The sequence below is a fragment of the Lolium rigidum genome, chromosome 7 (genome assembly GCF_022539505.1).
Source record: "Lolium rigidum isolate FL_2022 chromosome 7, APGP_CSIRO_Lrig_0.1, whole genome shotgun sequence".
Taxonomy (NCBI): Eukaryota; Viridiplantae; Streptophyta; class Magnoliopsida; order Poales; family Poaceae; genus Lolium; species Lolium rigidum.
The window spans coordinates 359,144,928-359,197,739 of record NC_061514.1 but is presented as its reverse complement, the minus strand read 5'-3'; the positions used below and the strand labels follow the sequence as shown (position 1 = coordinate 359,197,739).

General features: G+C 47.7%; 2 protein-coding genes and 1 long non-coding RNA gene across 10 annotated transcripts; 2 read left to right on the top strand and 1 right to left on the bottom strand.

The window, feature by feature from the left end:
- The first annotated feature begins 16,722 nt into the window (after window positions 1–16,722).
- LOC124670250 lies at window positions 16,723–27,052 on the top strand. Of its 8 annotated transcripts, none has more exons than XR_006992457.1 (6): window positions 16,723–17,017; window positions 20,747–20,885; window positions 20,985–21,064; window positions 21,159–21,438; window positions 21,749–23,970; window positions 24,067–27,052. It is a non-coding gene; the product is annotated as an uncharacterized LOC124670250 (long non-coding RNA). The 8 variants fall into 8 exon arrangements; XR_006992459.1 differs by having other exon boundaries at window positions 20,985–21,438; window positions 21,749–21,816; window positions 22,962–23,970; XR_006992454.1 differs by having other exon boundaries at window positions 20,985–21,438; window positions 21,749–22,642; window positions 22,962–23,970.
- Window positions 27,053–28,983: 1,931 nt separating this feature from the next.
- On the top strand, window positions 28,984–32,888 carry LOC124670249 (secretory carrier-associated membrane protein 1). The gene is made up of 13 exons (XM_047206746.1): window positions 28,984–29,158; window positions 29,473–29,538; window positions 29,641–29,745; window positions 29,866–29,928; window positions 30,211–30,244; window positions 30,692–30,814; window positions 31,354–31,416; window positions 31,504–31,597; window positions 31,697–31,742; window positions 31,847–31,914; window positions 32,297–32,345; window positions 32,482–32,547; window positions 32,636–32,888. Exons 1-13 carry the CDS (start codon window positions 29,099–29,101, stop codon window positions 32,720–32,722), a joined length of 924 nt encoding a protein of 307 aa, XP_047062702.1. The 5' UTR covers window positions 28,984–29,098; the 3' UTR covers window positions 32,723–32,888.
- Window positions 32,889–33,884: 996 nt separating this feature from the next.
- Window positions 33,885–36,164, bottom strand: LOC124669334 (internal alternative NAD(P)H-ubiquinone oxidoreductase A2, mitochondrial-like). Its single transcript, XM_047205968.1, has 5 exons — window positions 35,333–36,164; window positions 34,870–35,030; window positions 34,680–34,745; window positions 34,434–34,597; window positions 33,885–34,338 (listed from the first exon to the last, which is right to left on the bottom strand). Exons 1-5 carry the CDS (start codon window positions 36,162–36,164, stop codon window positions 33,885–33,887), a joined length of 1,677 nt encoding a protein of 558 aa, XP_047061924.1.
- Window positions 36,165–52,812: the final 16,648 nt, after the last annotated feature.

The following is a 52,812-nucleotide window of genomic DNA, read 5'->3' as shown; positions in this document are numbered from 1 at the left end:
GGTGAGATTGACAACCTCAACATTTCGTTGGGGCAAAGTACTTTGGTTGTGTTGTGCAGGTTCCACGTTGGCGCCGGAATCTCCGGTGTTGCGCCGCACTACATCCCGCCGCCATCAACCTTCAACGTGCTTCTTGGCTCCTCCTGGTTCGATAAACCTTGGTTTCTTTCTGAGGGAAAACTTGCTGCTGTGCGCATCATACCTTCCTCTTGGGGTTCCCAACGAACGTGTGAGTTACACGCCATCATCGGCCCCGGATGAGGTGGCTCTGGGAGTGGTTCCTCTCGCACTCCAGTCATCATGAACCGAGTGAAACTCTGCAAGAAACGGGAGAGATAGCTCAGATTCAAACATGGGGACTTATGATGTTTTGCAACCATAGAGATTGAAACTTACCGCCATCCGGTTGCTCGTCCACTGGACATAGGCATCTTTCACAAGGTCATGCTCCTTAATCTTCTCGAGATACTCCTCGTAAGCTACCTGCATAGGCCTCCTTGAGCTGAGTCTACAATTTCAGAAATAATGCGTCTCATCAACATAGCCATTCGGGAACAAGAGTCAAAACGAGAGGATGAAAGTGTGGATGACTTACATCTACCTCTACCCGAGAACGGCATGTAGTCCGCGAGGAGGTAGCGTAGCTGCCGGAGGGAGGGTAGCCTTGATCTGCGTGAAGTTCCTCCGAGGCTTGAAACCCTGACAAGGCAGGCAGGACATCCATGCGGCTGGCCGGACCCGCCAGCATCATCGCCACCTCGTCGACCGGCTCGGTCATAGGGTCCTCCACCTCTGGATGGAGCTTGGCGTACTCCTCGCAGTATTTTTCCTTGCTCTCTTTGGCCTTGCCGTAGTACATCTCGAGGCGCGGGCCGAGGCTCGTTCGGACCGGGCGTCACCGGCTTCATGTGCGTCCACGCTTCCATCTCACCAACTTCCCTCCCGAGCTTCTTCCCCTGCATCACAAAACAAATGTTATGCATATCATCGAAAATCAAAAAAATGCAGCTTGTTCCATTTTTATATGTACCGGACGGTCCCGATAGCGATCGGTGCCGCTGCTCCCCGCACCTGTGTGTTCCTCGATGCCCACGGTTGGCCTTGTTCCGGTCGCTCACGGCCTTGAAATCGGGGTTTTCGCCGACCCAATTCTTGACCAACTCCATGAAGGCGGCCCTCTTATTATTATCAGCCCAATGTGGTACAACTTGCAAATTCAAAACTCATTTGAAGAACAAACAATATAGTTGCAAGTTAGCCGCAATACAAAGAATCGCATTGACAATTACTTACCGACATGAAGTCCTCTATCGTCATAGCCGGGGCGAGTCCCTGCACAATCTCAGGCTTTGTGTACCTTACGCCCTGCTCAAGCATAGAAGTGGCCGATGCACGTGATCCTATGGTTGTACCACCGCTGCCGTGTCAACTTCCGACACATGTTACGGAGGATCACGTCCGCCCTCTCCTTATGCTCGGTCGCCACCCTATAATTGCGCCTGCAATCAAGCATAACGGAAAGTGTGAGAGGCATGAGTTATCACGGTGGGGTTATCAACTACATATGAACGAAACCCAAAGAGTATGCATTACGTACCCAAAACTTCTTGATCACGGCGTCGGCGGCGGAAGTAAAGCCAGGGTAAGGCGCTATCTCAAAGTCTTCCCAAGTGTAGGCTAGCTTGGACTCGCCTCCAAGGACCGGAGTGTACATCCCCGGCCAGTACTTCCTAATAGCAGCTCCAATCGGACTCCCGGCACGCGAACATTCTTCCCCGTATATGTGAAATTTCTGCACAATTATCAAACATTAGAAAATGCTAAGTGTCATAACGAAAATGAAATCACCTTACTACTTACTCTATCTTTCCTGGGACAAGGAGCCACTTGTCATCCTCCGTAGCAGGTTCCTTACTCTCATCGGGAACCTGCGCTTCCCCACGAATCCGCAACTTCTTCGGAGCCATCTCCGTCGAAGCCTCCTCGTCCCTAGACTCCTCCTACTCCTCCCTAGTGTCATCCTCCTCCTCCTCCCTAGTGTCCTCCTCCTCGTCCATAGACTGTGAAGCCACTAAGCCAGAAGCAGAGGGAATGTCAGCTAGAAGGAGCTGTGCATCCCCCCTCGTCCTCCGGCCTCGTCCTCCCCTCGTCCTCCGACTCGTCCTCCCCCTCGTCCTCCCGGCTCGTCCACCCCTCGTCCACCCCCTCGTCCTCCCCGTCCTCCGTCTGCGTCTTTGTAACGCCGGGTGGGAACAATGGGTCTTCCACTCCGTTTGGAAGCACCCGGCCCTGGCTTCCGCTGATGCATCTGATCAAGCAAGGAGCTCAATGATGCCTTCCGTCCGCTCATATTGGGCAATTACCTGCATAAGAAAAGAGAAAATAATTAATAAGCATGTTGAAAATGAGTAAACACTAAGCATAATGACAAATGTAGGTACTAAGAAAAATGAAAAATGTAGGTATTAAGCATAATGACAATGTAGGTACTAAGCATAATGACAAATGTATGTATTAAGCATAATGATAATGTAGGTACTAAGCATAATGACAAATGTATGTATTAAGCATAATGATAATGTAGGTACTAAGCATAAAAGACCCTCACCATTCATCACCACTCTCATCTCTAGGCATTGGGTTCTCAGCCTCACTATCAAAATCAGTATCATATGAGTATTCATGGTCGGCATTGGGTTCCGGTTGAGTCTCGACAATGTTGTCTTTGTTCGCATGGCGCTGTGTGAGCATAGCTATGTCCTTCAGGTACACCACGGTCTCACCACGCATTTGTACATCGTTGTCGAGCTCCTGAAGACCTATGTCTATTTGAAGGTCCCCGAACTGCTCTTCCTCTTGATAGAAAATTCCCTCATATGTTACCGGGTCAATGTTGTTGTAATCGTCCTCGGAGGGGATGGGTAGCTTACCATGTGGCGATACCGGAACACGACTTCCCAGCCCATGAGTTCCTCATTCGACATGGGTAGGACAAATAATAAACTTGCTTGGTTTGGTGAGCCACAACATAGACGTCGGATCCGCTGTAGGTGGTTGTAGGCCTAACTTCAACTAAACCAATGGAGGGGGTGCTTCTCATTCCACCGTGTGGGTCAAACCGAGTGGCATTTGAACACAAAGAGCTTGAGTTCTATGTTTGCGTTGTTGAACGTCAACTCGTATACCTTTTGTAACCTTCCATAGTAATCAAGATCACCGGCTCCGCGGGTGTAGACCCCAGTATTTATTGTTTTTGCATTAGGCCGGTTCTTCTGGTGAAACTCCGTATGGAAGCGATACCCATTTACATCATACTTCTCATGCGTATGGACTCTACGGTTAAAACCCCGGGAAACGCATCTCAACTCGTCTCGTCATCTCAACGTTGGGATCAGCTCCCTACAAGTTCAGTTCAGATTATTCCGTGCATTAGTTACGTGTAATAAGACAAGTCACGGATTGCAAAGTAAGAGAAACATTTGAGAAATTAATTTTTCATGGAACCAGTTCACCAAGCTTTTATTTAAGGGCGGGGCACCCTCTTTCAGAAGAGTGTACCACTGCATGGGAGTGGGACCATTTCTTCCTGACCACATTTCATCATGGAATTGGCTGAAAGGAGAAAATACGTATTAGACCAAAACCAAGTTACTGGTTGCAAAGTAATTGGTTCATCATTTTACCTCATGAAATCGACCACTTCCTCCATGTTCATAAGCACGTAAAGCATTATGCAATCCTTCTCTTCTGGCGAAATGTTCTCCACTTTTGAGGCACCGGCCTTGCCACCGGGATATTGGAAGAGCAAGAGCTTTGGGTCACGCTTGGGCTCGTCGGAATTGTGCCGAGCGACCGGGTTATGCTTAGTGGGCACATCATTGGCATAGTACATTGTCGTGGCGTCCGCCATCTCATGGAGGAGAGTTGCCTCAGCTATGCATGCTTCAATCTTATTTTTGTTTCCACATTTGTACCGAATATACTTGAACTCCCTCTCAATACAAAACTGCCAACGATATCGCACCGGTCCCCCCAAGAGTGCCTCGTTGGCGAGATGCACGATGAGATGTAACATCGAAGTGAAGAAGCACAGGGGGAATATCATCTCTAACTTGCATAGCATGTCCGAGCACTTGCTCCTGCTGACTTCTCAATCACCTCGGTACATATACGCTTAGCACGGACCGTGCGGAAAAAATGGCTCACCTCCGCAAGCACTCACCGGACATGATCGGGGAGATACCCTCGAAGCATCACCGGCATCAGCCGCTCAATCCATATATGATAGTCGTGACTCTTGAGCCCGTTTATTTTTCTGTAGCAAGATTGACTCCCTTACTCATATTCGAACAATAACCATCGGGGAACATCACGTCATATTTGAGCCACGTAAATGCCTCCTTCTTGTCGGCGCTATCAAGACGAGTACTTGGCATGCGGCTTTAACCAACCTTTTCGATTGCCCTCAGGAGGCTGCATGTGTAGAGCCACCCTGCCGCATATCTCCTCAATATCGACTCTAGCTGAAACATTATCCCTTGACTTGCCTGGTATGTTCACTAGTAGGAAAACCCTTATAGGCGAAGCTTAGTTCTGTGGCGCACCGTTTTGAGTGCGCCACAAAAACTTATTTTGTGGCGCACGAGACTGTGTGCGCCACAAAACTAGCTTATTTTTGTGGCGCATTGCTGAACCTCGCGCCACGTAAACTATGTGGGGCCCACATCCCGGCACTCCCAATTATTAGCGTAGGTATTTACGTAGGCGCACACGGCTCGCTGCGCCACGAAATAACTATTTACGTGGCGCACACGGCCTGCTGCGCCACGAAATAACTATTTCGTGGCGCACACGGCCGCTGCGCCACGAAATAACTATTTCCGTGGCGCACTTGCTGCGGTGCGCCACGAGGTTGTTGATTCCGTGGCGCACTTGAGCTGGTGCGCCACGGAAATAGGGGAACTTATATTATCCCCGTACCCCTCCCGCGCCCTCATCCCCTCTACCGCCGCGCCGCCTCTCTCCTTCTCCCCTCCGATCCGTACCAAGGCGCGCCGCCATGGTCTTCGCCGTCGCCATCGCCGTCGCCGCCGCCTTCCTCCGCGAGGGGCGCATGCCCCCACGCTCCACCCATCCCCGCCACCAGCGGCACATGCCGCTGCGGCGTGGAGGAGGAGGGGCCAAGGCGTGCGAGGAGGAGGGTCCGGCGCCGCCGCATCAAGGAGGAGGCCGAGCCGCCGCGTCCTCCACCTCCTCCACCCCTCGCCATCGTCGTCAAACTCCTCCTCCACCCCTGTTTTCGGTGAGCTCCACCTCTGCCCTCCCCTCCCTCTTCCTCTCCCGCGCGAGCAAGCGTGCTCGATGAAATGCTGCGGATCTTTGTTTCTCGGTATCTCCTCTATGCGAGAGAGGGGGAGAACTCTCTCCCCTCCTTTGCTTGGCTTGGTTTGTTACTCGAGTATCTCCTCTATGCGGCCAAGTGAAGCTATCCGCTACTTTGATTGTCTTGCTATGGTAACTTGAATCCATGCAATTGCTTGGTTACTGGACATTGGGTGATTCAATCTTCACCTGTGCCGAGTTGCAATTGATGTCTAATGCAATTGTAATTAAGCGCTTATCACCTTGTATGTGCACGGGGATTGAATTATGATCCCATTGCTTGCGGTTGTTGCTGTCAAGAACTGCATGAAAGCCTTGATTGCTTTACTTGAAGCTTTGGCTTTAGTAAAGTGTCATGTGCGGAGTCATCTTTGCTATTGCTTGATTAATTGCTTTGCTATGCTTGTTCTTGATGGAGCTATAGTTGATTAATTGGTGCTATGTTTGTTACTTGATGCTTTGCTATATTGCTTGATTAATTGGTGCTATGCTTGTCACTTCTTATTAATGAACCATGTGTTGGTGATGATTCGGTTAAACTAAATGGATTTGATTTGTTTTCCAACCTTTGTTGGAAACAAATCCAAAGTTTGAACCTGTATAAGGTGATGAGGACTTGTTTACTTGGTGTGGATTGCTTATGTTATCCAAATAGAGATATTCACGGTAGGGAATCATGTAAATGAATGCCACTATGGTATCCTTTGAAGAAAATGGGAAGTTTCGATGGTTTAAAAGACTAGCTAGGTGATGCTAGGTTATTCGGTTGGTTGTCAAGGTTGGTTTTATCTGGTTAACATGGATTGGCTATGTGCTCTTGCTTACTTATGCATATCCATCTCTCTTGGATTGACTAGCTCGGGCTTGGCCTCTCTCTTGCCGACATCACTTTGTTACTACCAAGTGATGAGTAATCCCTTATGGACCCTAGCTTTGTTTTGAACTCAAGCTGAGTAATGATATATTTCTTTTTCTTGTTGGCTTTGATGAAATTAGAGATATCCACTTGTAGGGGATCATGTAAATGAATGTCACTGTGGTATCCTTTGAAGAAAAAGGACTGTTTCGATGGTTTTAAAATGCTAGGTGGTGCTAGGTGATTCGGTTGGTCTGTCAAGGTTGGTTTTATCCGGTTAACTTGGATAGGCTATGTGTTCTTGCTTACTTATGCATATCCATCTCTCTTGGATTGACTAGCTCGGGCTTGGCCTCTCTCTTGCCGGCATCACTTGGTTACTACCAAGTGATGAGTAATCCCTTATGGACCCTAGCTTTGTTTTGAACTCAACTCGAGTAATGATATATTTCTTTTTCTTGTTGGCTTTGATGAAATTAGAGATATCCACTGTAGGGGATCATGTAAATGAATGCCACTTGTGGTATCCTTTGAAGAAAAAGGACTGTTTCGATGGTTTTAAAATGCTAGGTGGTGCTAGGTGATTCGGTTAGGTCGTCAAGGTTGGTTTTATCTGGTTAACTTGGATAGGCTATGTGTTCTTGCTTACTTATGCATATCCAACTCTACTTGGATTGACTAGCTCGGGCTTGGCCTCTCTCTTGCCGAGCATCACTTGGTTACTACCAAGTGATGAATAATCCCTTTGGAGCATCTCGCTCCATGCATGCTATGTGTGTTTGAGCATCTTGACTTATGTCACCATGGTTGCTTGGTTTGGTGGTGTTTTTGTACTTGTCGATGATTAGATGGTTGGTTGATCACTCGTACACTCCGGGGTGTCGCTAGTGAGCCTGGTGTGATGGCACAAATATCAATCTCTTGTGCATCCTACTCGGCCTCACTAACGCCATCCCGGGATGTTCATATTTGTTTCGACCAACAAAGTATGAGGCATTCCATTTAGTTCATACTAGCTACTTCTTAATTGCATTGGCCTTTCTTCCATTTTAGTGCCGATGATTAGAATGTTTGGTCACCTATACGCCGCAATATACTTTGTAGACGAGCCCCCCTTTCCCTGGCCGCCGTTCCGTGAACGAGTCCTTGATGAGACAACAACGCCGACATGCCTCTCCGGCGCAGCACCACTTTTCTTCTCTCGCCGTCCGATGCGTGAACGAGTCCTTAATGCCAAGACGGTGCCGGCCTCCCTAGCATCATGCCGACCCCTGTTGTCGCGCTTCGGGCCGTGTCGATCACGCGCCTCGCACTCTTCGCCTTTTTGCCGGTGAACGAATAGACTAATCGTTAGAATAAGGAAGCCGATGACGGCCGATCGCAATTTAATCTTGCGACCGGCTGTCATCGGTTTCCTTATTCCAACGACCAGCCTATTGGTTCACCGGGCAAGAAGGCGAACGATGCGAGGCGCGGGACACACGGCTTGAAGCGCGGCAACACTGGCCCGGCATAATGCTCGGGCGGTGGCAGCACGATCTTTGCATCAAGGACTCGTTCAGCTGGACAGCGAGGGACTGGCGTGGTTGCTGCGCCGGAGATGCGAGATCGGCGTTGTTGTGTCGTCAAGCACCCGTTGACGGAACGCCGACCGGAGAAAGGGGCCCTTCTGCAAAGTATACGGCGGTGTATACTGCAACTATGGTTTCGACCATAGTATTTGTGTTGACCAACAATGTATGAGGCACATATTCTATTTTGTCATTCCATTTGCTTTGAGATTTTCAAAATGCCGATGATTAAAATGTTTGGTCACCGTACACTCGGGGGTGGCGTAAGTGAGCCTCGGTAAGATAGCACAAATATCAATCTCTTGTGCATCCTACCGGCCTCGCTTACACCATCCCTAAATGTTAATATTTGTGTTGACCAACAATGTATGAGGCACTTATTCCATTTTGTCATTCCATTTGCTTTGAGATTTTCAAAATGCCGATGATTAAAATGTTTGGTCACCGTACACTTGGGGGTGGCGTAAGTGAGCCTGGTAAGATAGCACAAATATCAATCTCTTGTGCATCGGACTTGGTCTCACTTACGCCATCCCTGAATGTTAATATTTGTGTTGACCAACAATGTATGAGGCACTTATTCCATTTTGTCATTCCATTTGCTTTGAGATTTTCAAAATGCCGATGATTAAAATGTTTGGTCACCGTACACTCGGGGGCGGCGTAAGTGAGCCTGGTAAGATAGCACATATCAATCTCTTGTGCATCGGACTTGGTCTCACTTACACCGTCCCTGAATGTTAATATTTGTGTTGACCAACAATGTATGAGGCATTTATTCCATTTCTCTTGTGCATCGGACTTGTTGGTCTCACTTTCTTCCATTTTCATCATAGTAGGAAGCTGGATGAAGGACCCCGATGCAAGCGAGCCTGGTGGGTAGAGATGACGGAGCAAAGGAGGAACCGGATGAAGACTACTTTGTATCTCGAAATTGTGAATTTTGTATGAATTAAGAGTTGTATGCAAAACATTTGACACTTGCCACTATATATGTATCTCGATCGGGCTCTAAGTAATGTGATGATGATGTCTATGTTATATCCGTGCAATGTACATGATATTTATATTATATCTGAATGTTGCCGTATATAACCACTGTCTATAAACTGCATGTGTATAGCGAGCAGCACAAAATCGTGTATAATACAAGCAAATTACGTGGCGCACTAAAAACCAATTCACGTGGCGCACGCTTTTCCGTGGCGCACCTAAGAACAAGTGCGCCACGAAACCTTAATTCCGTGGCGCATGGGCAGGTGCGCCACAGAAACCTTATTTTTGTGGCGACGTTTCTGTGGCGCACCTCCCATGCGCCACAGAATCCATTTTTCGTGCGCCACTGATGAGGCTTTTCCTACTAGTGGTTGCAGCAGGTGTTAAGGAATGCCTCCCCGCAATTCTTTTCGGTGTGCATCATATCGATATTATGGGGAAGTTCAAGGTCCTTGTAATACTCGAGCTCTGTTATGCCTGCTATGTGAGTCCGATTGTGTGTTTTACCATATCCCTCAAATTGGTGGCCGGGTTCCTTACTAGGCTGGAGAGCACGTAGCTCAGCATCAACAGTTGCACCATCGAACTTTGGTATTTCTTTATGTTCAAGCACAACTACGCCTTTCGTGAAGTTCTTCTTGTCAGATCTGAACCGATGCCCTGGACTGAGGAACTTGCGGTGTTTGTCAAAGGCAACATATTTGTGTCCAGCTTTTAGGTGCCTGAATTCTAGTTCGTGCCTGCACACTGGGCATGGAAACTTACCAGCTGTACTGTGCCCACAGAATAGGGCATACCCGGGTAGGTCATGCATCGAATAGTGGAACCAAACTTTCATGATGAAGTTTCTCTTTGATGCTCGATCGTATGTCAATGTACCGTGATGCCACGAGTGGTGCAAATCATCCACAAGTGGTTGCATTAAGACACTCAAATTCTTCCCTGGATATTCGGGCCCTGGAAGGATCATCGACAAGAATATGTTCTTCCTTTGCATTACGACTCCGGGAGGGAGATTGAGCGGAATAACAAACACGGGCCAGCGGTACTGTACGCGGCGGTCGACATACCATATGGGTTGAATCCATCGGTTGCTATCGCAATTCTAACATTCCGAGCCTCACTTGCCTCATTTGGGTGCTTTTCATCGAAGTGCTTCCATGATTGACCATCGGATGGATGTACCATGGGTACCCGTTTCTTCTCGTCCTGCAATCTTATCCCGGTCTTATGCCATGTCATCCGCTTGGCGGTCTCCTCGAACATGTAAAGCCGCTGGATTCTTTTGATGAATGGGAGATAACAAAGAATCTTTATGGCTACTTTTGTCCGCACTCTTCCGACCATTGCCTACATCTACCTCATGATACCTAGAGTGACCACACTTGGCACGAGTACTTGTCATCCGCATAGTCTTTCCAAAACAAAAGGCAAAGTTTTGGACAGACATCATATGTTACATAATCCATTTTCAATGCTTTCAAGATTTTCTTCGTTTCGTACATGGTCTTGGGCAAGCAATGACCTTCGGGCAACATGTTACCTACTCGTTTTCGGAGTCTTTTCAAAGGATGCTCGAGTACTCTCAAACATGCACTTGTCGGCTAGCAACTGCGTGATGCCATCAAGTTGAGACATTTTTGCACCCGGGTATAGAGGCCTCCTAGCTGAGGCCATCATATCAATGAAGGCCCTCGCGGTTGGCTCGGGTTCCTCCTCTCGGAAGTTCCTCCGGTTGTGGCGGTCCCTCCGGTTCGGGCGGTTCCTCCGGTTCGGACTCGTTCGTCCCATGGTAACTCCGGCATGTCGGCATCCCGAAGATCATCTAGCAAGTTTAAGATGCCATCGTTCTCATTGCCATCGATCCGCTGCCGCATCACCTCACCTCTATCACGTTCGTGCCGAGAAAAGTCGACCGGCGGGTCGTAGTCACGCGTATACCCATTCCACCAAAGGTGTTTAGTCATCTCTAGAATATCCTTAGGATGACGCCTCCTGCAGACACTGCAAGGGCAACGGGGACGAACGACCCCCTTCGAACCACGAGCTAACTCCTTCACTAACAAATCGGTCTTCCATTTCCATTCATCTGTCACTTGAGTCGAACTAACACGGCCACCTGTACATCCACTCATTATCGGCCATCCTCGCTTTATTGCGTGACAAACAACAAATAGTAGCATGAAATTGAATGCATCATATTTTTATTTTTCTACCGGCGAAAACGCGTGCATCAACCTACATCTCTACTAGGTGGGCTCCTAGCAGCCCCGGACCCGTAGTTGGGTACGTTCTCCACGTTCTGCTCGGGTGCGAGACAGAATTTCGGCAGCACCTCCCCGCTGCTCTCCCGATACACGTCTCGGCAAAAATCCGAGAGGATGTGCATCCGGAGAACAACAGGGAGGCGCTGACGAAATCCTGTCTCGTATCCGAGCAGAACATGGAAAACGTACCCAACTACGGGTCCGGCGACTGTCCCGTAAATGCCACAAGCGTTGCGGTTCAAAATATGCTGACCACTAATGCATATTTATCCGCGTAACGCTTGCGGACGGGAATTGACACCTAGGTTACGCGACTTGACGGAGAAATTAAATCTAGTGACATAAAAAATGCGGAGGGGGAGTCGGCAATTCAGCTCACCCTCGGCTGTAGAGGAAGTAGTCGAACAACCGGCGATGTCGACGGCCGTAGAGATGCGCCGCAAGATCCGGGATCGTCACGCGGGATGCTCACTACGGGACCTAGTTAGAATAATAAAAATTTGTCAATGCAAATTCATCAATTGATAAAACAAATGCATTTCTACAAAATTCTAATTTATTTCATTTCAATTTCCATTTTAAATATCATTTCAATTTATATTTACATTATTCATGTTTCTTTCAAATTATTTCCTATTTCTATTCCATTTCTATTTCATTTCAATATTTTGCCAATTCCTATACCTTTTCCATTTATATTTCACACATATACGTATTTGCCTTTTCTCTTCCATTTTAATTTCATCAATATACCTAGCTAATTCCTACTACTAAAAAGCTAAAAAAAGAAACAAAATGTAAGAAGAGCCTTACCATGGCCGGCCGTTGAGGGGGCAGCGGCTGCTGCGGGCGAGGGGCCGGTGAGGCGGCAGGGGGCTGGGGCTTCTGCGGGCTGCTGCGGCGGCGGGATGCTGCGGGGAGGCGCGACGGCGGGGGGACGGGCTAGGCTCTGCGGGGAGGCGCGGCGGCGGGGGGCGGGCTGGGCTGCAGGGAAATGGCGCGGCGGCAGGGGCGGCCCGGGTTGCTGCGGGGATGGCGCGGCGGCGGGTGGCGGCGGAGCAGCTCGGCGGGATCTGGAGCGGCGGCGGCGGAGCAGCTCGGCGGGGATGGCGCGGCGGCGGGTGGCGGTGGGTGGCGGCGGCGGTGGGTGGTTGAGAGGTAAGGCGCGGGGGCTCTGTGTGTGGATGTGGCGCGCGTTGTGTGGGTCTGACCATTATGGTCGACCCACCTGTGCCGACGGTTACGTTGTGCCGACGGTGACCGTCGGCACAGGTAGTTTTTTTATTTTTTTATTTTCCTTTTTATTTTTTAAAATAAATATTGTCACTATTTACTACAAAAAATAAGAATAGAATAGATCATCTCAAATCATAACCCTAACCCTAACCCTAAACAATAAGTGTAGGAACCCCCTGTCCGAGAAGCCGGACACACCCGGAGGGGGTAGCATTGGATATAGAACCATCTCAAATCACTTTTGTGCATGCCATGTGGACACACACAAGTTTTGGGGCCATTCCCTAGATCCGATGCTCGATTTCTGACGAAACCCTAGTTCTGTTGACCGCGTCGTCTACCCCTTTGATCGCATCCCATCGGGGTTCCCCGGTGGGCGTATGCCTACGTTTGAGCTTGGTTAGGTCATAGGTACATGTGGAAACAAGGATCATCCCATATGATCCCAAGGTTCTCTCCGGTTCACCTCCGAGGGAGTTCCCCCTATACATGCGAATCTGCCTAAGTGTAGGAACCCCATGTCCGAGAAGCCGGGCACACCCGGAGGGGGTAGCATTGGATATAGAACATCTCAAATCACTTTTGTGCATGCCATGTGGACACACACAACTTTTGGGGCCATTCCCTAGATCCGATGCTCGATTTCTGACGAAACCCTAGTTCTGTTGACCGCGCCGTCTACCCCTTTGACTGCATCCCATCGGGGTTCCCCCGGTGGGCGTATGCCTACGTTTGAGCTTGGTTAGATCATAGGTACATGTGGAAACAAGGATCATCCCATATGATCCCAAGGTTCTCTCCGGTTCACCTCCGAGGGAGTTCCCCCTATACATGCGAGAATCCGCCTAAGTGTAGGAACCCCATGTCCGAGAAGCCGGGCACACCCGGAGGGGGTAGCATTGGATATAGAACCATCTCAAATCACTTTTTTGCATGCCATGTGGACACACACAACTTTTGGGTCCATTCCCTAGATTCGATGCTCGATTTCTGACGAAACCCTAGTTCTGTTGACCGCGCCGTCTACCCCTTTGACTGCATCCCATCGGGGTTCCCCCGGCGGGCGTATGCCTACGTTTGAGCTTGGTTAGGTCATAGGTACATGTGGAAACAAGGATCATCCCATATGATCCCAAAGTTCTCTCCGGTTCACCTCCGAGGGAGTTCCCCCCTATACATGCAGAATCTGCCTAAGTGTAGGAACCCCATGTCCGAGAAGCCGGGCACACCCGGAGGGGGTAGCATTGGATATAGAACCATCTCAAATCACTTTTGTGCATTCCATGTGGACACACACAACTTTTGGGGCCATTCCCTAGATCCGATGCTCGATTTCTGACGAAACCCTAGTTCTTTTGACCGCGCCGTCTACCCCTTTGACTGCATCCCATCGGGGTTCCCCCGGTGGGCGTATGCCTACGTTTGAGCTTGGTTAGGTCATAGGTACATGTGGAAACAAGGATCATCCCATATGATCCCAAGGTTCTCTCCGGTTCACCTCCGAGGAGTTCCCCCTATACATGCACTCGCCTAAGTGTAGGAACCCCATGTCCGAGAAGCCGGCACACCCGTAGGGGGTAGCATTGGATATAGAACCATCTCAAATCACTTTTGTGCATGCCATGTGGACACACACAACTTTTGGGGCCATTCCCTAGATCCGATGCTCGATTTCGACGAAACCCTAGTTCCGTTGACCGCGCCGTCTACCCCTTTGATCGCATCCCATCGGGGTTCCCCGGTGGGCGTATGCCTACGTTTGAGCTTGGTTAGGTCATAGGTACATGTGGAAACAAGGATCATCCCATATGATCCCAAGGTTCTCTCCGGTTCACCTCCGAGGGAGTTCCCCCTATACATGCGGGAATCTGCCTAAGTGTAGGAACCCCATGTCCGAGAAGCCGGGCACACCCGGAGGGGTAGCATTGGATATAGAACCATCTCAAATCACTTTTGTGCATGCCATGTGGACACACACAACTTTTGGGGCCATTCCACCGAGATCCGCATCCCTTTCGTGCTACTTCTCTCCTGCCCTTTTTTTTTCTCGCCCACCGCTTTCCGCCTTGCTTCTCTCCGCCCTTTTTTCCCGCCCACCCTTTCCCGCTCCTTCTCTCCCGCCCGTTTTTCCCGCCCACCCTTTCCCGCTGCTTCTCTCTCTCCCTTTTTTTTCCCGCCCACCCTTTCCCGCTGCTTCTCTCTCGCCCTTTTTTCCCGCCCACCCTTTCCCGCTGCTTCTCTCCCGCCTTTTTTTCCCGCCCACCCTTTCCCGCCCATTCTCTCCCGCCATGTTTTCCCGCCGTTTCAGCCCCTCGTCGGCCTATATATAGCCATGTCTTCTCCACTAACAGCACCAGCAACATTTCTCCCTTCATCACTTCTCTCATCCAATAGAACCACAAAATCCTCTGAGCTGAGCTGCCGCTGAGATGGCTCCTCGTCGCCGTAGCAACACGGGCTTCATCGGCTTTCGCCTGCGGCCTGCGAGACATTTCGCGGCTGAAATCACCGCCGGTGGTACGCGTGTGTGACTCGGCACCTTCTACACGAAGGAGGCTGCTGCCCGCGCATACGACGTTGCGGCTTGGAGGTTTGGCCGACCGCGCCACGAAATGAACTTCCCGGAGGTCGGGTCTCCGACGGAAGCTCGAGTCTCTCTGCCGAGCCGCTACTTCGCTCACAGGGTGAAGCGCGGCGGTACAGGGCTGGCAGCGGCGGATTGATACCACCGAGGCGGACGAGCAGTTCATGGCACAGTGGCGCAGAGACCATCCCGGAGACGTCGAGGCAACGCGCGCATTCTGGAAGGAGAAGCAGACGTACAGGAGAGAGAGGAGGGCGGGAAAGCGGCAGAGGAAGGCCGAGGTTGAAGCAGAGTACGCCAAAGGAGAGGCGTCGACATGGGGGAGAATGATGAACGGTGGTCGTGGAACCTCACAACCACCGCTTCAGAGGACACCCCCAACGAGGATGAAGATTTCGACTTCTCTGATTAATATGTGTATGTCGAGTCCGTGTGTCTAGCGGGTCATGCGTCGACCCAGTGTTAAGTGCTTTGTTCGTGTGTGGGTGTAGTTCTTTAAATGCTTTGGTTTGTGTGTGGGTCTAGTTCTTTAAGTGTTTTGGTTCCTGTGTGTGGGTGTAGTTTCTTTAAGTGTTTTGGTTCCTGTGTGTGGGTGTAGTTCTTTAACTTGTTTCGGTTCGTGTGTGGGTCTAGTTCCGTAAGCGCTTTGGTATGTGTGTGAGTCTAGTTATTTAAGTGTTTTGTATCGTGTCTGGGTCTTAAGTTCTTAAGTATATCACTTTTATGCCCTTATACCGCCCTTATACATATATAGGTTTCCCGCAAAGGGGTTCGCCAAACTAGCAGTAAGAAAGAAATAAACAAATAAAAATGATTGGGATTAACAATTATATGTAGTAAAAAATGTTAAAAAAGGTGGGGCATCATTTGTTGTGCCGATGGCCGAGGTTGTGCCGTGGCAGCCGTCGGCACAGTAGGAGAAGGGACCCAGTTGTCAGGCTCTGGGCCGACGGCCGCGGTTGCGCCGTGGGCCACCGTCGGCACAGCCTAGACGGCGCCGTGACAGCCTAACGGCTGGGCCCACCTATCAGTGCCTGTGCCGGCGCCGTGACAGCCTAACGGCTGGGCCCACCTATCAGTGCCTGTGCCGACGGGTGAATCTGTGCCGACGGTGACCTTCGGGCGCCATATTTTTGTGCCAACGGCCATCGTTGCGCCGACGGTGACCGTCGGTGTAACATGCAGTGTGCCGATGGCCGGCCTGTGCCGACGGTCAACTCCGTCGCCGGTCGACGAGGGCTTCTGTGCCGACGGCCCCGACATTTGGCCGTCGGCACATCGGGTGGCCGTCGGCACATGCCGGCTCTCCCGTAGTGTCTTGGATATCATGGTCCGTCTCTAAGCTTAATACAATGATACGCAGATCTCCTGCGTATTCACAAAAAAAAGAGGGGTGATACGGTTCAGTTCGTCTGGAGTAGTAACGAGTTCCATGATCTTTCATGGTCACCTTTCGACTACATACCGTGTTTTCGCAAAAAAAAAAAAAAAGACTACATACCGTGTTCGCGACATATTATCTGTCTGAAACCAGTCAGCTGAGCCCCCACGTTGCATTGTGCGCTTGGTGCCCTGGTTATTTTGACAAGGTGAACTGAGAAAGTGAGAAGTGTAGAAAAAGGGGAGAAGCCATTCAAGAAAATCAAGGAACCAGCTTGCTTCCGTCCCAAGCCAAAAGATGTGCGTTGCCAGCCATTCAAGAAAAAGCAAGGCATCTTCCCATTTATAAAAAGAAGAAAGAGAAAAAGCAAGACAGCATCATTTGTCATGTTTAAAGCCAATTAAGGATCCACCTTTGTTCAGTATTCACCTTGCCTCCCCCCCCATCCACCCTTAGCACCAACTCATCCAGCACTATAAAGCCCAAAGTGGTAGTAAAGGGCAACGGTATTCTCCACCTCTGCTAGCTCAATCCACCTCTGCTAGCTCAAGATCATGGAGCGGGGATCGTCCTCCCGGCGTGGGATGCTGCAACCGCCTTCTCGTCGAATCGACTCTTCGCCTATGATATTGGGAGTCGCGGCAAGAAGCTCAACCAGAGGCTTGATGCCATCAAGAAGCTCAACCAGAGACTTGATGCAATCAAGAAGCACAACCATATGGAAAATTTATTGGTGCACGCCGGGTATGTAATTTTTGTTTTGAGAGCCAAACAATTTCATTCAGTACATACCTCATACAGTCATACTCTTGCCATCTCTCATGTTATTATAATTTTTTGAATAGTATCAAGCACATATTGCTGGAAGCAATTTGTAACTGGGTGCGTTTGGTTACATTGCTTAGGAAGCCGAGCTAGCTAGCTCTAGCTCAAGCTCGGCAAAACGGACCTTAAATTTGCCCATGCGTTTGGTTGATTGCTTTTGGCCGGCGATTCAGATAAATGATTTCAGAGTCAATTCAGATGCATCTTACTTAGCTGCTTATGTATCCAGCGAACTTAGGAGTTAGGAGCCACACTTGGCGAGCATGATTTACAGAAATAAAGCTGCGGGTAGATTATGAGCATGAGCGTTGTATATGTTTTTTTTTTCTCATGGCTAAAAGCAACTGAAGCAAAGAAGTCACTTGGTCGACGGATATCACTTAATAAGAAGTATAGCTGCAGTTATTATGGTTGATGACCTGAAATAATCAGACAAACACAGCGCAAGCAAAGCGCAAGCAAAGCACAGCCACATCGCAAGCAAAGCACAACCACATCGCAAGCAAAGCACAACCGAATCGATCCTTGCGTGTGCGCGTGCTCGAGTAGAACATATCCCACTATAAAAAAAAAGATACATTTTTTAAACTAACAGGAAAGTAGTAAAAACATGAAAAAGAAATTAGCTTTAAATAAGAAAGAAGAAAAAATAGCAGGAAGAAATATCAAAGGGAAAAGAAAGAAAACAATGAGAAAGACCTGCAAAAACAGTGAGTTAGCTACACACGTACGAGCTAATGAACTAGCTGGATCGCTTGGTCTGTACAGCATAACAGCCGAACGCTGCGAACGAAGTCGTGTCAAAGAAACAAGGACAAACAGCGAACACGCTAAACGGGCCAAGCCCACAATGCAAAAGGTTCAGCGGAACTCGATGGCAATTCCTATACACCGACCAGGTCGGTGTATACCCAACGCCGCACACCCTGTATGGGCCGGGCCCAATTCGCATTTTCGGGAATTTTGCCCCTTTCGTTTCCTGTTTTCTTTTTTTTTCTTTTTTTCTCTGTTGGTTTTTCTGTTTTCTTTCTATTTCAGATTCGAAAATTGTTATGATTCAAAAATTATTAAAATTCGAAAATATTCAAACTTAAATCCGGTAAGATTCAAAAATTATGGAAATTCGAAAAATACTAAGATTTGAAATTGTTCAAAATCAAAATTTGTTGAAATTCGAAAATTCTTCAAAATATTAAAATTCGAAATTTGTTCAGCTTTGAAATTTGTTCAAATTAGAAAATTGTTCAACTTTGAAATTTGTTCAACTTTGAAATTTGTTCATACTCGAAAATTTGTTCAAACTTGAAATTTGTTCAAGTTGGATATTTTTTTCAATTTTGAAAAAGTCAAGATTTCAAATTTGTTCAAATTTTAAAAAGTTCAGATCCGAAATTCGTTCAAAATATTTTCAAACTCGAAATTATTGAAATTCGAAAAAATGTTTAGATTCGAATTTTTTTCTAGTTTTTTAAAAGTTCAGATTCAAATTTTTATAAAATCCGAAAATTGTTCAAATTCTAGCAGAAACATAAATGATACAGGAGAGATTATTGGGCCGGCCCAACACTAGGGTGTGCGGTGTCTGCTAGGGGCCGATCAGGGTGGCATATAGCACCACCCGAACTCGATTCCCAGCTCCACACTATTTTTACGAGCGTGCGCTCCACTACTGGGCTAGCCCACGACCGCGCTTCCTTCAGCGAAGCGGTGCTACCGAGCAGTTTCCGTGCCGTTCCACTTCCACCCGCCGTTTCCAAAGACATCCCCTGGAACGGCCGCGGCTCTGTCTCTCCCCTCTCCCCTCAAGCCTCTCCGGCGAAAAGAAATTTCGATCCCTGCCTCTCCGGCGAAGTAAAGCCGCCCTCGAGCTCTCCACACGGTATGTTTTCTTACATCCCCGCCTCCGCCTATAAAATGGGACAATTCTGTATTCTGTAGAGCACAAGTTTAGATCTCGGGCGCAGCAATGAAGATTAATATGAAGAACACTCTCGTCATTGCCCTTGCGTGCTTTGGTGGCTTGGTCCTTGTAGTTGGAGTCTTGGTAGTTATTGCTCTCTTAGTCCGTTGGCTCAGGACAGAGGCTGCCAGGCGACGCGACATTGAGTCGCAGCTCGCCGCGGCGGACAGGGAGAGGCAGGCGAGGGCGGAGGCGGACGGGGAGGTAGTCGAGCTCGAGTTGGAGGAGGTTCGGCAGCCGGCGACAGCGGCGGAGAGGGAGCTGCAGCAAATTCGCGAGGCGGTGGCAGCGGCGCAGAGGGAGCTGCACGAGATTCGCCTGGCGATGGCAGCGGCGGCGGCGGCGGCGCCGCAGCCGGCGCCAGCGGCGTTGGCCGAGAAGATGACGTTCTGCTCGGCCGTACTGCAGATCTTGTCCGCAATTTTTAGTTTTCTTTACTCTTGCATGCAATTCATCGTAGCTGTGGTGACGGGGTTGTGCTAGTGTAGATGTGATTGATTGTGACGGGGTTGTGCTTATCTGAGGTTATGCATGTACAAATTTCTGCACAATTGTTCTCTCAGCAGAATGTTCTTCTTCCATTTTCTTGTGACTAATTAATTATACTAAGCAGTATATACAGAGGTGCTCAATTTCTGCACAAACATGAGTTGCCTAAGTGATACTTTTATACCGCATTATAGATAAGGAATTGTGGCTAATAAACAAATTATCCCTATTTCCTAATGGATTGCACTTTTCAAGTTGCTTTTGTAGACTTAATTTTTGATCTCTAACGAAATTTGTTAGAGCAAATTATCATCAAGGCTTGCTTAGTAGTGTAGTTCATTAAAAAGGACATCCCACAGTGAAAACCCTAGCCGCCTCTCCCCAATCCCCCAATCCCTGGGGCTGCATCCTTTTCTCTCCCCAATCCCCACGTTCCTCTCTCTCCCCCAATCTCCTCAAGACCCATACCATTTGTTGGTTTCCTCCATGGCTAGGGCAGGGGAGAAGGACAGCATGGTGACATCGTTGAGGAGGCGGAGACCAACATGGAGAAGAACCTGCTGCTCTCTCTCCCTTTAGTCCCTGTCATGTCCTAGCTCATCCTTCCCCACAGCAAGAAGGATTTCTGATTTAGATACTGGAGGAAGAAGAAGAGGTGGCAAGAAGAGGAGCAAGAGGAGGAGAAGGAAGAAGAGAAGATCCCCACCTTTTCTATATGATTCCTCTTGATCCAGATCCAAGGGTAAGTTTCCCACCCTCCATGATCATCTTAGGTTCTGTAAATTGTAAATGGTTGTTTCTAGGTTGTTATGGCAGGGGATTAGGAATATCAAGTGAAAACTAGAGGAAACATGTTTCTATATTCCCGTTTTTAAACATACAGGTTCAGAGATCGTCAGTTTCGAGTGCCCAATTGGACGAATCAGAGGAAACTTATATAGAATGTTTTGTAGGTCTCGTTCTTGCGATCGTTTTGAGTGGTCATTCACTCAATTTGGTTCAACGGTTTAGCTGCAGCGATGAAAACAAGTTTCTGGTCTGTTTTTGCAAAAACAGTATTTTACTAGCTTTTGTTCAAAGTTTTTCATGTTATTCCATGGTAGATTAAATTTTGGTTCACCATGCTATAGCTATATGGTACCTTGTAATTCATAGATTAAATATATTTACCTAATTCCCATGAGTAGGTGCCTCAACAGGTAACTGCCCGGAGCAAAGTCGACGGGGTGAAGTTGTCGAGAAAGGTGCGAAGTCACGTCGCAGACGTGGAGTTTCCATCCCAGGTGTCTCAGCAACACGTTCGGGATGATATATTTGTCATCGTCGCACCACATTTAGGTATTTGAGTCATCTTTGCCTTGGCTCCCCACGCCCTTCGTTGAACATCTCTTCCTAATTTTACTATACATTTTTTCCTCACGCATTGTGAGGTTGCAGGTGTGTGCATAAGCCATTTGTGTAAATGCATAAGGGCAAAGACTGTTCAGGGAAGAATACTAACACCTCAACTTGGATTTGTAAGTTTTGTAAGTTGTGTGTTCTCATAGATGCATTCTTATTGATACTTTATATGTGCTTCAACATGGATTCCTTGGTTCATATTAATTGCAGGTTATGCTATTGTCATGAACTTCAAGCAATGGATGTTTTTTCTTTTACTTTCTTGTTTTTGTGAATGTCAATTTCATATACTTCACTGGCATTAAAGTAAAATATTCATATCTTACTGGTATTATATATTCTGTATTTAGAGGGCATAGCTAATTTTCTTGCTGGTTTTTTAGTTTTACATGTGTTGTTGACCGACAAAGATTATGCCAATGTCACGAGAAGCTTATCATAATAAATTTGTGGGATGGAGCTTCAGGAGTTTGCTGATTTTTCTTTACAGGTTTGTTGCTTTGAGTACAGCTAAAACTGATAGACACAAACTTTTTTTTTGTTCATGAGAATTTGTATGACTTTTAAGTTTTGATTATCAATCTGAATCGATGCTAGGAGTAGCTACATTTTTAGCCACACTTGTCTTTTGTGTTAATGAAAACATACACAATTTGCATCAAACAAATATATTTTGTTGTTCTGCATTTTTTTGTGGACTAATGAACGGCGCCTAAACGGCGCCGCTTTTCAATTTTTTAATGGATTAAAGCTGTTTCTTTACTATTTTATTCATAATTGAATTTCCTTTATTATGACAGCTTATGGACTTTCTAAGAAGGAATGTAAAGCGGAGGCACCAGAGCTTCCTCTCTCAAATCTTGGTCTGGTCAGTTATATAGGCTATTGGACTAGAGTAGTTTTGGAAATTCTTGAAGAAACATAAGAGCAATTTATTTATCAATGTTAACACTGTCTTCCTTTCCTTCTATCCTACTTTATTGCTTTAGATTTTGTATTATCCTTTTTTTCTCGAGAAGAATGCAGAAGACTTGCATCTCAATTGAAAGGTAGAAACGAGGGCAGAATACATGAAACAAACAACAAACGAAAATACAGATTAATGTACATTCCAATCCCTTGGTAGAGTAGTGTGCAAATCTAGAGCCCCTGAACGGTTCCCCTTATTTGTACCATTTTCAACAGCTGATCCAACTGTGATGTAGTAGCCAACACCTTTTCGTTTTATTGGATCCATATGATGAATTCGATTTACTTTATCCAATTTGTCTGCTGTTGTTCCTTTCAATGTCAAGCAAAACTAGGATTTATAATTTATCATTTATAGTTGACTTATTGACTTATTATCATTTATAGTTGACTTATTGAAAAATGATGAATATATTCTCATGGATATATTACAGAACCTTTTCTAATGATGCACATCGGCTTCACGCTTCCAATCTTCTATCTAGGGTAGCCGAACATGGTTCACTTGAAACGGTTTTGTAATGATGAGAATATCTTTCTCCCTTCTGGTTTTGGTAGTTAAGATATATGCAACCAAATAATGTCAGATGGTGGTCAGTGATAGTTTAAACCTTGAATACTGTTTGTATTTTCCCCTTATGCTTATAGCAGGTACCTATTCTACAATGCTCTGAAAGATTTTGTTCACTGTAGAAGAGCAGCATTCATTTGATGGCTTCTTTTATGTAGGATTCCCTTATATATTGTTTTAGCTTCTTATGCATTTCAAAAGTAGCTATATACATAGAGATAGGGCAAGGGTGTGCAAGAAGTGGTTGTATGATCTGAAACATTATAATATTATTATCACATTCTCTCTGTAAGAGGCGTTTGTGAGGTTGCAACCTATATATTAGATACCCTGTCTGTTGTACTGTTTTAAATTCAATTTGCAAATCAGCCAACACATTGCACAACCAAACCACATAGATATATGCAATCTATTGGTTTTACTACTGTGATTTGTTTGCAACTGAATAATTTGCTTTTGTCTTATTAACTTAGGCCAGTCAGCCATTTATTAAGGTGGCACCACTATAAAGTGTCGACAAGAAAGAGTATGGGCCGCTGTAGGCACATCGTACATGAGCACGACTCTGGCTGTACCGACGGACAACGAGAGGTAACGTTAGTTCACTGATGAACTGTTTTTAGTTTCAGCATATGATTATTCGACCAAATACTGTCAACATACTATTGTCCTGCTCGCCAAGTATTGCCAACATAAGAACATAGCTGATAAATTTGCTACTCGAGCCGTAACTACGCAACCATTAATTTTTTTTAGTGTTTTCTTTTCCTTTTGAGGTTTATTATCAGGTATGTAGATGCATGGTGTTGCATAATGCATCCCATGCTTTGCTTAATCTGTTGTTATGCTACTCGTGTTCTAAGCCAAATGCTTCTTTAGATGTGTTCTAAGCCAAATGCTTCTTTAAATGTGTTCTAAGACAAAGGTGTTTCTATTATTGACCCTCATGTTAAATTTTGTCGCTTTGAATGTATACTTAGTGGTAATTAATTGCAAGGTGATAGCATTATGATAAAACTGAAATTGGAATAAATAATTTGTGTCACTTTTAAATGTATAACAATTTAGAACAAATTTCTTCTCGCAAGAATGGTTACAATAACTGAATTATGGTAAAATTGATAATGCGTCCTTGTGAATGCCGTACTAAGCCATTTCAGATTGGGTCACCTATGCCCTTCATGTTCCTCTGTTTCGCTATCTTTGTCGATAGCTCAATATATCCATGCCATTGTTGAGGCAAGGGTAGCGCCTATCCTGATCGTTTATAGCATGTTTATTTGACACTTATCCATTAGTAATTTATCGTGTATATTTATATTGTGATCTATACGAATTCATCACGCAAATTCCTCTAGGTAATCTTGCTGTTTGTGGAGAATATTTCTCTTGCAGGCCAATGAGGTGCTGAGATAAGTGCTCAGGTTTACCTTGAAACATATAGTCTCTGAGTTGATTGACCTGGATATTTGAGAAAATGAGGTATGTTACCATGGCGTTAGTTTTTTTATATTACTTGCATCTCCTTATTAACCATCTGCTACATGTGTTTGCCTCATGAAATTATTTTCTTTGCAGCATACCAGATTTTTTTGTAATGTTTTCCTGACCAAGCTTAGCACTGCACCTCGTCTTCGTTATTGCCACAAATCTTTGGCCCCTTATGGTATTGGATATAGGTGATTTGATCCAGAGTGTGCAGGTACCATTGGAATGCCCATGTAATTACATTTGAAACTTCTAGCTATTTTTTTAGATCTGCAAGTTTCCCAATCTTCTTAGTATGTCTTTTGTCGGTCGACTGAAAATAAGGGAGAAGCTAGCTTTTCTTTCAAATGCCAGACTTGGTTATATATCTGGCTAATTGGTCCCTTGATATACTGTTTTATATGGAATTCATTTGTCCTAAATAGGCAGATGCTTTGGTGTCCACACATGCGTCTATTGCCCAATTTTCAAATTCAATGTCAGATCCACGAAAATAAAAGCTGTTTCGGTTCCAGTGGAACGTATTTACTTTCATGAAAAGATGTGAAAAGATGAGATGTTACTGATTTTTAAATTTGTAACTTTTACTACATAATGTACCCAATGACAACACTTTCTAGACTTCTACCTTTATGTAAATGATAGGAAAATATTTCTGACTTGTAGTGAGCCTGAACACTGTGTATTCAATTTTAATTCGACAGGATAAGTAGGTCCCTCTTTAATTTTTTAGAAACGAACTTGGAAACTTTGACAGTTTGCATTCTTTCTAATTAAAGAAGATGCCTATAGAAAGCAGAATACACAAAGAAACTGCCTGTAGTTTAGTTGGCGATTTCAAAAGGAATCTTCTGTTTGATGCTGAAACCGTTACGCTTAGCCATTACATCAATGTATAAGTTACTTGGTGGTAAGGTATTCTTTCCCTCATGAACATTTGTATTGAAGAAATTGTTCTTTCTTCTTATGATAATTATATATACATATCATACCCTTTTACTCTGTTTCTTTTATTATGCCCACCCAAGAAAATGTACTGTGTTCCCCTTTTTACTTTGATGGACTCGTATTGGTGATGAAATTGAGAGAGTTGTGATTTTGTGTGTATAGCTGGGCGGAATTGGCTGCGGATCGATCCAAAGTTCATGTATTCAGGCGCTACTTGCCGCAAGTAGGCCTTAGATGTGATTTTTCTGATCTTAGAAAATAACTCCATGTGAAGAAACTGACTTATTTGGTTCATAAATTCGTGCATACATTGCTTCCCAGTCTCTGTTAAATGCAGTTATTAGAAAGATTTTACACATTATGGATTCGATTTCTGTTGATGCAGGTTTATTAATAGTTATCATCTATGTACTTAATTATCATGGGTCGATTCTCTTCCTTCTTTGTCATGTAAGCTTTAGTAAAATAAATGGCTCCCAGATGTGTAACTGTTAGTGCTTAACATCAAGATTTGTCTATGCCACATAAGAGGTGGCCTGGCCTATCTGTGCTTGCAATTTTGGGCATGAATTTTCCCCTTGATACCAGACTCTACTAATGTATCGGGCTGTCTACTATTTTTATAATCTTTACAAGGTTTGGCTTGAATCGTTGTGTAAATACTAGCACTTTTAGAATCAGCCAAGGACATTATATATGTTTCTCCTTTTTTTTGTATCATAGCCCATTAGCTTGCCTATACACTAGCTTTGTACCATACAATACTTTCTTTTCATATATTTATATTTAGTGTTAGCTTTGTCAATTTTTGCAGCCGTTGCCGAGGTTCTTGATAATGCAAATAACAAGGTCAAAAATAAGGCTTAATTGGCACCTATATAATTTCATATAGTCTGGTTCCTTTTACTAATAATGTTTGTTTTCAGAAGGTACTGATAATGGATTTGTTCTTTATTGGTGCACATATGAATTTTCAGATGCATCAGACGTGTTACTTCTACCCGCGTACATATAAATTTCAGTATGCTCATAACTCATTTATTTTAGAGAAACCAAATTTCAGCACATGCACAATTCAGGTTAGTCAGTGTATTTTTCTTATGTTAGCGTTCAGGTTAGGCAATGCTCATAAATCAACCGTGTCAGATTAACAATGTTCGGGTATAACCGTTGAAGATCAATCATAGGGGTAGATAACGCCTTAGTCCCCATAAATTTTCTGTAATACTCTGCCAGATATTTTTTTGCTTAGCCTCCTGGGCGTAATGTGGTAGTCCATCATGTTGAATAATTTTTTATTTTATTGGTTCTAAGCCTTGATGGCACTCTTGCATGATAGAAGCTTGTATCCTCGTCCCCTGGAATGCGCCAGTTTACCTTCCCACGCTGTCTTGCTTCGCGAGCAATAGAGTGAACTGAACTTTCAATTTTTTTGCTTAACCATATCCCTGAAGAAGCGCTCTAATTTTGTTAGGCGTCTACCTTCCTCAAGCCAATCCATAAAGGCCCCCCAAGGTAAACTTGTTCGCATCCAGAGCTTTTCTGTCAGGTTTCAGAATTTCCCCCCACCTCCCAATATTTATTCTGGCTGTTTTAGATTTCAGCTAATCCATTTCCTTGTGTCTTTATTCATGGGCATGCAACTCCAGGTTACAGTGACCAAGTCGACAAAGCCATTTCTGAACTTCCAATTATTGTTTTACCAGAAAATCTTTGATTTTGGGACAGTTGTCGAAGCTTCAATTTTCAAAGGAGACAATGATCGGTATGGGAGGATCTCGAGTATTGGATACTACCTCCGACCCAAGGAATAAGGCGCACGCGTATTCCAAGACGAACTTTGACCGTAAAAATTGAGCAACAAAATCTTGATTATATTATATGTAGTTAGTATCGTTGGATTCGTATTGAAATACACTTTCTAATGATACTAATTTCATACAAAATATATTTATAGATTTAAAGAAATTCTTGGTCAAACAAAAAGTACGTAAAACGAGGACGCCTTATTCCTTGAATCGGAGGTAGTATGTCTGATTTTATCAAAGAATTCATCATGTTCTGCGTCAACTGTTGGAACATAAACATTAGTTGCCCAGAGATGGAAATCTGAATTTTCAGATTGCAAGTGAACCGTGAGTGATCTTTTATTGGCTAATTGTATTGCAGCATTTAAAATTTCTTGAGTTCCACATTGTTAGAATTTCACCAGTTGTACCCACGGCATCCTTATGCTCAAATTTGTCATGCATAGCAGGAAGGAAAGCAGACTTTTTGAAGCAAGAAATGAACTGCAATTTTGTCTCTTGTAGGAAACCAGTGAGTCATAAACTAACTCACTTTAAACTGTGTTGTCATGATGGAATGAGGCTTATAGCACAGGTAACATAGACCTTGACCAACAGTCTTACCTTGACAGACAATGAGACAAAGACACTGGCGAAACTGACAAACTGATAACTGCTACCGCAAAGTGATGCCAAGCAACTGCAAACTGAAAAACAAAAAAAAAACCACGTTGGGAAATAAAAAACAACAACGAGGCCATGTTAGGTCTGTCCTCCAACCATACCAAGAAGGACTGAAGGAGGCCATCACGGAAGCTGCTCCTGCCTTTCCAGTGTCAGAGAAGGAGACCATCGTTATCCACTCCTCCGAAAAGGAGGGCAACTATGCGGATCATGGAGTAGAACCAAACCAGAACTCATACAACATGCGCCAACTCTATCCCTCTATCGCCGTCTGGCTCAGTCCTATAGAAACGTGTGCTCAACATTATCTGCCATGTATTCCAATGTAAATATATCTACTAGCCTACTAGGGCTGCAACTTCGTTATTAGCATTTCCTATCTTACCTCACGTCTAACGAATATTCAAGTCTTCCTTACATTGCCTATCTTATCTGACATCTAACAAATATCTAAGTCGATGCCACTATCGTGAAAACTTAAATTCCATCTACCAAATTAATCGACTATAAAATATATACATTCCAAGCAACTAACACAAAAAAAAAAATTATACCAAAAAAGGCCTCTTCGGTAACCCAACTTGGTGCAGGTTTTATTTAATAGATGCATCAAATTTCTATAAGTTATTATAGTTAGTTTATCCTAATTTCATCCCAGGGACATCGTTTTCTGAAACACAAGAAGCGTATGATCGTGTTGGCAGTTAATTTTTATCGCCTCTATACATAGTGTACATTGACACGAACTCCACGGGATCGTGCGCCAAGGCGCACATCTAAATCTAGTGGTATAATATAGAGGGGAGCTCATGGAGCCACCCGGTAAATCCGAATTTACCGATTGTAGGTCTCGCTTCGAAGTTCCAACAGAGGAGAGCTCATGTGATTTGACAATGCCCACAAATGTTTTAACATTTTCCACATGATTTTTATTGCATAAAGTGTAAATCGGTGCGAATTTCATGGGATCGTGCGCCAAGGCGCACATCTAAATCTAGTTTATTTGATCGTCCTGGTTGTATCATGGATACACATGCTCAAATCTGATTACGTACATTTTTTGTTTCCAAATTATCAGATATGTTAATTGAAGAGCTTGCAGTACTTGACCATGTGGTTCGCATGTATGTTCGGACGATCGAATCACATTTTTATCCATAGTACTACAAAGTTGGAGTACTTTCAGCGTGGTAAGGGTGGACCTCTCTCTATGGTTGGGTGTAGTGAAATGGATGCAGTGAAGTCAATCTTTGTGGACATTACTGAGTTTTGCTTCAAAATGAGGTTGAATTGGAATATTTTGCAATTAAATGTAATACTATTTATGTGCAGATGTGAAATGGTGCATTGCACGTGCAAGCTCACTAGTCTAGATTATGAAACAAGGAGCGCCATGTCCTCTCGAGGCTTTCTTCTGAAGAAAAACATAAGCAAAAGAAAAGAAAAACTGAAGTTCGGCTCGCGACCACGAGCAGTTGCAACTGGCAGAGAGGGTCGTTCCGTGTGTGCGGCTTAATTAACTCGCAAAGTCGTATCTCCGGCCCAACTTTAATTTGGTGGGTGCGATTGCGCGAACGAACGTGCGTGCGCTGCTGTATCCATCTTCTATCTGCCAGGACTCGCCGTCTCCTCCGCTGCTCCGTGTCGCCAATCGCCGTTGTCGGTGGCGCAAGAGCAAGCGCGCCGAGCCTTGGAGGAGGGACATGGCGGGGCGCTACGATGGGGGCAACCCCTTCGAGGAGGAGGACGTGAACCCTTTCTCGGTAAGCCTCCTGTCCAGAACCAGGATCCCTTTCCGCCATCGCCCGGATGCTGCGGATCTTCTTCCCTTCTCCTTGCCGCGAGCCTACGGCGAGGTGCTCCTTCGCGTTCGATCTGAGCACGGCGCAGATCTAACCACGCCTCGCCGATGGATAAACCCATCCATCTTTTTCCTTCTTCTTCTTCTTCTCCGTCCAATCTTGCCGTCACCGACGCTGCTAGTACTGCGGGGATTCGCGCTGGTCTGACGATGCATTGGTGCTAAAACCCTCAAATACGCTCTCCAATTTGAAACATGCGGGTGATTTCTTCGCAGGAACAAACGCGTGGCAAGGCTGGCGGGCAGTCCAACTTCGGTGGCGGCGGTGCGTTCTACATGCCGGTATGGTGTTCTACCACTGAATTTGGGGTTAAGTTTGCCCGTAACTGCTGGCTGCTCACCACTGTATGATTTACTTGATTTTAACTGAGTATAATAATGTAGAATCCCAGAAACGTTGCCCCTGCATCAAATTCGCGGCTTTCACCCCTTCCCCCGGAACCGGCAGATTTCAGTGCCACAGTGGATATCCCTCTGGATTCGTCAAAGGTTTGTGTGATTCTGCGGTTTATTTCTTGGCAACTGCAAAATGCACATTGGGAACTTGTAGCTACACGCAACATTGTACCTAGGGATTCCAACTAACGTCTGATTTGTGAATGCTCCTAGGACCTAAAGAAAAGAGAAAAGGAGCTGCAAGCGAGGGAGGCAGAGTTGAACAAGAGGGAGAAGGTACAATGCCTATTTATGCAGTTACATCACACTTTAACTGTAGCTATCACGATAAATCAAGTCAATAACAGAGTTTGTTTGAGGCTTATGTTGGTTCATACTAATAGTGGTCTTCGGTGTGAAGTAATCTTGTGAAGCTTATTTAGGATCATCAGGCGTTTTTGGTTCCCTTTCAAATTCAGCTTTTTAGTTGCACGTTGTATTCCTGCCACTGTTCTACATAGTTATTTGAGCCAAAGGTTTTATCAGGTTCTGATCCCCTATATTAACTATATGTATTAGGAACTGAAAAGAAGAGAGGAAGCTGCAGCACGAGGTAAGTGTTTGTTTATGCTCTTTCATAGATGACATAGCAGTTCTCCGTGATAATTTTGTTCCTATTTGCTCTGAGAAAAATGAAAGGATCATATAGTAATGCACTTGTAAAAGAAGTATATCCACTAAGCATAAGAACATTGCTATACTGAATCATATTTACATTAAGTTATAGACTACTGCATGATAAGATCAAACTAATCTTGGTACTTTTCTGTTTTATTCTAGAAGAATTTATTCTTATTATGTTTTGTACTTTTCCCCTCTCTGCTAAGGAATTATAAATTTTATCGTTATGTTTAAAATTGAAATGGACCTATTGTAATTTATTATTTTTTCTAGATTAGCATTTTGAAGATTGTGCTGTCATTTTTCCTACAGAAAAAATCATGAATTGTTTTGTTCATGGGTGGCTAAACTTATGTTCCCTTATTCTGTTTGATTGTAGCTGGTATTGTCATTGAGGAGAAAAACTGGCCTCCTTTCCTGCCACTCATCCACCATGATATTGCTAATGAGATACCGAGTCATCTTCAGAGGATGCAATACTTTGCATTTGCATCGTTTCTTGGTATGCTTCCTTCCCGGAATTGCAAGTTTTTAAAGTTTGTTGAAGAATTTTCTTCCTTTTCTTCAAATGCGATGGTGTACAAACAATTTCTCCATAACTTGGGAGATGTTATTCGTATTTCAGAAAGATCCGTTTTCAGATGCTTAACCCTTTTCATCTGTGGGATATGGGTTGTTGGTATCGTAGGCATGGAATTTTGTTCAACCTTCATGGCATGTCGCTAAAATAGTACCATCACATTCATTTCTTCAGCTGCCAGCCATATCATGGTTAAATAAATGGGCAGAGGAAATTATTAATGCCATTAAGGGCTATATTACTATATGCATGCATTACCATGTATCGAGATTATGATATAAATTAAAAGATTTCCAAAACACTGGTAAAAAAAAGTTGAGATTGTCTTTATAGTATCAGAAGTCTGTATTTTATTTTCAAGTTTTATGACATGCTAAACTATATGGTAGGTCATAATAAGAATAAATCCTCCTTTACTACATATCAGCAAAACTAAGAAAGCTTTCCCTGGCATTGAATAGGTTTGGCTTGCTGTCTTTTCTGGAACGTCATAGCAGTTACTACAGCCTGGATCAAGGGGGAAGGTAATACTCCGCTTCTTTTGTTGTTCCATGTCCCTATGCATCGGAATTATTTAATGTTTGAATAATGAATGGTTTATCCATGTACAGGAGTGAAAATCTGGTTACTAGCAATAATCTACTTCATCTCTGGGGTTCCTGGTGCATATGTGTTATGGTATCGCCCTCTTTATAATGCTATGAGGTATATATTTGAAAGGTTTCTGTGTTATTTTGTATGTTTCTCGTTTTCCTGAATTTTTGCATATATATAGATAACATTCTCTTGCAACTTGTGTTATAGGACTGACAGTGCATTGAAGTTTGGATTGTTTTTCTTGCTTTACTTGGTAAGTCTTACGACTGGATTACTCAACAATTCCTTGGTTTATCTGTAATGTTTGATAATTGAAAACCTACAAAAATACATTGCTTGAACTTTCGTACTTTGCAGTTTCACATTATTTTCGTCGTATTTGCTGCTGTGGCTCCTCCTGCTGTCTTTGAGGGGAAATCTTTGGCGTAAGTCTCTTGCTTGCTCATATTCTAGCAATAACATTACAAGACTGGAAAAGTGACTTCCCATAGTACTTGAATTTAATACAAATAATTTGTGCTGAAGATAGTATAAGCAAGACAGTTGCATGCATGTTTTTTTGCGCACTTTGATGTCAGCATATCTCAATTTGTAACAAGCATCGTATACCAAGCTTGGGTGCAGAGTTACCACTTGATTTTGGATTCCCATGGTTGGACCCACCTTGATAGAGTTACTAAATTCTATTCATCCTTCTATACAAACATTAAATGTCCCACTTCTTTAAAATTTTGTAGTCCAAAATATTCCTCGGATATGTGGTGTGGAACTTTAGAGTGGACTGATTTCTGTTTTATGCTTGTGCAGGGGAATTTTGCCGGCGATTGATCTCATCAGCGTGAATGCTTTAGTGGGGGTCAGTCAATCAGCCTATTGTTAGCCAGCTAGCAGTAGATCAGCCTATCATAGATACATGGTTTTGAACCACCAGGACAGCTTCCTGAGCCGAGGATTTTTTTGGCCGGCCAAATAATTCATAAATTCTTGTGCAGATTTTCTACTTCATTGGGTTTGGATTGTTTGCCCTGGAGTCATTGCTCAGCATCTGGGTTATCCAGGTCAGTCTTCCGATGAGCAACCATTATGATTTACTAAATATACTTTAAAGTGAATTGTCTGAGCTGTTTTGGCATTATACGCGTGCAGCAAGTGTACATGTACTTCCGGGGAAGTGGGAAGGCTGCAGAGATGAAGCGTGATGCGACAAGGGGCGCTATGAGAGCAGCATTTTGAGCTCAGACAATGATAGGTCTCAAGCGTAATCCCATGGATAGATCGCGCCATAAACAAAAGCATATGTTTTCCTTGGCTAGTTGGCTCTGACTTGTGATGAAGTGACATTGTATGACTTGTCCACTTTCCTTATCAATATAGAGAATGTGCAGTTTTTTACAGCTTATGATGCATCCTGGCTGTGAATGCTCTCTATCTTGAGAGAGTATAGATACATAGAATTTATCCCTTTACGATCTGGCATGTATGCTGCAGATTATTTTACTTTAGAGATTATCTTCAATTCTTCGACGTCCCCTTTACTGGGGTTGTGGTTTTCTGCACACGTAAGCGGTCTCAGTGTGGTCCCTTTTTTTTTAGAGCGACAGGGGTCATCATCCCCGGTTCCATTGATCAGGCTCAACGAAACCCCAGGCAAAAGCAGGTTCAATTACTTACATATCTCATGCAAAATCATGTCTTTTTGAGAGAAAATAAAAAGAGCACAGCCGCAGTGAGACATATCAACTGCAGCAAGAGAACAGGAACTAGAACAAAACACAGCCGAAGCTACAACAACTACACCAGCTTTCTTGCAGCAAGAACGCAAAGACAGACTGCTCCTTTCTTTTTCAAGAAGCAGATTGAGCACACAGGTAGGAGTGCTCCAAGTTCCTTGGATCGCAGGCCTCTTGGCGTCAGGAGATGAGCAGTGTGGTAGACTCCCTTCTCACTGTCTGTCAATTCTATATCGGCTATTGCACTCACAAGGTTTAATGATCTCTGGAAAAAAATAGCCCACACGCTCACTGATATTCTCTGCCTCACTGTGATAGACTCCCTTCTCACTGTCAATTGTAGTGCGCTCACCAGGTTTAATGATCTCTGGAGAAAAAAAATAGCAGAAACGCCTCACTGATATACTTCTCACTGCCTGTAAATTCTGTGCACTCACAAGGTTACAATGATCTCATGAAAAAAATAGCCTACACGTATAACGTTTAGTAGTCGAAAATGTGCAATAGTATGTGTTTCTTTGTCTTGAATGGTGCACGAATGAGCACAAACAGCCACCATGGATGAACACAAACAGAATCCTAAGCAAAATTGAAGGCCAGTCTCTCACCCCCTTGTGTTATTCAAGAGGAAGCAGAGCCAGCCCGCCACGGCTGGATGCTCCTGTTCAGCCAATCCTTGTATTGTCCCTGCCGAAGACGAACGTGGTGGTCCAGTTGACAGCCACGTAGAACCTGTTCCTCCAGCTGACCACCCGCGTCAGGTAGGCCGACCGCCACACGAACCAGCTGACGAAGCCCGCCATGGAGATCCCGCGGGCGTCCTTCTTCTCCCTGAGGTCCACCAGCGCCTTGTACCCTCCGACGGAGGCCATGCTCCCAATGTGCTTGTACACGAACGGTTCCCCCAGGTCGGCGTTCTTGCTCAGGCAGTGCGCCTTGCCGGCGTTCTGCGCCGCCACCTTCTTGAGCAGCTGAGCCAGGTACTTGCCCTCCCTCTCCGCCACCTGCGCCAGCGCCGGCAGCACCGGCTTCCCCGTGCTCTCCAGGAACCCCGCGCAGTCGCCCAGAGCGAACACGTCCTCCACTGACGGCACCCGGAGATACTCGTCGATGCCGATCCTGCATCATTTCAGTGTTCGGTTAACTGGATGTTTCAGTGTGTTCACTCATTCATGCATGGAGGAACAGGAATGTCATTTGGTCGCAGTACGTACCTTCCGCCGGGGGACTTGGGCAGGTTGAGGGACTTGACGAACTCCGAAGGGCCGACGCCGGTGGACCAGACGAGGAGGCCGTAGGGGACACGGGTGTCATCGCTCAGCACGATCTCCTTGGGCAGCACCTCCTTCACCACGCCCTTCACCAGCTTCACTCCGTACTGCACACGCAATTACCACCCGTCACCAACAAATTCCCAGAATCGTCAAGTATTGTGGTGAGATCACAAGCAAAGTCAGTACCTTAGATAGGTGTCTCGTCGCGTACTCCTGCAGCCCGACGTCGAACGACGACAAGATCTCGTTGGCCTAGCAGTTAACAGATGAGGCTGACGATCAGTTCAGGTAAAATGACTTGACACTTGACAGTCAGTAGTGTTGACAGTTTGTATGCAAAGATCGACCGAGAAGCATGCGTGTTCTATGTGCGTACCTCGATGAGGGTGACCTTGACGTAGTCCTTGACATGCGAGTACCTGTCCCTGACGTCGCGCATGATGAAGTCGCTGAGCTCGCCGCTGAACTCCACTCCGGTGGGGCCTCCGCCTACCACCACGCAGTGCAGGAGGCGCTTCTTCTCTTCCTCTGGCAAGCCTGTTCATTCGAGAATCGAGATGAGATCACCGGCCACATAAATCAACGACCCGTAACACAACCGAACTGGTTGTAAGAATTGCAACGTAGCAGCAAACTGAGCACGCTCCTCAACACGGAGTACTAAGAAATATTTGCAATGCAGAATTGATCTGGCAAGCCTGTTCATTCGAGATGGATGAGATCACCGGCCACATAAAGCAACGACGGGTAACACACCCGAGCAGCAAACTATGCTGCCTGCTCCTCAACACAGAGACAGAGTAGATAGATTTGCAATGCAGAATTGATTTTGGGCATACCTGGGTTCTCGGAGAGCATGAGGTTGGTGAGTAGCTTGCGTCGAATCTGCTGCGCCTGGTTCACCTCGCGTAGGAATATCGCGTTCTCCTCGACGCCCTTGATCCCGAAGGTGAGCGGCTCGGCGCCGCTGGCGATGACGAGCTTGTCGTAGGCGACCCTGAAGCGGTAGGGCCCGTCGCCTGGCAGGCCCTCCCCGTCGGCCACCGTGCAGTAGACCTCGCGCTTCCTGGCGTCGACCCCGGTGCAGCTGGCGAGGAAGAAGAAGGACCCTGGGCGCGTGGCGAGCGCCGGCTGGATGCGGCTGACGGGCTCGACGACGGAGCGGAACTCGAGCGTGCCGACGCAGGTGGACGCCAGCAGCGGCGTGAACACCATGTGGTTCCTCGGGGACACGCAGACCACGTCGTAGGCGGACGTGTCCACGTCCTTGAGGAACCGGCAGGACGCCCACCCCGTGCCGAGGACGACTATGCGGGGTTTCTCGCCGGGCTTGGTCGGGCCCAGGTCCGGCAGAGCTGCGGAGGCGTCGGAGGGTTCTGACGGCAGGGCCGCGGACTCGGGGAGCAGCTTCGCGGGCGTGGCGCTGAAGCCTCTGATTGGGTGGTGGTGGTGGTGTAGATGGGCCGCCGCGGCGCCGCACTTGTCGGCGAGGGCGACGGACGCGAGGTTGTGGAACGACGAGGAGGTGGTGCGGGTGCCGCGATGCCCCAGCGCCGCGGCATTGCGGAGCGCGGAGGCTGCCGGGGTGGGCGCGGCGCCGCCCTCGGAGGAGACGATCCTGGAGAGGGACTGCGACAGCTGGGAGCCCCTCGCGATCCTGGACCAGGCCATCGCACGCACGGTGGCCGCGAGTCCGCGACGCTTCGATCTCGCGTGAATCGCAAAGGCCGCTGCGATAGGTTGAGAAGAAGTGAATCAGCAAAACAATGGTGCAAGGGTACGTAGTAGAGGAGGTAGCATTGCATACAAAACAACAAGAGATGAATAGTATATATAGATCGACGGCGAGACGAGCACAGGGGGAATGGGACTTGGCTTCGCTTCGTTAACAACTGGGAAATTATGGCCCAAGGCATGAAGACCAGCGCCGGTGCGCAGTCAATGACGGCGTGGAAACCGAATCGCGTCCGCCGCCGCCGCCCAGTTTGATGATTCCAAAGCCACCATTGCTTTGCCCCCCCGTCATCATGGTGCGAGATCATCCATCCGCCCATCCTGCGCTCGAGGAAACAGAGGTAAAAGTAGAGGAAAATTACCAGGCGCGATGAGATCAGCACGACGGCGACGGGAGCATCATAGACGGGCGTCTCTCGATCACGGGATCGGTGTGAAAGGGATTGATTTTTCTAGGAGCAAGGAAAGGAAAGTGGAAAAGATCTGGGAGACGAAAGAAAGAGTCGCGTGCGTGCCTGGCCTTGTGTCTTGTCTTGGAGCCCCCGGCTTGCGGGAGCTCTGCTCGGCTTGCGCGGCAAGAAGAAGAGACCGGGGCCCCACGTGGCGGGCGCACAGAGCAGAGCCCCTGCTGGCTGTTGTTGATTCTGCTGTGGGATTCGCGCGCGGTTCATTAATTTACTCGCCCATTCCTTTTCTTCCTCGGCACTGCATGGTATGCCTGCCTAGGCTAGGCGCGACCTGGTCAGCGCCAGCTGTCGCGTAACGGCCAGACCAACCACGCAGCTAGCGGGCCAAATTACCTCCGTTTCGATGTCCACGCCAACTTTTGGGCCGAACCACAGGCTTCTCAAAGTCATTGAGACACCTATAGATTGTTAACATTTCTTTGTTAAAAGAAAGATTTATTTGTCCAAGGTTTAAATTTGAGACATGCAACACTTGATGCATAGTCTTTACTTTGATTCTAGTATGATCAATTGATCAAGGCACTTAGATTGAAATGTAGGGTTTAATGACATGCATGGTTGATTATGTAACCACCTTGCTGGTACTTTAGTTTAAAGTGTGGTCTTAGAGTTTACTTGTGATCACCATGCGATACACAAGTTAGGGTTGAGATATGGCATATGGTTCTATGCATGTGTGGGTTCATCTCATGTTGAGTTGACTAGGGTTTCTCTTTCTCACAATAATAGGATGGTTACTTGAAGATATAAGTAGGACTAACATAGATGATTGCCTAGGAAAGATCATGATGACCTTGAATAGTTCCTCTACTTAGGAAGTTAGGATGTATCTAGGGTTCCTTACTATTAGTCTCCCTCTGGTTTCATGTGATGGATGATGCCTGCTTATCATATTAGAGTTAAATTTATTCTCTTATATTTTCAAAACATAATCATGTAATATACATGATCAACCTATTCCTCGTTAGTTGTTTCCTTGTCATCTTCTCCTATCATCTTCATTTGTAGGTTTTAGAGATTTGGTATTAGGAAATCTTTAGTTGCTACTATGAACCTTCTTTGATAGTTTCAGGTGGATATTGATGGATCCTTATTCTATAATCAACACCCAATGGTGATGATTAGTGTTTTGGCTTACCAAATGTTTGACTAAGAAGGTTTGAATCTCATCTCCAAGATCAAGTGATTGCTCAATTTTGCTTGAGTGTAACACTTTATCTTGGGCTCTGTTTTATAGTCAGGGATTACTCTAGGGTTTATGACGAGCTCACAAGATCTCTTTAGGTATAATGGTTAAGGCTTCACTTGGCTAGCTGAGATTCAATTAGTTTCTACTTTACTTCTTAATGTCAAGAATGTGATTCTATTCACATAAGGTTTGTGTTACCTCAACACTTCTCAATGAAATGTATTATATCATGGGGTGCTAACACAAAGGGTGATGATGTTATCATCAAAATGGATGGATAGAACTCTCCCTTGGCTAGGCTTTGGTGAAGATAGATTTGGATTGAGACAAGTAGAATTAATAAGGGATTGTGTTGATGTCCTTGTCCTAAGTTCAAGATTGAAGACATACCATGAAGATCATGGTAAGAACATTAATTTGGCAAAAGACATCAAAAAGATAAGTCAAGAATAGTTTCTCAATTCTTTATTGTTATTTAATTTATAGTTGAATAGGTATCTATATGTTGTAGCAAGGAATGCCATATTATGATCCTTTAGAAGATATGGTATTTGATCCTCACTTAAGCGTTGTTGTAATAGTTCTAGTTCCATTTGATCTAGTCCATAGATCAAATCACCTCTAATCAAAACAATGTTTTGGCAAGTGTCACATTGAAGTTTATAGCGTGTGACTTGATGATCTACTTCAATTCCATCAGCTCAAGTGAAACTTTAGTCACCGCGACAAGTTTAATTTTAAAGCGCAAAAGTTTCACATATTTTCTATGCATGAATGCAATGCACATATTTGTTTCCTCTCTTTGGTAACCTCAAAACCTGTGATGTTACAATTTAGGAGGCCCCGAAGGTTACAAGACCCCACCACCGAGGCCGCTAGTGCGTGACGCTCCGCGGCAACACCCTCCCCTCCATCAGTCAGTAAAAAAATCCCCCACTCACCGCCTCATGTGTCCATAGGAGGAGGAGGAGAAGGAGACAAGGAGGAGGGAAAGAAGCACCGGTGAGAGATGAGATGAGATAGATGGGAGAAAGTGGATCTGGGGACGTATAGGTTGGTGCGATTTATCCCTGGAGTACAAATTTTGGTACGACATCGGTATATTACTACCATTGGCGTACCAGTAAGGTGGTACCGGTATGCCAGTGGTATCCTGGTACCGCTGTCGTACCACTTTTTTGGTGCGCCAGCGGTAGCAATGCTACTATAAGCCTTTTCCTTCTAGTGAGAGAACATTGCACAAGACTCTACACATGAAAAAATAATCTCCCCTGGCTTAGAACTTTGCAAGAGCCAACCCAAGAAGATTACCAAAATAAAAGAGAAAATGCAGTTATCAAAAGAGAGTGTAAGACGTTGCTATGATACTGTCGTTGCCTAATCGACGGTACCTCGGAGGAGGGATCCTCACGAGGGGGAGAAGAAGTATGGGCCATAGGGCGGAGTGCTCACGGGACGGTGGTACGCGAGTTACCCAGCTTCGGAACACCTGCACGATGACGGGGCCTACTCGCTGCTTGTCTGGAATTATCTGGGCGCTTTCGCGTTGTTACAATGAGTTGTGGTTGTGCCCCTAGGGCTCCCGGGATCCGGCTTATAAAGGCGCACGGATCTAGGGTTTACATGGAGAGTCCTAGCCGGAATACAAGTTGCCTAACTACGGTACAATGTCTTGCCGTGTACGTCAAGGATCCGCCTTCCTCCAAGTACGTGCCGGATCCGGATACTTCATGGGCTGTCACGGATCCGGCCTCCTTCGTAGGTCGGTTGAGATCCGGCTTCCTCGTTCCCGGGCTGGACTTCATCCTTCGGGATCTACAACAATCGGGCCGCCCGATGGGCCACATGCCTCACCACCAACTATGGGCCACCCGGGCTTGCCGGATCTAGGCCATGCCGTTGATATACCCATAAAGTATACCCACAACAGTAGCCTCCGAAGTTCTCCGAGATTCATCATTCCTCCGACTTCATTCAGCTCGGATCCGAAGAGAATCTTGAAGAGCTTCAAAAACTTCTACTTGATTCCGGGTTCATTCACTCGGAATTCCTTCGTCTTCAGATTAGGTATCACAACGGAGATTCCGTTTTTCCCGCGCACAACCTCCTCTTTTCCCGCGCTAAATTTTCGCAAATGCCAATCTTTAGCCGGAAATTTCGGGGGCGCATGGTCAAATTACCTCCACGTTGTCTTACCGCATTTGACCTAAAACACGTGTCATCCATCCAACGGTGCGACCGTTCCGTTTCCACCGTCGGATCCGAATCCCGAATCTCCGCACGTGGCCTATAAATACCCCGTGGCTCGGTAAATTTTCATTCTTTCACCTCTCCTCACCACTTCGTCTTCCTCCTCGCGCCGCGCCGCCCAACGGATCTCGATTCCGGCGAACTTCGCCACGGTGAGCTCCGCGCGCCGCCAGTCCAAGCTCCCCTTCGCGCCAAGATTCCTGCGGTTGAACGGGAATTTCTCCCCGCCGCCGATTCGTGGTCTTCGCGGGGCAGTTTTCTTCAAGTTCGGCGACCTCGTCTCCACCGGAGCTCCGTCGAGCCACCGCGCCATTAGCGGTAAGTGCGCCGGCCTTGTAGAAGATAGACTTAGTGTAGAAGATAGATTAAGTGATCCGGGTACTCAAACAATTTGTATGGGCGCAGCCGGAAGCATGCCACTTGATTCATCGCACTGTACTGGTAGCTCTCCGAGTAGCCCGGATCCCAATCCAGTAGGAACCAATATGTCCGGATCCCATAGCATTCCTACCACCATATGTTTCCGACATCGAGGCTAGCTCAACCATTTTCCGCATCTTCCAGCACCGCGCCAAGCCGGATCCCCTCCCTCAAAGAGCTTCAAGAAGAACTCGAGGGACAAGCTAGGATGGCAGCCAAAGTACAGGAGACGGAAAACAAGAAGGCATCCAAGGCCCGGATCCGGGAAGGAGAGCGGGGTCAGTGGTGGCCTTGCGCAACTACCGATGTGGAGCTTAGAGAGCTCCAGAACGAGGGCATGATCTCCTCTCACTGGAGTTTCACTCGTGACTCCGACGTCCCCAAGCCTGAAGCCGGAGAAATCGTTATGACCAAGGCTTGGGTGGAACGCGGACTTTCACTTCCCTGTTCGGAATTCTTTCTCTCCGTTCTCAACACATACGGGCTCCAGCCCCACAACATCTGCCCAAACTCATACCTCCTCCTGTCCAACTTCGTGACTCTCTGCGAAGGGCACCTTGGGATCCGACCAGATATCAAACTATGGCAGTTCTTCTTCCGGGTGAAGAAAGAAACCAAGGACAAAGCAATGGTGAACTGCGGGAGCATGACGTTTATGCTCCGCACTAGCCGTATGTATCCTCCCCACGACTCGCATGAATCCGTCCGGTACTGGAACGCCGGATGGTTCTATGAGAAGAACGCTTCAGTTCCGAAGGTCCATGAAGGCCTCCCCCAGTTTGTCAACAAGCCTCCGGAAGAACTCGCAAGCTGGAGCTTCGTTCCTTCGCTCGCCCAAACCCCAATCCTGGAGAAGGCAGCGCGGAGAATCTCCTGGCTAGTCCACGACGGACCGACCGGATCCCAGCTCACACTTAGCTGGTTCTCTCGGAGGATCCAGCCCCTGCGCCACAACGCACGCTTGATGTGCGCTTATACCGGGGCGGACGATCTCCTCCGGGTTACCCGCCATGATCTTCCGGCCGACTCCCTGAAGAGAAGGTTCAAGACTCTAGTGAAGATTTCCAGGGGCCAACAGGTCCCGGAACTGACCAAGGATATTTATACAAACGACCAGTGTCCTCCGGTAAGCTCTGTTCTTTTCGTTGCTTCAAACTTCACAAGTTTTTTGGATATTAACTTTAACTTTTATGCATGCTCCTCCCAGCTCAACACTTTGGCGGAGGAAAACTTCCGCACCATCATTCGTGTTCCCGTCAGTGGCGACGCGGCGGAGGAGGTTCCGGATGACGATGAGGAGGAAGAGGAACAGGCACCCCGCAAGGCGGCCCCTCGTCCTTCGAAGCGTCCCCGCGCCAAAGCTTCCGGCTCAGAGGCCGGAGCTAGCGGCGAGGCCTCCGCCAAGAAGTCAAGAACCGTAAAGCCACCTCCGCTAGACTCGAGGAAAGCGGAACGTGCTCGCCTGAAAATGCTGGAAACAGCTGGCAAACGCACGCGCCCCATCATCCCCGGCGCCTCGTAAGTTTCCGAATATGGTGCATCTTTATGTCGGCGAAATTATTTCTTATTCCACCCCTTTCACTTGTTTACAGAAATCCGAGTACCACCGCTACGCGAACCGCCAGCCAAGAGCCCATTACTAAGTACATGAAGAAATCTCCGGCAGTCGGTCCTGCTACTCCAGCTCCGCCAAGTGCCTCTCATCCTACTCCTCGGCCATCTCCCCCTCGAGGCTGATCCGTCTCCCCTCCTCGCCGCAAACACTCCACCGGAAATAATTCCGGTTAGCAGCGAGAAGGTAGATGGAGAAGATCCGGCGGCCAAAGGCCCTGCCCAAGAAGATGCGGAAGAACAAGGCCAAGGAGAGGCTGAAGTCACTTCTTCTGAGAAGGCCGGAGACGGCGCTGGCGACATCGTCGTTTTTCCGAAGAACTTTGGAGATCCGGCTGACATCACTTCCACCCCCAAGGCGTATGCTACCAAGTTTTTCAACAAGCTGTCCGAGGCGGAGAAATGGGAGCTTGAACAAGACCTGCTCAACGCCATGCTGAACAACGCCTGGGGGAAACCTGATGCCGCGACATCGGAGATCCAAGATTTTAAGAAGGATGTCGGCCAATTCTTCGACAAGCTCATCTGCAAGCAAAAGGTACTCCCCAGTAGCCCCCAAGCATGTATGCGGAAACTCAAATAATAGTTAGCGCTTAGATGCTTAGAGAAAAATTACTTCCGGGAAAGTTTTTTAAATTGGACCAGTAGCCCCCAAGCATTATGGCGGAAAGATTCCGGCAATGATGCTTTGAAAGAAACCACTGCTACAGCGGAATTTTTACTCCTGCACTCGTTTATGTTTTACAGAACAGCGAGGCGCTGCATTACGAGCTTCACAAGAACATTGCCCTGCAGCCGCCGCGTTACTCTGAGTCAGGCGGAAAATATCCGGACTCTGAAAAATGAGAATGCGGAACTGTCGAAACAACTGGCGGATGCCCAAGGTTGGTTTCCGTCTCATTCGTCATTAGTCATATTCCGACTTTGAACTTGTTTTTAATTTACTTTATTATAGGCGCATCCTCTTCCCTTGCTACAGCCTCATCCGAACTTGAGAACCTGCGCTCCTCGTACCAAGATCTGGAAACGAAACTAAAGGAGGCGGAACTAAAGAGGGAACATGCCGAGAAGCAGCTGGCGGAGAAAAACTCCGAATTCATCATGGAAAAGGGCGAGCTGATATTGAAGAAAAATGTTGACAGCGAGACCATCAAAAGGCAGCAAAAAGAGCTCAATGGACTCCGGAAGTATATGGAGACCGCGGAACAGCACTGGGATTTGCTCAATGAGAACATCTTGGGTACTTATACTGGAACCTTGCCCAGATATTTGCTCCGACTTTTTACTTTATGCTCAAATTGCATGCTTATATCCTGACTGTTTTATGCAGAGCCGCTTGGGTATCCGGAACAGCGCCGGAATTTGTTCCCGCGGGATGACCTTCTTCAACTTGCAGGTGATGACTGCAAAGATCTCATCTCCGCCTCCCGCAAGATATGCTATAACCTATCCATCAAGAGGAGTCGCACTTGCGACGTTCGCAAGCTTGTTGGAAAAATGGACGTTCTGCCGGAGCTGGCGAAGGATCTTCAAGCATCATCTGCCCGAGGCGCAGCTGCGATGGCCTTGACCATGTGCTTGGCACACAACCCGGAGCTTGATCTTGACCAGGTGACCGCCGCAGCTCCCTCGGACGCAGATGTCAATGCGCTTTTGGACGCAGTAAACGGCTACGACACCCGCATCGCGCGCAGGATCCGGCATGACGAATTCTACGACAAGTTCGTGCTTCCCGCGGACGAGGCCCTGGAAGCGGAACTTCAAGCGAAGCTTGTCGCGGAAGCACGTCCTGCGGAATCCGGCTCCCAGTTTACCTGGACCAGCTCTAAGGATGCTCCCCAAGAGGAACCCAAGGACGGCGCTGCGTCTTCGTCGGAAGAAGGTGACGAGGACGTGTCGTCTCCGGCTAAGGATGCCGAAGAAAATGACCCAAAGGGCAAGGCTTCTCCTGCTAAGGGGGAGTGAAAACTTTCTTCCTGCGGAATAAAACAATGCATCATTTTGGCCCCAGCGAGGGTTTGTAATAAAACTTTAAATTCTTAAGTAGTTAGGGACGAAACAATTATGCATGGGCGGAAACAACTTATCCTGCTATCCTTTAATATTATTCTGCATGTTTCGTTTTATGTGGGAAAGCAAGTGCTGATGTCGTTGTTTTCCGGCTTAATCGCTTGACCTTCCACGAGCCGGAAGACCTTAGCCGGAAACGCTCGCCAGCGGCGACGAAACCCAATGGTAATCCGTCAATAACCGCGGAAACAAGCCCCCAAGCATAGGTGCCGGAAATCGCTACCAGGAATCCACGAGTTCGCAACAGATAACAATTTAATCGTAAAACTTAAGCTTACGTCCTAAGGGACGATTTTTGAAAATCACAACTTTCATACACGCCTAGGCGGAAATATCCAGCTCTGCGGTTTTAGTCGGAAAACATACACGATCTAAAAATGAACAAGTAAAGGAGGTAAATGACTCATAGAGTGAACCAAAAGCTTTATTCCATTGATAATGTATAACTATTACAGAGTTTGTAACTCGGAAGAAATATGCTAAGTGTAGAAAGGACGTAGCTGTGCAATGTTCCAAGGGCGATCTGTTTCGTCGTAGATATCATCCGGATCCTCACGCTTGCGTTTCCGGCGCCAATTAGCAGGTCTGTCCCTCAACTCTCGGAAATCAACAAGGTAGTACGATCCGTTGTGAAGCACTTTGCTAACGACGAAGGGTCCTTCCCATGGAGATTGCAACTTGTGATCTTTCACCTGGCGAAGGCGGAGAACCAGGTCTCCGGCCATGAACGAGCGATTTCGGACTCGACGACTGTGATAACGTCGGAGCTTCTGCTGGTAGATGGCGGAGCGCTGGTCAGCTAAATTCCGAGCTTCTTCGATCAGGTCCACAGATAGCTGTCTGGCCTCGTCAGCTGTTTCTTCATTATAGGCGGAAACTCGCGGCGAATCATGGATGATGTCGGAGGGAATCACGGCTTCGGATCCATATACCAGGAAAAATGGGGTAAACCCTGTTGACCTGTTAGGGGTAGTTCGCAAACTCCACAAGACAGCGTCCAACTCGTCAGCCCAAGCTCCAGCTGCTCGTCGCAGCGGTTCCTCGAGGCGTGGTTTGATTCCTGATAATATTAGACCGTTTGCCCTTTCAACTTGACCATTGGATTGTGGGTGAGCCACAGATGCCAGGTCCAATCGAATCCCCATTGTCTCACAATAATCCTTCAATTCTCCCTGAGCGAAGTTTGTGCCATTATCTGTTATAATGCTGTGTGGGATGCTGAATCTCATCACGAGGCTGCAGACAAATTTTAGTGTCGTAGCACCATCGGCTTTTCTCACTGGCTTTGCCTCGATCCACTTGCTGAATTTGTCAACAGCGACCAAGAGGTATTCAAAACCGCCAGGAGATGATCTTTTTAACTTACCAACCATATCGAGCCCCCGGACCGCGAATGGCCAGGTGATAGGTATGGTCTTCAGCTCTTGGGCTGGAGCGTTTGGTTGAGTAGCGTAGTACCGACAACCTCGGCAGGTCTTGACTATCTTGTCGGCATCTTCTTTAGCTGTGAGCCAATAAAAGCCTAGCCGAAAAGCTTTTGCAACGAGTGACCCGGGAGCGGCATGGTGCCCGCGGTCCCTCGCGTGGATCTCTCTGAGGATTTCAATGCCATCTTGATTGGAGACGCATTTGAGAAACACCCCTGTTGCGCTTCGTTTGTAGAGTTGTCCATCAACAATTGTGTAGGATCATGCTCGTCTGATGATCTGGCGCGCGAGGACCTCGTCCTCCGGCAACTTCTGATCGATGAGGTAGTCCAGGAAAGGCTGTGTCCAAGCCGGAATGGTAGCCAATACCTCTCTGGCCGGAGACACTGCCACTTCGGGTTTTCCGGGTTAGCGCCCTTCACCGAGGGTATCCGGAGATGCTCTAGGAAAATTCCGGCGGAATTGGCTTTCCGCCGGATCCGAGCTTGGATAGCATATCTGCCGCCGTATTGTCGTCTCTCCGGACATACTTGACTTCGTATCCTAGAAAGCACTTGGCGATCTCGTCAACTTCGTCTCCGTAAGCCGCCATGACGGAATTTCCGGCGTTCCAAGTTCCGGCTACTTGCCGTGCCACGAGGTCGGAATCTCCGCAACAGATGATGTGCTTGATCCCTATTTCCTTAGCGATGCGCAATCCGTGTAGTAGAGCCTCGTACTCCGCCATGTTGTTTGTAGCTTCGAAGTGGATCTGCAGAACATACTGCAGTTCTTCTCCGGTAGGGGATTTCAGGGTGACTCCGGCTCCTGAGCCTTGATGCTGCTTGGATCCATCGAAGTGCATAACCCATGTCTCTGGTTCCGGCTCCAGACTTGCGTCCGGAGCTTCTGTCCAATCTGCAACGAAATCTGCCAAGACTTGGGATTTTACCGCAGTCCTTGGCTTGTAAGCGATGTCGAAGGCGGATAATTCAATGCCCCATTTAGCCGTCCGTCCTGTTGCGTCAGCGTTGTTGAGAATTGTTGACAGCGGAGCCTTGCTCACAACTCATTCTCGGGTGCTCTTGGAAGTAGTGTCTCAACTTCCGGCTGCCTAGGAAGACTCCATAAGCTAGCTTCTGAAAGTGAGGGTATCTTTGCTTTGACTCCGTCAGCACCTCGCTTATGTAGTAGACAGGTCTTTGGACGTCGTATTCGTGACCTTCTTCCTTTCGCTCCACCACGATGACGAGGCTGATGACTTTGTTGGTAGCTGCCAGATAAAGGAGCATTGGCTCTGACTCTGCTGGGGCTGCCAAGATAGGTGGGGAGGTAAGTATTTCCTTCAACCCTCGAAGAGCTGCGTCAACTGCGTCGTCCCAGACAAATTTGTCTGTTTTCTTCAACAACTTGTACAGAGGTAGCGCCTTCTCGCCAAGACGGCTAACAAACCTACTGATTGCTGCGACACAACCAGTTAGTCGTTGGACATCTTTGAGACAAGTTGGCCGTTTGATACACGAGGATTGCCTTGATCTTTTCCGGGTTAACCTCAATGCCTCTGTGAGAGACTATGAAGCCAAGGAGTTTTCCGAGCTGGCACGCCAAAGACGCACTTCGGCGGATTCAACATCATCTTGTACCGACGGAGATTCTCAAAGGTTTCGTGAGGTCGCTGATCAAGTCGGATCCTTTCCGGGTCATGACCGCGATGTCGTCGACGTAGGCGTGCACGTTCCGGCCAATTTGGTCCTTCAGGCACCGCTGCATCGTACGTTGGTAGGTGGCACCTGCGTTTTTCAAACCAAAAGGCATAGTAACATAGCGAGTAAGTACCAAACGGGGTAATGAATGAAGTCGCCTTTTGGTCGGATTCCTTCATCCGGATCCGATGGTACCGGAATACGCATCAAGAAAACACAGAGTTCCGCCCCGCCGTCGAATCAATGACTTGGTCAATGCGCGGCAAGGGGAACGGATCCTTCGGGCAATGCTTGTTCAAGCCGAGTAATCGATGCACATTCTTAGTATTTCGGTGTTCTTTTTGGGTACAAGGACGGGATTCGCGACCCAATCGGTGTGGATAACTTCTATTACAAAACCTGCTTCTAGTAACTTTGCTAGTTCCATTCCTATGGCGCGGCGCTTCTTATCTCCAAAGCGTCGCATAGCTTGCTTCACCGGTTTAGCCCCCGGATTTATGTTGAGGTAGTGCTCGGCGAGTTCCCTAGGTACTCCGGACATGTCAGAAGGTTGCCATGCGAAGATATCTATGTTAGCGCGGAGGAACTCGACGAGCGCGCTTTCCTATTTGGGGTCCATGTTGGCTCCGATTGAGACTTGCTTGCTGGGGTCGTCTTCCTTGAAGTTGACCTTCTTGGTCTCTATCGCGGCCCTGAAGGAGTTTTTATGTTCGGAGATCTGCTTCTTGGTGGTTTGCATCTCAGTCGGATCCACCGCGGCCCTGTAGCCTTTCAGCTCTTCTCCGGATATGACGGACTCGCGAAGGCGGCTTCGCCCAACTCGCACTCATGAGCCTTTTTGTAGTCTCCGGTTATGGTGATCGTACCATTAGGACCCGAAATCTTGAGCTTGTTGTAGATATAGCACGCTCTTGCATGGAACTTGTGGTAGGTGGGCCTGCCGAAAATGACGTGGTAGGAGCTCTTGAAGGGCACAACTTCGAACGTGATCTTCTCTTCGCGGAAATTGTGAACATCGCCGAAAGCCACGGGAAGTGTGATGCTGCCAAGGGAGTTCGCCTTCTTACCCGGAACCACGCCGTGAAACTCAGTGTTGCTGTGTTTGAGTTGTTCCTTGGTGAGGTTCATCCGCTCCAGAGTCTCCGGTGTACATGATGTTCAAGCTGGCTCCGCCATCCATGAGGCACTTGGAGAAGTCATACCCGTCTATGCGGGGACTCACAACCAAGGCGTAGTATTCTTTTGGCACAATGGCGGGATGATCCTCCCTCGTCAAATGTGCACGGAACTTCCGACCACCCGACATCTCGCGGCACAGCCGGAACTGTGGCGTTCAGGATCCGGGTAGCTGATTTTGTAGCGCGGACTGTGGGGGTTCCGAGGAAGGTGTGGTAAGCCCCACGCTCTTTTTCTCGAAGGGGTTGGATTTACCTGCGGATCCGGCTTTGGGATCCGGCGAGTTATCATCCTCGTCCATCGCCTCGGAACTGTCCTCTTCCTTGTCCTTGTTCTTGCCCTTGCCTCCTTTGCCGCGTGGGCGGTGCTTCCGGGCTCGCTTGTATCCTGCCTCCGGGTCGTTCTTTAGGTCGTTGACCCACTTGCGGTTGCGGTTGGTGTGAGTGGACTTCCCTGTAGCCGGATCCAAGTGGGCCAGGCAGGGCATGTCTCTGTACTCCTCGTAGGTTTGAGGGCGCGGGATCCGCCGGCGGTGACCTCGGTGCCATGCTCGCTGACCCCTCGCCGGCTCCGCCTCCGCGGCCGCGTCCTCTTCCGCCTCCTGAACCTCCGCGTTGGAACGCCATGGCGACCATGTCGGATCCGCCACTCTTCTGGTCATCAGGGTTTTTGCGTTTGTGGCCGCTGCTTGTTACCGTTATCACGGTTCTTCTTTTGTTGGTGCAGGGGGATTGCTGTAGCTGCGATATCACCGCCTGCGTCGTCATCGGCGGCAGTGTGATCACTGGCAATGGAGATCATCTCGTCCAAAGTCAGTTTGTTGGCGTTAGCCAAACATGTAAGCTTATGCCTCAGCAATCCTCCTCTCTGCAGTCCACCAATGAAGGCGTACATGGCAAGTGGTGTGGTCGACGTTTTCGCACTCGTTCCTGCATGCCAACCATCGTGTGAGGAAGTTTCTTGAGGATTCTCCCTTCTTCTGGATACAAGCTTGTAAGTCGCTTGCCGTGGCAGGTCTTTTGTAGGTGCCTCTGAAGTGTTTCTCAAAAGCGGTCTTCGAGTCGAACCGGCAAAAGATAGAGTTTTTCTCGAGGTCACCGAGCCGGATCCGGGCCGGTCCTACAAGGTACAAGCTGGAGCATGCGGCAGGCGATATTAGGGGTTCCTCCGGCAAGGTTACTTGCATTATAGTAATCCTCAATCCAGGTATCCGGCCTTTCGGTGCCATCATAATGCTTCAGATTTCCGGGTAGCTTGAGGGAGCTCCTTGGCTTTGGTTCCTCTCGAATCATCCCCGCCAAAGCACTTTGGTCCGATGTAGTCGGTTCTCGTATTCGTTGAGGCGTTCCCGCGCGTCGCGCGAGCCGTGACGGGGGATTGTGAGCGAGAGCGAGATCTCCGGCCACCGCCTCCGCCTCCACCTCCGCCGCCACCGCTAGGTGGTGGTGAGGGAGACCTGCGAGGGGGCCGATCCGACCTCCTGCTTCCGCCTGCAGATTCTCCCCGGCCCTCCCGGTTCTGGCTCCGGCTCCTGTGGCTGCCTTCGCCGTGACGCTGGCTGCCCTGGTCGTTCCGGCTCCGGCGGGGCTCCGGGTCGCGCTCCTCATTCCGGCTCCTCCTAGGCTCGGGCTCACGATCGTTGTTCCGATTCCGGCGAGGTTCCGGCGTGCGCTCCCTGTTCCGGTTTCCGGAGGGCATCACGATGTCGCGGATAACAATTCCACCATGCCCTTGAGGCCTGGTGTTTCCGGCTGGACTACGGCGACGAGGGGGACGCGGGTAACCATTAGGCGGAGGAGAGGCGTTGCGGTACTTGTCTCGTCCAGAGTACATTGCATCCTTTCCCTTTCTCGGATCTGACGGTGGCGTCTTTGATGGTACGGGGATCGGATTTGGGTGTTCCCTGGCTCTCCTTCTGCGTTCCGAGGATCCGGTTCGCGATTCGTCATCTCGATGGCGATTGTTGTGGGCGTCCTTCTGCGCAGTGGAGACGCAATGCTCCGGGTTAGATTCCAACTTGCGCGAAGTGTCTGCCTTGCTCTGCTGTTTAACCGCTGAAGCGACGAGCGTGCGCAAGTAGTTGATGTCAATCTCCTCGTCACTTTTCTTCAGAATTTCTGCAGCTTTCGCCATATTGTCCTTTGGGGTGGCGAGCGGCCGCTGTTCGGCGGGGTTGCGAAGTTGATCCTGCGGGGAGGGATTGCTTCTCCGACGATTCTATCAGCCTCCGCTCGTGCGTAGGTCATTTTCACCTCCCACTCCTTTCTCATACTCTTGACTTGCTCGAGCGTTGCGGTGATTTCGCGATCCTCGCCTTTCAAAGCGATCCATGGTCTCGTGCGGCTTCTTCCCTCTCATCCAATATAGCGAGCTGCGGTGTTGGCAAACTTTTTGGCTGTGGCCAGCATCTCCTTTCTAGTGGCCTCTAAAGCCTCCGGATCCGCGGCGTCGCCGGGGGTTATTGGCTTGTTGAGGACGTCCGACTTTGCGACCAAATCCATGCGTGCTTGTGCGACTATCTCTTCGAGCGACGGGAGGCTCTCCGAGGAAGAATCCCTTCGGGGCCGCTCCCGTGACATCGGAGATCCGTGGTGGGATGGCTGGGGGTCGGATTGAGTGCCTCGCCTCTTCGATCCGTTTTCTCCGAGCGCCGCTACGGTTGCAAGTACCGCTTTGGCTGGACGGAATCGACTTCGTGCTGTTCACCGTATCCGAGTTCCGTCACCTTGCGATCAAACTCTGCGGTGTCCATGGACTCGGGTGTCTCCGGAGATTGGGCTTAGATTTCCCAAAATCGACTCTTCGGCCGGAGTTTCGCTTTCTCCGACAGCCTCTTGCTGATCCGGAGCAGCGGTGTTTTCCGGGGCCTCGACCTGCTCGGGACCAGCTCCGGCTCCATGAGGGGCGGTTGCGGCGGTATGGGCCAAGAAGTGTACGAAGTGACACCTTTGCTTCTCTAACACCCGGGAGACCCGGGCGGATCCGCATTGGTCTTCCACCGTTACTTCCCGCTCGTGGGCGGATTGGGTGGGTTTTGATTTTTTCGGATCTAAGGCGGAATCTTCGCTAGGAAGTTCCTGCGTCTCGAATCGGATCTTCGCGACTGCGTCCTGCTCGGCGGCGGTTGCGTCGGCGCTACTTACCGGCGGGTTTCCGTCGGAATCGACGGTTTCCCCGATGAAGATGTGTATGCCGCCAACCGGGACGATGGAGAGCTTGACGGGGTCGGTTTTAGCCGGAATCCAACACTCATCCGGAGGGACGATCGGCAGATTTCCGGCGTAAAGGACACGCCCCACGGCGATGGTGTCGTCGTAGCTTCCCATGGCGGAACCCTCCCGGTTCCGGCCTCCAGACGCCGCAGGCCCCACGGTGGGCGCCAACTGTCGTTGCCTAATCGACGGTACCTCGGAGGAGGGATCCTCACGAGGGGGAGAAGAAGTAGGGGCCATAGGGCGGAGTGCTTGATGGCGTGTATTTCACACGTTCGTTGGGCAACCCCAAGAGGAAGGTATGATGCGCACAGCAGTAAGTTTTCCCTCAGAAAGAAACCAAGGTTTATCGAACCAGGAGGAGCCAAGAAGCACGTTGAAGGTTGATGGCGGCGGGATGTAGTGCGGCGCAACACCAGAGATTCCGGCGCCAACGTGGAACCTGCACAACACAACCAAAGTACTTTGCCCCAACGAAGCAGTGAGGTTGTCAATCTCACCGGCTTGCTGTAACAAAGGATTAACCGTATTGTGTGGAAGATGATTGTTTGCGAGAGAAAATAGTAAAAACAAGTATTGCAGCAGATTTGTATTTCGGTATTAAAGAATGGACCGGGGTCCACGGTTCACTAGAGGTGTCTCTCCCATAAGATAAAAGCATGTTGGGTGAACAAATTACGGTCGGGCAATTGACAAATAGAGAGGGCATAACAATGCACATACATGACATGATAAGTATAGTGAGATTTAATTGGGCATTACGACAAAGTACATAGACCGCCATCCAAGCTGCATCTATGCCTAAAAGTCCACCTTCGGGTTATCGTCCGAACCCCCTCCGGTATTAAGTTGCAAACAACGAGACAATTGCATTAAGTATGGTGCGTAATGTAATCAACAACTACATCCTTGGACATAGCGCCAATGTTTTATCCCTAGTGGCAACGGCACAACACAACCTTAGGGGTTTACGTCACTCCCCCGGTGTCAATGCGGGCATGAACCCACTATCGAGCATAAGTACTCCCTCTTGGAGTTAAAAGTAAAAACTTGGCCAGAGCCTCTACTAGAAACGGAGAGC

What these genes read in the sequence shown, in the direction of transcription:
- LOC124669334 (XM_047205968.1), bottom strand. Translation starts at nt 36,164, where the DNA reads ATGGCCTGGTCCAGGATCGCGAGGGGCTCCCAGCTGTCGCAGTCCCTC. An exon ending in TCAAGGTCACCCTCATCGAG is followed by an intron (nt 34,746 to 34,869) that starts GTACGCACATAG and finishes GTTAACTGCTAG; the next exon opens with GCCAACGAGATCTTGTCGTC. An exon ending in CCCAAGTCCCCCGGCGGAAG is followed by an intron (nt 34,339 to 34,433) that starts GTACGTACTGCG and finishes GAAATGATGCAG; the next exon opens with GATCGGCATCGACGAGTATC.
- LOC124670249 (XM_047206746.1), top strand. Translation starts at nt 29,099, where the DNA reads ATGGCGGGGCGCTACGATGGGGGCAACCCCTTCGAGGAGGAGGACGTG. An exon ending in AGAGGAAGCTGCAGCACGAG is followed by an intron (nt 30,245 to 30,691) that starts GTAAGTGTTTGT and finishes GTTTGATTGTAG; the next exon opens with CTGGTATTGTCATTGAGGAG. An exon ending in TCAGCATCTGGGTTATCCAG is followed by an intron (nt 32,548 to 32,635) that starts GTCAGTCTTCCG and finishes ATACGCGTGCAG; the next exon opens with CAAGTGTACATGTACTTCCG.